Source organism: Salvelinus namaycush, chromosome 38 (assembly GCF_016432855.1).
Source record: "Salvelinus namaycush isolate Seneca chromosome 38, SaNama_1.0, whole genome shotgun sequence".
NCBI lineage: Eukaryota > Metazoa > Chordata > Actinopteri > Salmoniformes > Salmonidae > Salvelinus > Salvelinus namaycush.
Genome location: NC_052344.1, coordinates 11,408,687 through 11,471,000, shown reverse-complemented (window position 1 = coordinate 11,471,000; position 62,314 = coordinate 11,408,687). Strand labels below are relative to the sequence as shown.

Sequence of the window (62,314 nt, the reverse complement as noted above, 5' to 3'; positions counted from 1 at the left end):
AGCAAATAGTTTATTTAATTTTCGGGCCTTATCAAAAATGACTGATATCACGAGTGGAGTAAGGCTGCGTAGGCTGCAGTAGCCTACCGGACATGCTGTTTACCAAATGGTTAATTGTGAAAGCAAGATGGCTTTGAGGCAAATGTCGGCCATATTGGAACTCCCCAGAAGGAGCAGTCCTCATTGGAATGAATGGAATTCTACAGTTATTTCAATTAAATGTTTCAAGGACAAAATTACATGTATTTAAGTATTTTGTTGTTGTAGTGGGGACAGTAACATATGAACTTTCTAAACATTATACTTTAAGGAAACGTTTTGTATATATATACAGTACCAGTCAAAAGTTTGGACACACCTACTCGTTCAAGGGTTTTTTCTTTATTTTGACTATTTTCTACATTGTAGAACAATAATGAAGACATCAAAACTATGAAATAACACATATGGAATCATGTAGTAACCAACAATGTTTTAAACAAATCAAGATATTTTATATTTGAGATTCTTCAAAGTAGCCACCCTTTGCCTTGATGACAGCTTTGCACACTCTTGGAATTCTCTCAACCAGCTTCACACGGAATGCTTATCCAACAGTCTTAAAGGAGTTCCCACATATACTGAGCACTTGTTGGCTGCTTTTCCTTCACTCTGCAGTCCAACTCATCCCAAACCATCTCAATTGGGTTGAGGTCATGTCATTGTGGATGCCAGGTCATCTGATGCAGCACTCCATCACCCACCTTCTTGGTCAAATAGCCCTTACACAGCCTGGAGGTGTGTTGGGTCATTGTCCTGTTGAAAAACAAATGATAGTCCCACTAAGCACAAACCAGATGGGATGGTGTATCGCTGCAGAATGCTGTGATAGCCATGCTGGTTAAGTGTGCCTTGAATTCTAAATAAATCACAGACAGTGTCACCAGCAAAGAACCATCACACCTCCTCCATGCTTCACGGTGGGAACCACACATGCAGAGATCATCTATTCACCTACTCTGAGTCTCACAAAGACACGGTGGTTTGAACCAAAAATCTAACATTTGTAATCATCAGAACAAAGGATATATTTCCACCGGTCTAATGTCCATTGCTCGTGTTTCTTGGCCCAAGCAAGTCTCTTCTTCTTATTGGTGTCCTTTAGTAGTGGTTTCTTTGCAGCAATTAGACCATGAATGTCTAATTCACGCAGTCTCCTCTGAACAGTTGATGTTGAGATGTGTCTGTTACTTGAACTCTGAAGCATTTATTTGGGCAAGAATTTCTGAGGCTGGTAACTCTAATTAACTCTTTCCTCTGCAGCAGAGGTAACTCTGGGGCTTCCTTTTCTGTGGTGGTCCTCATGAGAGCCAGTTTCATCATAGCGCTTGATGGTTTTTGCGACTGCACTTGAAGAAACTTTCAAAGTTCTTGAAATTTTCCGCGTTGACTGAGCTTCATATCTTAAAGTAATGATGGACCGTTGTTTCTCTTTGCTTATTTGAGCTGTTCTTGCCATAATATGGACTTGGTCTTTTACCAAATAGGGCTATATTCTGTATACCACCCCTACCTTGTCACAACACAACTGTTTGGCTCAAACACATTAAGAAGGAAAGAAAGTCCACAAATGAACTTTTAACAAGGCACACCTGTAAATTGAAATGCATTCCAGGTGGCTACCTCATGAAGCTGGTTGGGAGAATGCCATTAGTGTGCAAAGCTGTCATCAAGGTAAAGGGTGGCTACTTTGAAGAATCTCAAATATAAAATATATTTTGATTTGTTTAACACTTTTTTGGTTACTACATGATTCTATGTTGTATTTCATGGTTTTGATGTCTTCACTATTATTCTACAATGTAGAAATAGTTAATAAAAAGAAAAACCCTTGAATGAGTTGGCATGTTCAAACTTTTGACTGGTACTGTATACTAAACATAAATATAAACCCAACATGTAAATGTTGGTCCCATGTTTCATGAGCTGAAATAAAAGATCCCAGAAATGTTACATCTGTCCGCACAAGGGGGGGGGGTACCTAGACTAATTACTAAACAGCATGATTATTACACAGGTGCACCTTGTGCTGGTGACAATAAAAAGCCACATCAAAATGTGAAATTTTTAACATAATGCCACAGATGTCTCAAGTGTTGAGGGAGTGTGCAATTGGCATGCTGACTGCAGGATGTCCACCAGAGCTGTTGCCAGATAATTTAATGTTAATCTCTCTACCATAAGCAAACTCCAACGTTGTTTTAGAGAATTTGGCAGTACGTCCAACCGGCCTCACAACCGCAGACCTTGTGAAACCACGCCAGCCCAGGACCTCCACATCTGACTTCTTCACTTGCGGGATCGTCTAAGACCAGCCACCTGGTCAGCTGATGAAACTGAGGACTATTACTGTCTGTAAAAAAGCCCTTTGTGGGGAAAATCTCATTCTGACTCCCCAGTGGGTGGGCCTGGCTTCCAAATGGGTGGGCCTAAACTCCCCCAGGCCCACCCATGGCTGAGCCCCTGCCCAGTCATGTGAAATCCATAGATTAGGGATTAATTTATTTATTTCAATTGACTGATTTTCTTATATGAACTGTAACTCAGTAAAATAATTTAAATTGTTGCATGTTGCATTTATATTTTAGTTAAGTACAGTTGAAATCGTAAGTTTACATACACTTAGGTTGGAGTCATTAAAACTTGTTTTTCAACCACTCCACAAATTTCTTGTTAACAAACTATGGTTTTGGCAAGTCGGTTAGGACATCTACTTTATGCATGACACAAGTAATTTTTCCAACAATTGTTTACAGACTGATAGATTATTTCACTTATAATTCACTGTATCACAATTCCAGTGGGTCAGAATTTTACATACAATAAGTTGACTGTGCCTTTAAACAGCTTGCAAAATTCCAGAAAATGATGTCATGGCTTTAAAAGCTTCTGGTAGGCTAATTGACATAATTTAAGTAAATTGGAAGTGTACCAGTGGATGTATTTCAAGGCCTACCTTCAAAAGCAGTGCCTCTTTGCTTGACATCATGGGAAAATAAAAATAAATCAGCTAAGACCTCAGAAAAACAACTGTAGACCTCCACAAGTCTGCTTCATCCTTGGGAGCAATTTCCAAACGCCTGAAGGTACCACGTTCATCTGTACAAACAATAGTACTCAAGTATAAACACCATGGGACCACGCAGCCGTCATACCGCTCAAGAAGGAGATGCGTTCTGTCTCCTAGAGATGAACATACTTTGTTGCGGAAAGTGCAAATCAATCCCAGAACAGCAAAAGACCTTGTGAAGATGCTGGAGGAAACGGGTACAAAAGTACTTGTATCCACAGTAAAACGAGTCCTATATTGACATAACCTGAAAGGCCGCTCAGCAAGAAAGAAGCCACTGCCCCAAAACCGCCATAAAAAAGCCAGACTATGGTTTGCAACTGCACATGGGGACAAAGATCATACTTTTTGGAGAAATGTCCTCTGGTCTGATGAAACAAAAATAGAATTGTTTGGCCATAATGACCATTGTTGTGTTTGGAGGAAAAAGGGGGATGCTTGCAAGCCGTAGAACACCATCCCAACCGTGAAGCACGGGGGTGGCAGCATCATGTTGTGGGAGTGCTTTGTGCAGGAGGGACTGGTGCACTTCACAAAATAGATGGCATCATGAGGCAGGAAAATTATGTGGATATATTGAAGCAACATCAAGACATTAGTCAGGAAGTTAAAGCTTGGTCGCAAATGGGTCTTCCAAATGTACAATGACCCCAAGCATACTTGCAAAGTTGTGGCAAAATGGCCTAAGGACAACAAAGTCAAGGTATTGGAGTGGCCATCACAAAGCCCTGACCTCAATCCTATGGAAAATCTGTGGGCAGAATTGAAAAAGCGTGTGCGAGCAAGGAGGCCTACAAACCTGACTCAGTTACACCAGCTCTGTCAGGAGGAATGGGCCAAAATTCACCCAACTTATTGTGGGAAATTTGTGGAAGGCTACCCGAAACGTTTGACCCAAGTTAAACAATTTAAAGGCAATGCTACCAAATACTAATTGAGTGTATGTAAACTTCTGACCCACTGGGAATGTGATGAAAGAAATAAAAGCTGAAATAAATAATTCTCTCTACTGTTATTCTGACATTTTACATTCTTAAAATAAAGTGGTGATCCTAACTGACCTAATACAGGGAATTTTTACTAAGATTAAATGTCAGGAATTGTGAAAAACTGACTTTAAATGTATTTGCCTAATATGTATGTAAACTTCTGACTTCAACTGTATATATTTTTAATGTTTAGCGGACGTAATATAATTTAAAAGGTGTCTGCAATAGAATAAATGAGGCAAAAACATATGTAAATGTAATGTTTACCACATGGCCTTAAATTGAGCCAATTTGTTTTTCTCTGTTGCCCATGCTATTTCAATATTTAAATAACAAATCATTTGATTTTTCCATTGTGTTAATGGTCGTGGATTGATTGATTTCCAAGTTTTTAATATACGTTTTTTCAAGATGAGTGATGAGAAGACAATCATCCAGCCCATTGTGTATCTCACTACACCCGATATGCCATGACTTAAGATATGCAGAGACAGACGGATTAAAAGTAAATCAACATTGTAATACTTCTGACAGCCAACTTTCTAGCTCCGCCGATAACTTTTGGACTTTATAGCGTTCCCAGAAAACTATATGACAAAATGTTTACCATCCATTTTTACTGTATTAAAGTTCCCATTTTTACTGTGTTTTACAGTGTTACAAATGAATTAGAATCCCTCAAAATTCACTGTAATATACAGTAAACTAGTATTTTTCCAATCTTCTAGCTGGCATAATATGGGCATGTTATGCTTTGCAATGTTAATGATAATAAATTATTGACAAAATGTTTACCATCCATTTTTACAGTGTTAAAATTGAATTAGGTTCCCTTAAAAGTTCACTGTAATATACAGTAATCAATTGTTTTTCCATTGTTGTAACTGGCATAATATGGGTGTGTTATGGTATGGAATAGTCATCACACTGGATTAATGATGTACTAGTGGCACACATCTCAAAATATGTTTAGCAGCCATTTTGCCTGTGGAAAACTTGAGTTATATGCAAAACTGCTACAGTAAGCATAGGCCCATCATCTTTTTTTATTCAAAGGATTCTTTCTCGCTGATGAAAGATAAGGGCCATATGTTTCGAAAGCCATATCACAAGCGATCATTATTGACGTTTCTAAACGTTAAAACACAGCGTCAGGATTGTAGTTCACATGAGGCAGTCGTGGGCGAAGATAACTGCTGAAAACTGTAGGGAGAAGGCAAAATAAACCCTGTATCACCAAATATCCATATTTGGTGATACAGGGTTTATTTTATATTGGAATAGGCCTACATCACGATAGGCTACAGCACAGAAAATAAACAATGTAGCCTAGTATGCTACATTTTTACAGCACAGAACTTTCCACCCCAAGGCATTTTAATATTGAAAATATAGACACTTGGTGATACAGGGTTTATTTTATATTGGAATAGGCCTACATCACAAAAGGCTACAGCACAGAACATGAACATTGAATGCCTAGTATGCTACATTTTCACAGCACATAACCCTCTACCAATACAACAAAACAATAGCATAGGGCAGGCTATAACGTTCTCCCACTTCACACCTTCACTTCCACTGAGCTAAATTGGGGAGGGGAGTTAATTTAGTGAAAAGAAGTATGAATGTTGGTAATGAAGGATTTTCTGCTTTTGAAATGTGCCAATATTTTTACAATGTTGCCACATTAAATCTATTTTTCATTTAGTCAAGAAGATAAGATGAGCCAGACCAACCAACCACCCCCACCGAGGTGGATCAGAGGTGGCAACCTCCTCTTTACCAGGTGGATGGACACTACAGTACTACTCTGTGCTCCACAAGACTAAGAGATGATACAGGACCGTTTCTCAATTTCATTGACATTGCTGTGACCAACTGCTACATCATGTAGAAGGAACTCTGCCTATAAACAGTATATTAGTTGGGGTTTTCCCTGTGCATTACACATGAAGGTCAGGAGATGGAACCTAGTCGCACTAATGAGTGTGGGGTCTCTGTGACAGGAAGGGCTTTCACCTGTGGCATAACGTTTGAGGTTACAGACATGACAATTCTGTGTGATTGGGCTTTTTGTTCTGTTGAAAAACAGATGTGGACAGTAGTCCAAAAAAAGTACACTGAACAAAAAAATGTATGCATCATGCAAGAATTTCAAAGATTTGACTTAGTTACAGTTCATACAAAGTAAATCAGTCAAAATATGTATTAGGTCCTAATCTGTGGATGTCACATGACTGGGAAAACAGATAGGCATCTGTTAGTCACAGATACATTCAAATAAAAGGTAGGGGCATGGATCAGAAAACCAGTCAGTATCTTGTGTGACCACCATTTGCCTCATGCAGTGCGACACATCTCTTTCACGTCGAGTTGATTGTGGCCTGTCGAATGTTGTCCCACACCTTTTCAACGGCTGCACGGAGTTGCTGGATATTGGCGGAAACTGGAACACATTGTCGTAGATGTTAATCTAGAGCATCCCGAACATACTCAATGGGTGACATGTCTGGTGAGTATGCAGGCCATGGAAGAACTGGGATATTTTCAGCTTCCAGGAATTGCGTACAGATTCTTGAGGCATGGGGCTGTGCATTATCATGCTGAAACATGAGTCTGTACAAAATCCTAACTATATTTGTAAGTACGGCGTATAGTAGAGGTCAGTGTTTGAAAGCAACTTGGAATCGAAGAAAGCATCGAAACCAAGGTGAAGTCAGTTGGATCCTGTATTTAGTAACACATGATTTGAAAAAGCATGTGAGAAAAAGAAGCTTCAGATGTGATTGATGACGTACTTCTGACAAAGTGATACATACATCGGCACTCTGCTATCGAAAATGACACCGATAGTGTTTTGCAAGTACACTACGTGACCAAAAGTATGTGGACACCTCTATCATTTCAAAATCATGGACATTCATATGGAGTTGGTCCCCCCTTTGCTGCTATGCCAGTCTCCACTCTTCTAGGAAGGCTTTCCATTAGATGTTGGAACATTGTTGCGGGGACTTGCTTCCATTCAGCCACAAAAGCATTAGTGAGATCGGGCACTGACGTTGGGCGATTAGGCCTGGCTCACAGTCGGCGTTCCAATGCATCTCAAAGGTGTTCGATGGGGTTGAGGACAGGGCTCTGTGCAGGCCAGTCAAGTTTTTCCACACTGATCTCAACAAACCATTCTGTATGGACCTTGCTTTGTGCATGAGGGCATGCTGAAACAGGAAAGGGACTTCCCCAAACTGTTGCCACAAAGTTAGAAGCACATGTCACAATGTCATTGTATGCTGTAGCGTTAAGATTTCCTTTCACTGGAACTAAGGGGCCTAGCCCGAACCATGAAACAGCACCAGACTATTAATCGTCCTCCACTTAACTTTACAGTTGGCACTATGCATTGGGGCAGGTAGCGTTCTCCTGGCATCCACCAAACCCAGATTAGTCCATCAGACTGCCAGATGGTGAAGCGTGATTCATCACTCCAGAGAAGGCGTTTCCACTGCTCCAGATTCCAATGGCGGCTAGCTTTACACCACTCCAGCCGACGCTTGGCGTTGCTTATGGTGATCTTAGGCTTGTGTGCGGTTGCTCGGCCATGGAAACCCATTTCATGAAGCTCCCGACGAACAGTTATTGTGCTGACAATGCTTCCAGAGGCAGTTTGGAACTCGGTAGTGAGTGTTGCAACTGAAGACAGACGATTTTTACTCACTACTTGCTTCAGCACTCTGCGGTCCCGTTCTGTGAGCTTGTGTGGCCTACCACTTTGCAGCTGAGCCGCTGTTGCGCTTAGACGTTTCCACTTCACAATAACAGCCCTTACAGTTGACTGGGGCAGCTCTAGCAGGGCAGACATTTGACTAACTGACTTGTTGGAAAGGTGGCATCCTATAACGGTGCCACGTTGAAAGTCACGGAGCTCTTCAGTAAGGCCATTCTATTACTAATGTTTGTTTATGGATGGCTGTGTGCTTGATTTTCTACAGGTGTGGCTGAAATAGCCAAATCCACTAATTTAAAGGGGTGTCCACATACTTTTGTATATATATATATGTAGCATGGATCGTTCTGCATTGTGTAATTTAATGAGGACTGCCACAACTGGAGGTCTGCTTGTTGAATTTTTATTTGTCCTGTGCACGAAGAGACAACGTACAATATGTTAGCCCTTGGTGCAGTCACAGCTCTCAGGCACCTGCGCGAGCACATGGAAACTCACTCAAACACTGTCCCAAGTAACCACAAGTTACAATAGGTACCCTAGCTAGCGAGCTCGTTAAAACTTTTGAACATATAATATGTAAAATATAAATATTTAACAAAACGTATGCAACCATAACAGCACATTGTGTAACATTAACACAGTTTTATATTGAAAAATAGCAGAGCCAAGGGCAACATACCTCGCTAATTGAAGGTCAGGCAAGAGAGAACAATAGAAGGGTAGGTAACACAGATACCCCACATGGACCAAACCAAAATATACAAAACGTTTACAATCAAGTGTATTTACAATATAGATATGAAAAAGTGTTTGCATCCCCCCAAAAATAACATTAGCTATGCAGCTGTAATGAAATAAAAAAACTCTCTCTGAATTATTATTATTATTAAACACCCCTTCTTGACTTGGCCTATTTGAACTGGTCCTTGTGTGCCACTTGGGGCACAATCTAGGGGAACGACATCACACTGCTACATATATGTACATTCATTTCCAATGGAAGCTGTGTATGCATTGCGTTCTGTATACGTCAGATTTGTCGAACGCATGCATCAAACTGTATGTCTTTTTGGCTTGACAGAAGTGGTAGCAGAAGGTGAATGTTGAACTTTTGTTGCACACATGCTGTGTCCCATTTTTCGCTCAGCACTGTAGGTGTGGTCGAGGCGTTAGCTTCGTAACGATTTCGAGGCATGCCTTGGAGCTCCTGTACCAAACGTAACATCACTACTTGTTTGATCGAATATGAGTTTCGCTATGATTAGGTTGTTACGAGTATACTTTTATAAATAGGGCACGTAACATCCCGACAACTTTGCGAAAAAATACTTTATATCGGAGTTGTGCCTGTTGTTCACACGCTTATCTGCCCTCTCATTTGCTACAATGGTGCGACCTGATCTTTCCCCCTCGGTTTTCCTACCTGAAAATAGGCGATACCGTAAAGTGTTGTGTATTCGCGAACCAAATTCAGGAGCCTGAAGCGCGGGTGGCTTGACTGCGTATTGCGAATCTCGGCTCTCCTGACCGCAGTGGACGATATAGGCTACTCAAATCGGTTAATAAGGTTCGAGTTGGCATAGTAATAGCAGGCAGGTTAAACAAATATACAGATTATGATATAATAGATATTAATCGAATGCATCTCTCATTTATTTCCAATGGGGCGTGGCTCCACCTAAAATAAGACTCTTGCCTCCTTATGCAGATTGGCCAGACCTGCCCTGTTCTTGAACCGGGTAGTTCAGCGCTCCGGCGATTCTCAATAGATGACTCTCGGTCTCTTCGTACATTGCACAAGGAGTAGACTGGCTAGTGTACGCTAGTTTGAGCCGTCCTCTATTCCAATATCTTTCGGAGCTGTTGACATTCAACCAACACTGAAGGGAACTTGATAAAAAAGTTAACATTTTGGAGTGATCATAACGAGCGCATTTACCCAACCGTCTAGGTCCTCGCCAAGGACTGTCCACCCGGGATGTTCGACCTAACGAAGGAATGGATTCTGTCGTTCGCCGGCTGCGGGTTCCTGGGGATCTATCACATCGGAGTGGCCAGCTGCCTGTTGGAACAAGCGCCTTACCTCATCAAAGGAGCCGCCAAGATCTACGGGGCTTCAGCTGGTTCCCTCTCCGCCTCGGTGCTCGCCAGCCAGGCATCCATAGGTAGGCTACAGTACCCTACTGTACACTGGCCCTTGATTTCACCGGTCCCTGTCATCAGTGGATTGCCTGGATGGAGACTTTTACGCACAAGGAGTAGTCCTCTCTTTCATGTGTTTAGGGCAACTTCAGATTAGCAGTCAAATTAACTTTCAAGAATAATAACTTGTGGTCTTGAGACATGGGGTGAAATTACTTTAACAATGCTGGAAACGTTGCTCCTATGTAATAGATAGGTTGAATTTAGAATTTTAAAATAGGTTACATTTTTCTCATGTTCTAAACTGCAAATGATGTATAATTTGAGCCAAAATACATGCCTGTGTAGAAATATGGTAGCCTTCCACTCGTTGATCATGTCACACCATTGATAAATGCCATCTGAGTCAGTTGTAGGACTATTGACCTATTGGTCCTCTGGATCAGAGGCGTGCCAATGGTTCTGATGGATCTCGCTGACTAGGGACACACACAATCACGATTAAGTAGTTCTTAGCGGAGTGTCTGTGCGACACCTGGCCTTTTTTCCCCTCTCTCTTAATTTTGAACCCAATAAATAACCTTATAGTCAAGAGACGAAGGAGTAGCCTCCTGCAAGGTTTCTGGGAATCAGTCCATACCTGTCCCAGTTGTATCATGTTTAAATGAGAGCGTTAAAGAGGGTGAGAGATTGAAAGAAAGAGTAATAGAGGGAGACATTTCGCTACAACCGCAATAACATCTGCTAAACACGTGTTTGTGACCAATACATTTTTTATTGGTTTGACTTATAGAGTGAACAGACAATATAGGGGTCATGAACCTTTTACCACGGTGGGCTTCAACAGGGGTCCGCACAGAGCGTTTCCTGGTAGTCTTAAACAAATCTACTTTGAGACAAGAGTATACACATCACACATGGTTATGGGCTTAAATTGAAGAATACACCTGTACCATGTATGATATGGAGTTGAAATGTATTCCATTTTGAGATTACATCCCAATATTACACTTTATATACACTATATCACAGAAGACTGAAATATAACAAAATGCCTGGTTTGTTTATTGAGCTGTACACTGAGGTGACTATTCAAAGATACTCAGCTGGTCGGCCTCCAGTGATTCCCCAACATCTTGTCAACATGTGCCTGGAAAAAGTATGCCTGATATGTTATACCAATCTGACTGTATGTGCTTTTGTCCATACCCAGGCGTCAAAAACCTCTCCAAAATGTAAAATTGTGTAAAATCTTTCTGCAGCAATTTTATGGAGAACACTTGCATTCTTTAAGAACAAATTCTTATTTTTAATGGTGGCTTAGGAACAGTGGGTTAACTGCCTTGTTCAGGGGCAGAACAACAGATTTTTACCTTGATCAGCTCAGGATTTGATCTTCCAACCTTTCGGTTACTAGTCCAACTCTCCAACCACTAGACTACCTACCTACCTGCCGCAGTATTAGGAAGGTGTTCCTGTTTTGTACACATCCAAAATATGTATTTTCCCAGATGTTGAAGTTAGGTTAATTTTCGGTTCTGAATTAAAGTTGAAAAGATGTCTTGAGTAGAGTTCAATAGAGTAAAGTAGGGTACAATACAGTACATTATACTTGTACTGTTGTACTGTACTGAACTACCATTTACTGTACTCTAATGTACTGTACACTGCTGTGCTGTTCAAACTTGTGAAACATAGATGTCTATGATTTGTTCAGATTTGGTCCAGTCAAATGTTTGGGCTGGTCCGGACCAAATCTGAACCAAAACATAGATGTCTATGATTGGTTCAAATTTGGTCTGGTTTGTAGATGTTGAAATCAAGGCGTTCCGGACCTCACATAAAAGGACCAAAACAAGACATCTGCTTCGGCCCATGCTTACTGGGGTGCAGTCTACCATGTCGGCGACAATGGAATGTTGTGAATGCCCATTCATATTGTAGGCCCACCATTTATAAAACAGGCCGTTGCATTGGCTTTATTAATCCTGATTCCTGTGACTAATCAATTTGGCTATTAAGCTCTGAATATCAGCTATCCTGAGCCTATTTGCAATGAGAATCAATGTGTTTACACAGCTGGAAATGGAGAAGTATTTAATTTTTCATTATGATCATAATCAAAAAATGTACGGATACAAACTTGAAAGCATTGATTATCATGACAATTTAAGCCCAAGGGGTAAAACTCCTGGACAGCAGTTGTGAGTAGCCTAATTTTCCGTTTCCATATTGTCCATTTTACTTTGATCTGTCCTGTATTTATGCTATTATGTTTGTTAACATGCCACATTTAAGTGCATTTTTTATTTGATTGGGCCCCATTTAGGTTAGGCTATTTGGTCGGAGAAATGTGCATGATGTAAAAAGTGTCTGGCTCGTGAAATTGTCATACATTTAATCTCCAGCCTGTAGGCTACAGAAAAGGCCATACGCTTTCATACGCTTTCCACCATAGACTATAGACCCTTTTCCAGTACACGACACACTGACGTCACGAAGAGATGCCCATTCAACATAGCCTAGATTTACATTTATATTACTTCTAAACAAAATCACTTTTTTTGCGGTCTCATACGCTTACAATGATGTTTTGATTCTTGCTTTAACAGTCACTAAGATTATATTTTGTTGTGATTTTAGCAAAATAACTATTTTGGATGCAGCAGTCGTTAGCTAAAATGCTAACGCTCATTGACATGGGCTGTAGCAAAAGCTAGCCAAAGATACATTTTACTGGTTGAAGTGTTTTTTTAAAGTATAATGCAGTTGATTTGCGATGATGACACACACATTATATTGTGCAGGACATTCATAAGAGCCTTAGTCAAATTATAATCCAAAAGTAGTGTGAAATGCACTCATAAGCAACATGCAAATATAAGCTTTTTTTTGCTTCAATGTGCAAACACAGAAAGGGGTGTATAGGCCACATGGTTTATGTTATGCCTCGTTTACATCGTGACGTTTTTCATTATACAGACAAGTGTACAGTCGTGACCAAAAGTTGAGAATGACACAAATATACATTTTCACAAAGTTTGCTGCTTCAGTGTCTTTAGATATTTTTGTCAGATGTTATTATGGAACACTGAAGTATAATTACAAGCATTTCATAAGTGTCAAAGGCTTTTATTGACAGTTACATGAAGTATGCAGTTACCCATGAATCACCGGAGGGGCTCTATAGCCCCTACCTACAGTACACCCTCTATAATTCACTCCCTCAGCTTTGGGAAACTTGTGCAAATGGCGAGGGGCGAGGTGAAGGGGGTGATTTGGTATTCAGCCTCTGTTCATTCCATAGAGATAGATAGAGGACTCTAGTGCCCAAAAGCCTGTTTCAGCATGGCCAGCGCCATTGAGGACTTTCACCATTTGAAGTAGTCAACTGGGTGGGATTTCCTATGGGTTAAGGAATGATTACATAATTCCATCCAGGTCACTAGGAGGGATCAGCCAATTAATTATATTTAAGTTAACGTTCCATAATTGCAGGTGGCAGTAAATCGCCAACCTGTTCAAACAACACACTCTAGGTGGCAGTGTGCACCCTTTCAGTTTGTTTGCCAGTTTATAGAAGTAGTAGAAGAAGATATGTTTCACTCCTATTTTTCAGGGTGGTGCTGTAGCATCCCTACTTCCCGCAGCTACGTCCCTCAGTGAATCAAACACAAATGTTATTAATGGCTAGGATGGACATTTCAGTACCATTCCCTCTTTGCACTCCAGTCCTCAATAATCCCACTGCAGTATTGGAAGAACTTGTACTACAAATGTATCAGTGAGGTTGGTAGCGTAATGGCTATGGCCAGATAATATTAGCTACAGCTCAGTATCAGATCGAATGCCTTTCTGAATGGTTTGCATATTTTACAGTTGGTTTAACGCAATTTTAAAGTTATCGTTCTGTGCATGTAGTTGCGTTCAATAGTTTTTTTTTTGGTCATGTTCTTATTATCTGGCTAGCCTACCTAGATCTGCCCTTGCTTTAGGTGCACGATGCAGGGGACGTGTTCGGCATCATTGCAGGTACAACAGGACGATAAAGAAGGAGATCAAGAGAGAATGCTAATCCTGGTGTACAGTAGAGAGGTACAAACGAGTGATTGTGACAAGAGGGCATGGCATGCAAGCCTCAGACCCCACCAGGTGAGGGCGCTGTAGTCATAATAAATAACCACCTGTTGGATCTCAGACAAGTCACCAACACACTTCACCTACCACCTCTCTTCTTCATAGAGATATGCAGTTGAGCATTTCAAGAGCACAGAATGTTTTTATAAGTAGGCCTAGGTGTAAAACTATGGAAAAGATTGTATGAAGTCGGTACAGTTTTTTTTTATACTTAAAAATTCTCTTACACATCCCAGCATTTAAAAAAAATACTTTATTTAACTAGGCAAGTCAGTTAAGAACAAATTCTTATTTTCAATAAAACCCCCAAAGTGGGTTAACTGCCTTGTTCAGGGGCAGAACAGATTTTTACCTTGTCAGTTTGATCTTGCAACCTTTCAGTTACTAGTCCAACGCTCTAACCACTAGGTTACCTGCCACCCCAATTTCACCTCCCAATTTCATCTCTTCTATTCTTCATCTGTCCTGCCTTCTAATCACTTTCTCTTCCATCTCCCTACCGCTAATTCCAGTATCTTCCTGGTTGACTATGCATGGACATAGAGCAGATTTTTATTTATTTAACTAGGCAAGTCAGTTAAAGAACAAATTCTTATTTTCAATGACAGCATAGAAACAGTGGGTTAACTGTCTTGTTCATGGGAAGAACAACATATTTTTTACCTTGTCAGTTCAGGGATTTGATTAGCCAACCTTTTGGTTACAAGTCCAATGCTCTGACCACTAGGCTACCTGCCACCCCAGATCCCCAGACTCCTGCCCAGGATGGCTTTCCTCATGAGTGTTGACTTCCATAGAGAGGCCCCTGACACAGACGTTGTGGAGCTGGTGAACGAATGTGGAAGTACAACCAGACCTACCAGCTTGCCAAGGGTGTACGAGTACATTTACTCACTCACACATACAAATGATTGTTGTCTTATAAACAATGACAAGCCAGCGGGGTCTGACAACTTGGATGGAAATTTATTGAGGATAATAGCAGACAATACTGCCACTCTTATTTGCCATATCTTGAATTTAAGCCTACTAGAGAGTGTGCCCTCAGGCCTGGAAGGAAGCAAAAGTCATTCTGCTACCTAAGAATAGTAAAGCCTCCTTTACACCCCCTACGATATTGTGGATAAAGAGTTACCTGTCTAACAAAACACAGAGGGTTTTCTCTCCAGCATAATTCAGGTAGAATAAGGAATTCCCTAGGGCAGCTGTCTAAGCCCCTTACTTTTTTTCAATCTTTACTAACGACATGCATTAGTAAAAGGATGACTCAACAATATACACTTCAGCGACTGAAATGACTGCAACATTTAACAAAGAACTGCAGTTAGTTTCCGAATGGGTGGAAAGGACAAATAATTCATTAAACCCTAAACCATAACTAAATATTGTAATTAATCATGTGTAAATTGAGCAAGTTGAGGTGACTAAACTGCTTGGAGTAACCCTGGATTGTAAACTGTCATGGTCAAAACAAATTGATACAACAGTAGCTAAGATGGGGAGAAGTCTGTCCATAATAAAGCTCTGCTCTGCCTTCTTAACAGCACTATCAACAAGTCAGGTCCTACAGGGCCTAGTTTTGTCGCACTTGGACTACTGTTCAGTCGTGTGGTCAGGTGCCACAAAGAGGGACGAAGGAAAATTACAATTAGCTCAGAACAGGGCAGCACGGCTGGCCCTTAAATGTACACGGAGGGCTAACATTGATGATATGCATGTCAATCTCTCATGGCTCAAAGTGGAGGAGAAATTGACTTCATCACCACTTGTTTTTGTAAGAAGTGTTGACATGCTGAATGCACAGAGCTGTCTGTTTAAACTACTAGCACACAGCTCGGACACCATTGCATACCCCACAAGACATGCCAACAGAGGTCTCTTGACAATCCCCAAGTCCAGAACAGACTATAGGAGGCGCACAGTACTACATAGAGCCATGACTACATGCAACTCTATTCCACAACAGGTAACTGATGCTCGCTGTAGAATCAGTTTTAAAAAACAGATAAAAATACATCTATGGAACAGCAGGGACTGTGAAGCGATACACACACGTACGCACACCACAGGAGGTTGGTGACACCTTAATTTGGGAGGGGCTCGTGGTAATGGCTGGAGTGGAATCAGTGGAATGATATCAAATACAGTGAATTCGGAATGTATTCAGACCCCTTGACTTTTTCCACATTTTGTTGTTACAGCTTTATTCTGAAATTATTATTTTTTAAATTAAATTGTCATTATGGGGTATTGTGTGTAGATTGATGAGGAAAAAAAATATTAAATAAATTTTAGAATAAGGCTGTAATGTAACAAAATGTGGAAAAAGTCAAGGGGTCTGAATACTTTCCGAATGCACTGTACATCAAACACATGGTTTCCATGTATTTGATGCCATTCCATTTGCTCCATTCCAGCCAATATAATGAGCCGTCCTCCCCTCAGTAGCCTCCACTGACGCACACACACTAGTACACGCACACTGTAATATTGTTGTATGGTGGTATTATACATTTTGTATTATAGATATATAGTGGTGTAAGAATGTTATGTTATATTACTGTTTTATCTTTTGTTTTATGTGTAATGTAAGTGCCTTAATGTGTTAATGGACCCAGGAAGAGTAGCTGCTGCCTTGGCAGGAACTAATGGGGATCCCTAATAAATACAATACTAATACACACTTTTTTTCTCTCAGCCGAGGAAGAAGTGCCGTCTGGTACATCATGGGTGAGTTTGGGTCCCAGGTGCAGCACTCTCACCAGTCTACTTGTTGCATGGCCCCCCTTCTTCTACACTTGATGAATACCGAGAACAGAACATTAAAAACATCAACTCAAGATTTTAGCCGGGAAAAGTTGTACACATGCAGCATACAAACTTCAACACACATTTGTCTCAAACACCACTTGATCTACAGTAGAGAGAGGGAAGTTTCCTCAGCCTGTAGAATCCATGCAATACTAATCATAATATATCTCAATGACGGAATGAAAATAATTGTGCTATCTACATCAGATAAAGATGTTCTAATGACTGGTCATTAACCAGAGAATCTATTGGACAAGATGTTCTATTGACTGGTCATTAACCAGAGAATCTATTGGACAAGATGTTCTATTGACTGGTCATTAACCAGAGAATCTATTGGACAAGATGTTCTAATGACTGGTCATTAACCAGAGAATCTATTGGACAAGATGTTCTATTGACTGGTCATTAACCAGAGAATCTATTGGACAAGATGTTCTATTGACTGGTCATTAACCAGAGAATCTATTGGACAAGATGTTCTATTGACTGGTCATTAACCAGAGAATCTATTGGACAAGATGTTCTAATGACTGGTCATTAACCAGAGAATCTATTGGACAAGATGTTCTAATGACTGGTCATTAACCAGAGAATCTATTGGACAAGATGTTCTAATGACTGGTCATTAACCAGAGAATCTATTGGACAAGATGTTCTAATGACTGGTCATTAACCAGAGAATCTATTGGACAAGATGTTCTATTGACTGGTCATTAACCAGAGAATCTATTGGACAAGATGTTCTAATGACTGGTCATTAACCAGAGAATCTATTGGACAAGATGTTCTATTGACTGGTCATTAACCAGAGAATCTATTGGACAAGATGTTCTAATGACTGGTCATTAACCAGAGAATCTATTGGACAAGATGTTCTATTGACTGGTCATTAACCAGAGAATCTATTGGACAAGATGTTCTATTGACTGGTCATTAACCAGAGAATCTATTGGACAAGATGTTCTAATGACTGGTCATTAACCAGAGAATCTATTGGACAAGATGTTCTAATGACTGGTCATTAACCAGAGAATCTATTGGACAAGATGTTCTAATGACTGGTTATTAACCAGAGAATCTATTGGACAAGATGTTCTAATGACTGGTCATTAACCAGAGAATCTATTGGACAAGATGTTCTAATGACTGGTCATTAACCAGAGGCTCTCTTGGACAAGATGTTCTCATGACTGAAGTCTTTAACCAGACAATGACCTTCCTTCTATTCAATTAGGAACAGAGGGGGAAGCTGTTTCACCATTGCCACTCATGTTACAAATGAACGGGTGTAGAAATACAGATGGTGAAACATATACATCCACCGGGCTATAGGGGTTAATACTTATCAGCAGACACCGTCACATACACACAGTCGCTCGGTCACATTCACACACGCACCCACACACTCCTAGGCACATGCACACAAACAGACGTGCGTACACAGACAGAGAGACAACAGACACACACGCAAACTCAAACCTCAGCTAGCCCCTTGCATCAACATCATGTGGCCTGTCCTCTTAGAAAAAATGAGAAAAATGAGTGTCTATATTTTAGTGACCAGAGGCAATCAACACATGGAACTCAATACATAATAACTCAATGGGAGTTAAGTCAGATAAAAAAGCTAGTTATCACCCAATTGGATGTGCATGGAGGAGACACTGGCCTGGTTGTGAATGACTGGTAATTCTTGTTAGTTTTGGTCTTCTGCAAAGCACACACACACGCCTCCCCTCAACTGCTGCAGAAAGTGGAGCCGCCTGTAACATTAGCTTGTAAAAGTTTCAGTCATGACAAAACTCTCAATCTCACCGTTTGTTTGACTGTCAGAGGGAGCAAGGCGAGCTGCACATACCAAAGATGGTCTACCTATTAACTCAGGTTTGATGATCACTAGTTTCCCCTTTCATCTCTGGCGCTGCTTTCCTGTGCTCGTCTACAAGTGCTGCGCTATATATGGGCTGCTTAATTAGCCATATATACTGATAGAGTGTAAATAATTGTTTTACTGTGATTAAGTGTAAGTGGAGTTAGATTGAGTGGAGACTGGTGGGAGGAGCTATAGGAGGATGGGCTCATTGTAATGGCTGGAATGAAATTAATGGAATGGAGTCAAACATATGGTTTCCATTTGTTAGATACCATTCCATTTATTCCATTCCAGCCATTACAATGAGCCCATCCTCCTATAGCTCATCCCACCAGCCTCCTCTGGTTAGGCTTTAAGACTTCGGGATGTTTTGATGTATAAAGTCGAAGTATGAGAAGAGAAAAAGGGTTGCTGCATTTAGTGAGCATGTTTCGGAAAGTGTACTTACTCCATGTGACTGGAGAACCGAGATATGCAATCTGGCACAACAGCAAGATGTCTATAAACATTTTTAATAACATTTTTAATTTAAAAGAAATTGGTGTATTTTTTTATTACATTTTTTATTTAAGGGGTGGATCAGCTTTAATATTGGGGATAGATTGTTGCTTCCATCAATGTAATTGTCTGCATCATTTCTAATCCCCCATATATTTTTGGGGTAAATGTATATACATACATACATACATACATACATACATACATACATACATACATACATACATACATACATACATACATACAGTACATAAACATACATACCCATATATGTATATATACATAAACATACATACATACATACATACATACATACATACATACATACATACATACATACATACATACATGTATACTGTACGTACATATATATACACACTTTTTTAAAGAATATACCTTTATTATTCCCCGCAAACTCTACCACACCTCCCCCAATTGGAGTAAACTAATAAAAAGTCACACTTAGGCTTCTACTTTCAGTTTATACATATTATACACATTTTACAGACACAATCTATTTACAATAGTTCTATTTTGTTTGTTCTTAGTCCTTCCTCTATTTCTGATGTCCATCCAGTTTGATTTCTATTTGTAACTGTGCTATTTCACAACATTTCTGAACCTATATACATTTTACAGACCCTGTATGTTTTACATAGGTTATCTTGTTGTATTACATGTTGACTAAACAAAGTTGTTTACAGAGCAAGATTACTGTAGGTTTCAGATTACACATGACATTCTAATCTCTCGTGTTTGCCTGCAGTGCTGCCTGCATATCTAATATTTGTGATTATTTTACTTGATATAAGTCCAAGCATTGGGTACTCTTTAAATATGTTCCTGTGAGAGTATCTACTTAATCACAGGATAAAACACAATAATTGTTTAATGCACATTACCAAAATATTTTATGAACGTTAGAATACAATATTTTTTGCCATTGCTTATGGGGACTTAAGGAGACATATCATACATTTTGACATCTGGATTAAGGTGTTGAGGTTCAATGAAAAGGGGTGCGTTTTATCAGACTTGAAACAGGGCAAAGACATGACCTTCAACATGAACATTGCTAAAAACCAACATAAGCCCTCATACAATACCAGTCAAAAGTTTGGACACATTTACTCATTCAAGGGTTTTTCTTGATTTTTACTATTTTCTACATTGTAGAACAATAGCGAAGACATCAAAACTATGAAATAACACATATGGAATCATGTAGTAACCAAAAATGTAATCAAGTTGGGCTCCTGAGTGGCACAGTGGTCTAAGACACTGCATCTTGGTGCAAGAGGTGTCACTGCACTACCTGGTTTGAAACTAGGCTGCATCACATCCGGCTGTGATTGGGCAGTGCACAATTGGCCCAGTGTTGTCCAGGTTTGGCTGGGGTAGGCTGTCATTGTAAATAAGAATTTGTTCTAAACTGACTTGCCTAGTTAAATAAATATATAGATTTGAGATTCTTCAAAGTAGCCACCCTTTGCCTTGATGACAGCTTTGCACACTCTTGGCATTCTCTCAACACGCTTCATGAGGTACTCATCTCGAATGCATATCAATTAACAAATGTGCCGTGTTAAAAGTTCATTTGTGGAATTTCTTTCCCTCTTAATGCATTTGAGCCAATCAGTTGTGTTGTGACAAGGTAGGGGTGGTATACAGAAGACAGCCCTATTTGGTAAAAGACCAAGTTCTTATTATGGCAAGAACAGCTCAAATAAACAAAGAGAAACGACAGTCCATCATTACTTTAAGACATGAAGGTCAGTTTCTTCGGGTGCAGTTGCAAAAAGCTTCAAGTGCTATGCTGAAACTGGCTCTCATGAGGACCGCCACAGGAAGGGAAGACCCAGAGTTACCTCTGCTGCAGAGGACAAGTTCATTAGAGTTACCAGCATAAGAAATTGCAGCCTAAATAAATCAAATCAAATTTTATTTGTCACATTCGCCGAATGCAACAGTAACATGCTTACTTACAAGCCCTTAACCAACAATGCAGTTTTAAGAACAAATGATTAAAGAGCAGCAGTAAATAACAATAGTGGGGCTATATACAGGGGGTACCGGTACAGAGTCAATACGCGGGGCCACCGGTGTCGAGGTAATTGAGGTAATATGTACATGTAGGTAGAGTTGTTAAAGTGACTATGCATAGATATAACATAAAGTAGCAGCAGCGTTCCGGGGGGACGACGACGACGACTGTAGTCAATGAATAGCATTCTCACATAGGTGTTCCTTTTGTCCAGGTGTGAAAGTGCAGTGTGGAGTGCACTAGAACCTGCATCATCTGTGGATCTGTTGGTGCGGTATGCAAATTGGAGTGGGTCTAGGGTTTCTTGGATAATGGTGTTGATGTGAGCCATGACCAGCATTTCAAAGCACTTCATGACTACAGACGTGAGTGCTACGGGTCGGTAATCATTTAGGCAGGTTAGCTTAGTGTTTTTGGGCACAAGGACTATAGTGGTCTGCTTGAAACATGTTGGTATTACGGGACTCAGACAGGGGGAGGTTGAAAATGTCAGTGAAGCACTTGCCAGTTGGTCTGCGCATGCTCATAGTACACGTCCTGGTAATCCGTCTGGCCCAGCGGCCTTGTGAATGCTGATCTGTTTAAAGGTCTTACTCACATTGGCTGCGGAGAGCGTGATCACACAGTCATCTGGAACAGCTGATGCGCTCATGCTTGTTTCAGTGTTACTTGCCTCGAAGCGAGCATAGACGTTATTTAGCTTGTCTGGTAGGCTCTTGTCACTGGGCAGCTCTCAGCTGTGCTTCCCTTTGTAGTCTGTAATAGTTTGCAGGCCCTGCCACATCCGACGAGCATCGGAGCCGGTGTAGTACGATTCAATCTTAGTCCTGTATTGATGCTTTGCCTGTTTGATGGTTCGTCGGAGGGCATAGCAGGAATTCTTATAGATTCCTTGAAAGCTGCCGATCCTTGAAAGCAGCAGCTCTACCCTTTAGCTCAGTACGAATGTTGCCTGTAATCCATGGCTTCTGGTTGGGGTATGTACGTACAGTCACTGCGGGGACGATGTCCTCGATGCACTTATTGATAAAGCCAGTGACAGATGTGGTGTACTCCTCAATGCCATCGGAAGAATCCCGGAACATGTTCCAGTCTGTGCTAGCAAAACAGTCCTGTAGTTTATCATCTGCTTCATCTGAACACTTTTTTTTAGACCGAGTCACTAGTGCATCCTGCTTTAATTTTTGCTTGTAAGCAGGAATCAGGAGGATAGAATGGTCAGACTTGCCAAGTGGAGGGTGAGGGAGAGCTTCGTACGCGTCTGTGTGTGGAGTAAAGGTGGTCTACAATTTTTTTCCTTCTGGTTGCACATTTACCATGCTGATAGAAATGAGGTAAAACTGATTTAAGCTTCCCTGCATTAAAGTCCCCGGCCACCAGGAGCACCGCCTCTGGATGAGCGTTTTCCTGTTTGCTTATGGCCGTATACAGCTCATTGAGTGCAGTTTTAGTGCCAGTACTAACCTTACAATATAGTCTAATAAGATCATTTTAAAAAAACGCTATATAAAACCCAAGCATTATTATTATTATTATTATTAGAGAGATGAGTTGTGTGTAGGGTGATATAGCCAAAATGTCATATCACAATATTTTTCTAATTTAATGTTTCTAACCGTAGCCTAGCGGTTAAGAGTGTTGGGCCAGTAACTGAACGGTCACTGGTTTGAATCCCTGAGACGACTAGGTGGAAAATCTGGCTGTAGCCTTGAGCAAGGCATTTAACCCTAATCACTATGGATAAGAGCGTCTGTTAAATGACTAAAATGTAAATGAGTAGTTGTTGTGATTTATTTAGAATTCAAGGCACACTTAACCAGAATGGCTACCACAGCATTCTGCATTGATACGTCATCCCATCTGGTTCGCGCTTAGTGGGACTATAATTTGTTTTTCAACACGACAATGACCCAACACTCCTCCATGCTGAGTAAGGGCTATTTGACCAAGAATGAGAGTGATGAGTGCTGCATCAGATGACCTGGCCTCCACAATCACCCAACCTCAATCCAATTGAGATGGTTTGGGATGAGTTGGACTGCAGAGTGAAGGAAAATCAGCCATCAAGTGCTTAGCATATGTGGGAACTCCTTCAAGACTGTTGGAAAAGTGTTCCTCATGAAGCTGGTTGAGAGAATGCCAAGAGTGTGCAAACCTGTCATCAAGGCAAATGGTGGCTACTTTGAAGAATCTCAAATATTAAATATATTTTGATTTATTTAACACTTTTTTGGTTACTACATGGTTCCATATATGTTATTTCATAGTGTTGATGTCTTCACTGTTATTATATAATGTAGAAAATGGTAAAATAAAGAAAAAACATTGAATGAGTAGGTAGGTTCAAACTTTTGACTGGTACTGTATATCAACCTAATTATGCAATGTTCTGAATAGCCAGCTGGCCTATGTCTAATATAATTAACTAATGTTTTTTACTGGTAATACATTACACATATTGTATGATACAACAAAGATCTTGCTGTCTTTGCTCCCTTGGGAAAATGGGATGATTGTTGTTTATTCTAGTCTGCTATTAAGGTTTTTTATTTTCTTTGAAAAAAGTAGCATAGCAAGCTACAAAGTACTTATTACTACATGCAATACCAGGTAAAAACCAGATGAAGCAATGCTGTAAAAAAAAACATTTCTTATTTTTGTTATTAGTTGGCTGAATCAGCTCTACAGCATTGGAGTGACAATAGAGGCAAGAAAAAAATTCAGGAACAGGAAGTAGTAATACTCAGTACTGTAGGCCTACCTGTGTGATGTCTAGTCCAGACTGAGGATACTACAGAACAGTAGTAATACTCGGTACTGTGGGCCTACCTGTGTGATGTCTAGTCCAGACTGAGGATACTACAGAACAGTAGTAATACTCGGTACTGTGGGCCTACCTGTATGATGTCTAGTCCAGACTGAGGGTACTACAGAACAGTAGTAATACTCAGTACTGCAGGCCTACCTGTGTGATGTCTAGTCCAGACTGAGGATACTACAGAACAGTAGTAATACTCGGTACTGTAGGTCTACCTGTATGATGTCTAGCCCAGGCTGAGGGTACTACAGAACAGTAGTAATACTCAGTACTGTAGGCCTACCTGTATGATGTCTAGGCCAGACTGAGGGTACTACAGAACAGTAGTAATACTCAGTACTGTAGGCCTACCTGTATGATGTCTAGGCCAGACTGAGGGTACTACAGAACAGTAGTAATACTCAGTACTGTAGGCCTACCTGTATGATGTCTAGCCCAGGCTGAGGGTACTACAGAACAGTAGTAATACTCAGTACTGTAGGCCTACCTGTATGATGTCTAGGCCAGACTGAGGGTACTACAGAACAGCAGTAATACTCAGTACTGTAGGCCTACCTGTATGATGTCTAGCCCAGGCTGAGGGTACTACAGAACAGTAGTAATACTCAGTACTGTAGGCCTACCTGTATGATGTCTATGCCAGACTGAGGGTACTACAGAACAGCAGTAATACTCAGTACAGTAGGCCTACCTGTATGATGTCTAGCCCAGGCTGAGGGTACTCCAGAACAGTAGTAATACTCAGTACTGTAGGCCTACCTGTATGATGTCTAGCCCAGGCTGAGGGTACTACAGAACAGGAAGCTGCTCATCGATGTTCATCAGACCAATCTCATCTGGGTCCGCCCCCTGACTCACCAGATACACCACCTCCTGAAGGAGACTGGTACCTGGGAGGGGGGGGGGAGAGGGTAGAGATGATGAGAGGAGGGAGGGGGAGAGGAGGTAAAGAGAATCAAGAGGAAAGGGTAATGGGTAGTTGTAATCAAGAGGAAAAGATAAATGGTTAGATGTTAGTTAAAATGGAATATGACACCAATGAGGGAAATATTCACAGCCTAAACCAAACCATGCTATGTTACCAAACTGTATATCTCTTTCCAAATCTTGTCTTTCTCAATGTGCAACGTGTCAGCTTTTAGCATCTCCTACTGTCTGTGACAGAGACTTGCCCTACAGTAGCCTAGGACAAGAGATTTCAATTTGTAAGTCGCTCTGGATAAGAGCGTCTGCTAAATGACTTAAATGTAAATGTAAATGTAAATTTCACAGCTATGCCAACCTCACAACCCAAATGATCTAGTTGGCTTCCATGACCACTCTCTTACAAGGAAACAAACACTGTTTCTGGGAAGTAGAGATCAGATACTAGACAGCCTGGTTACCCATCATTGTGCATATAAGCTCCAGAGGAAATGACACATCACATTAAATCCCATAGAACCAGCAAGCCCCACAGAATCAATGCATCCAACACATTACAATTAACAATCATGTCTCTCAGTAGTTCTGATGTCTTTCTGGAAACCAAGTCTCAGAACAGAGCCCAGTGGCACTGACCACACTCAAATAAAATAGGAATTTCAAGATAGTCCAACAGTTGGCTACACTAGAATTGGCTTCATGTGATCGAGGCTTATGAAGTAATGACAGGCAACATCATGTCCCGCAAAATGAATGCCTGTCTACCATAACCATGTCTAATACTGGCTTTAGGGACATCATGTTTTGAGCTTGCACTGGGGACAAGATGTACAAAGCTTACAATATAGAGTCTAATAAGATCATATTTGGTTCCATGATGAATGCTATATAAAACCCAAGCATTATTATTATTATTATTATTATTAAAGAGGTAAGTTGTGTGCAGGGTGATATAGCCAAAATGTCATATCACAATATTTTTCTAATTTAATGTTTCTAGCCATAGCCTAGCGGTTAAGAGCGTTGGGCCAGTAACTGAAAGGTCACTGGTTTGAATCCCTGAGACGACTAGGTGGAAAATCTGTCTGTAGCAAGGCAAGGCATTTAACCCTAATCACTATGGATAAGAGTGTCTGTTAAATGACTAAAATGTAAATGAGTAGTTGTTGAGGGGTTGGGTTAAATGCGGGGTGCACCCTTACAGGACTCCAACTGTCAAAATGTTCACTCCCTTTCCCTCTATACCTGTTCCCACTCCCTAATCACCTCTCCTCTTGTCCCTCCTGTTTCCCCATATCAGCAGCACATCAATCCTACGTGTGTAACAGTATAACTTTAAACCGTCCCCTCGCCCTGACACGGGCGCGAACCAGGGACCCTCTGCACACATCAACAACTGACACCCACGAAGCGTCGTTACCCATCGCTCCACAAAAGCCACGGCCCTTGCAGAGCAAGGGGAAACCCTACTTCAGGTCTCAGAGCAAGTGACGTAACCGATTGAAATGCTATTAGCGCGTACCCGCTAACTAGCTAGCCATTTCACATCCGTTACACTCACCCCCCTTTCAACCTCCTCCTTTTCCGCAGCAACCAGTGATCCGGGTCAACAGCATCAATGTAACAGTATAACTTTAAACCGTCCCCTCGCCCCGACACGGGCGCGAACCAGGGACCCTCTGCACACATCAACAACTGACACCCACGAAGCGTCGTTACCCATCGCTCCACAAAAGCCGCGGCCCTTGCAGAGCAAGGGGAAACCCTACTTCAGGTCTCAGAGCAAGTGACGTAACCGATTGAAATGCTATTAGCGCGTACCCGCTAACTAGCTAGCCATTTCACATCCGTTACACTCACCCCCCTTTCAACCTCCTCCTTTTCCGCAGCAACCAGTGATCCGGGTCAACAGCATCAATGTAACAGTATAACTTTAAACCGTCCCCTCGCCCCGACACGGGCGCGAACCAGGGACCCTCTGCACACATCAACAACTGACACCCACGAAGCGTCGTTACCCATCGCTCCACAAAAGCCGCGGCCCTTGCAGAGCAAGGGGAAACCCTACTTCAGGTCTCAGAGCAAGTGACGTAACCGATTGAAATGCTATTAGCGCGTACCCGCTAACTAGCTAGCCATTTCACATCCGTTACACGTGCATGATATGATGATGTAAGTGCCTTTATGTTATTATATAGTCTTGTAGATGTAAGTGTTAATCATGTAATATATCTATGCCCCTCAGTTTATGCTAATGATTATGCTAATGCTCTGTTCTAGTTATGTTTAGTCCTGGCAGCCTTCTAAGTTTATCGATGCTATATGTCCATTTCCTTTAGTCACCTTGCACTACTTTATCATTTCATGCACATTTATGTTAATGTGTTCCTAATGTTTCCCTTTTTGTATCTCCCTTCCAGACCACCACTTCCTTCTTACCCCCACACGGCTCTATTTCCATGTTACGACTTGTTTACGGAAGAGAGAGGCCTGTTCTAATTAGCCATGTAGCGTCTTCCAATAACCGTGTGAAACGGATGGACGGCAGAAAATTGTTGAAACTGAGAAGTACTGTTGGCTGCAACTGTGTTAAAGGGAAATAAATGAAACAACGTCTACTTCATATCTATCATCTCCAGCACCACCCCCAACAATCTCAATTGCGATAAGGGTCTAAAATCATAAAGCCTTCTACTTTCATATCACATCAAAAATAATCGTACAAATGCAAAAAATACATATTTCCTGTACAGTGTTTAAAAGAGACATTTAAAAAAAAAATCAGCTGCATTATCTCCTGCATCACCCCAACATCAACATGAAAATTGCACGTTTCTATGTTTTGTAGTAAAAAAGATAGAGGAAGATAACCAATTAGTAGGCAATACCTACTCATAATTGGTTAAAATCACACAATGCACACTAATGTCATTGGAAACACTTATCTTTGTCCAAACTGTTGATTTTATGTGCATTTTACATTTACTGTACTTTACGCCGCATTTCTTGATGATGAAATGTTATACTCTGTATACATTCAGTGGCATGATAAGAATATTCCTGGAAAATGTGGTGTAGACGCAACGTAAGACGAAAACATGACAAGGGTTTGAGTGAGAAGACTAACTGGTGTATCCAAGTAACCACACAGCTCTCCAAAGTGTGCACATTTAAGTCATTTCAAAGCGCTTTCATGACTCAAACAGTCTTAAACTCTGAGGTGCTTTTTTGAGCTCCTAGCTGTGTCATCGAGGAACTAGAGAAAGCACACTTGTAGTTGTTTTGTTTGGAACACAACCCTGCATCCCCACCAGCACACAATTACTGTTGATGTTTACACAATCCAAAAACGGTCCATTATAAATCGCAATCTGGGTCAGGTGGGCATGATTTGAAAACTGTTCTATTGCCAACATGACTAGCTAAGGTATAAAATACAATATTACAGTGTTATTCTTTCCCAATGCAATTCAGGGAAACAATCATTCTGGTGCGCATGGATAGGAGTCATGAGTGCATTATGAGTCGTGTGCCGCGGCAAATTTTCTTCACCGTAGACAAACACAGGCTCATTGTGTTCAGAATAACACAGAGTATAATGCCATGTCATCTTGTAACTGTACATCAAACATAGAGACATTGATATTGATCTCATCCCGTCAGTAGATGATGCCTGGTTATTCTTTAAAAGTGCCTTCCTCACCATCTTAAATAAGCATGCCCCATTCAAAAAATGTTGAACTAGGAATAGATATAGTCCTTGGTTCACTCCAGACCTGTCTGCCCTTGACCAGCACAAAAATATCCTGTGGCGTTCTGCATTAGCATCGAATAGCCCCCGTGATATGCAACTTTTCAGGGAAGTTAGGAACAAATATACACAGGCAGTTAAGAAAGCTAAGGCTAGCTTTTTCAAACAGAAATTTGCATCCTGTAGTACTAACTCAAAAAAGTTCTGGGACACTGTAAAGTCCATGGAGAATAAGAGCACCTCCTCCCAGCTGCCCACTGCTCTGAGGCTAGGAAACACTGTTACCACCGATAAATCCACTATAATTGAGAATTTCAAAAAGCAATTCGCTACGGCTGGCCATGCTTTCCACCTGGCTACCCCTACCCCGGTCAACTGCCCGGCACCCTCCACAGCAACCCGCCAAAGCCCCCACCATTTCTCCTTCACCCAAATCCAGATAGCTGATGTTCTGAAAGAGCTGCAAAATCTGGACCCCTACAAATCAGCCGGGCTAGACAATCTGGACCCTCTCTTTCTAAAATTATCTGCCTAAATTGTTGCAACCCCTATTACTAGCCTGTTCAACCTCTCTTTCGTATCGTCTGAGATTACCAAAGATTGGAAAGCTGCTGCGGTCATCACCCTCTTCAAAGGGGGAGACACTCTAGACGCAAACTGCTACAGACCTATATCCATCCTGCCCTGCCTTTCTAAGGTCTTCGAAAGCCAAGTTAACAAACAGATTACCGACCATTTCGAATCCCACCGTACCTTCTCCGCTATGCAATCCGGTTTCAGAGCTGGTCATGGGTGCACCTCAGCCACGCTCAAGGTCCTAAACGACATCATAACCGCCATCGATAAGAGACATTACTGTGCAGCCGTATTCATCAACCTGGCCAAGGCTTTCGACTCTGTCAATCACCACATTCTTATTGGCAGACTCGACAGCCTTAGTTTCTCAAATGATTGCCTCGCCTTGTTTACCAACTACTTCTCTGATAGAGTTCAGTGTGTCAAATCGGAGAGCCTGTTGTCCGGACCTCTGGCAGTCTCTATGGGAGTGCAACAGAGTTCAATTCTCGGGCCAACTCTCTTCTCTGTATACATCAATGATGTCGCTCTTGCTGCTGGTGATTCTCTGATCCACCTCTACGCAGACGACACCATTCTGTATACTTCTGGCCCCTCTTTGGACACTGTGTTAACTAACCTCCAGACGAGCTTCAATGCCATACAACTCTCCTTCCGTGGCCTCCAACTGCTCTTAAATGTAAGTAAAACGAAATGCATGCTATTCAATCGATCACTGCCTGCACATGCCCGCCCGGCCAGCATCACTACTCTGGACAGCTCTGACTTAGAATACGTGGACAACTACAAATACCTAGGTTATCTCAGCTCACTGGTCACCATAGCAGCACCCACCCGTAGCACGCGCTCCAGCAGGTACACCTCACTGGTCACCCCCAAAGCCAATTCCCCCTTTGGTCGCCTTTCCTTCCAGTTCTCTGCTGCCAATGACTGGGACGAACTGCAAAAATCACTGAAGCCTCATTTCTCCCTCACTAGCTTTAAGCACCAGCTGTCAGAGTAGCTCACAGATCACTGCACCTGTACATAGCCCATCTGTAAACAGCCCATATATCTACCTCATCCCCATACTGTATTTATTTATTTATCTTGCTCCTCGGCACCCCAGTATCTCTACTTTCACATTCATCTTCTGCACATCTACCATTCCAGTGTTTAATTGCTATATTGTAATTACTTTGCCACCATGGCCTAATTATTGCCTTAACTCCCTTATCTTACCTCATTTGCACTCACTGTTTATAGACTTTTTTCTTTCTTTTTTCTACTGTATTATTGACTGTATGTTTTGTTTGTTCCATGTGTAACTCTGTGTTGTCGTATGTGTCGAATTGCTATGCTTTATCTTGGCCAGGTCGCAGTTGCAAATGAGAACTTGTTCTCAACTAGCCTACCTGGTTAATTAAAGGTGAAATATAAATAAATAAATAAATAGAGATCATAAACGTTGGCCTAGTTGACTTGTTTTATGATATAGAATTGTGAAGTGCACATTTCGACTTCTTTGGCTTGCTTGTATGACAATTAAAGCAGCACTTATTATAATCCTCAACGTCTCATCTTTCAAAATACAGTCGTGACCAAAAGTTTTGAGAATGACACAAATATTAATTTCCACAAAGTTTGCTGCTTCAGTGTCTTTAGATATTTTTGTCAGATGTTACTATGGAATACTGAAGTATAATTACAAGCATTTCATAAGTGTCAAAGGCTTTTATTGACAAGAACATGAAGTTGATGCAAAGAGTCAATATTTGCAGTGTTGACCCTTCTTTTTCAAGACCTCTGCAATCCACCCTGGCATGCAGTTAATTAACTTCTGGGCCACGTCCTGACTGATGGCAGCCCATTCTTGCATAATCAATGCTTCAGTCCTGTGTCTTCTTCACAACAATTTAACCGCTCTCCTTGAAGTCCTTGATGATCTGATAAATGGTTGATTTAGGTGCAATCTTACTGGCAGCATTATTCTTGCCTGTGAAACCCTTTTTGTGCAAAGCACAAACGGCACATGTTTCCTTCCAGGTAACGATGGTTGACAGAGGAAGAACAGTGATTCCAAGCACCACCCTCCTTTTGAAGCTTCCAGTCTGTTATTCGAACTCAATCAGCATGACAGAGTGATCTCCAGCCTTGTCCACGTCAACACTCACACCTGTGTTAACGAGAGAATCACTGACATGTCAGCTGGTCCTTTTTTGTGGCAGGGCTGAAATGCAGTGGAAATGTTTTTTGGGGATTCAGTTCATTTGCATGGCAAAGAGGGACTTTGCAATTAATTGCAATTAATCTGATCACTCTTCATAACATTCTGGAGTATATGCAAATTGCCATCATACAAACAAAGGAAGCAGACTTTGTGAAAATTTATATTTGTGTCATTCTCAACACTTTTGGCCACGACTGTACAATGAGTCCTTAATTTACAGCATTTCCCTCACTTAGACAACAAAATATTTGCAAAAGTTGCCCATTTAGCAGGAGGGACGGGTGCAACTTCTTGTCGCATGAGGTGCTCAAGTTCAGAATGGCTGTCAGTCAAAACCCATACAGCGCTTTGAAGGACAGAGCCTGAGGTCTGACATCATGTATAGCATGTTACTGTTCAGCCACAATGCTCCAATTTAGGCGTTTTTCAGTGCCCAAATCAGCCATTTTCAACCCGTATATGAGTGTAAAGGGCTACATGTAACAACAAAACATTATTTATAAAAAGCAATCTATTAATATGGTTTTTGAACACTATAATTTGTTTACAAGCATGATTGCTGTACTTTTAGTTAATGGTTTACGCAGCTTGTTGGCCTTTAGCCAATCTGTGTTTCAAACGAGTTCAAAGCACCTGAATAAATCCAACTGGTATTGTAACGGCTGTCGTCGGAAGAAGGTGAAGACCAAAACGCAGCGTGGTAAGTGTTCGTCATATTTAATAGAAACTGAACACTAAAAAGCAAAAACAACAAAGTGACAACAGAAACAGCTCCGTCAGGTGCAACACACACTAAACAGAAATTAATCACCCACAACACAAAATGGGAAAACAGGATACCTAAGTATGGCTCCCAATCAGAGACAACGATAGACAGCTGCCTCTGATTGGGAACCACACCAGGCCAAACACATAGAAAACCAACAACATAGAAAAAAGAACATAGACTGCCCACCCTAGTCACACCCTGGCCTAACCAAAATAGAGAATAAAAAACCTCTCTATAGCCAGGGCGTGACAGTACCCCCCCCCCCCCCCCCCCCCCCCCCCCCCCCCCCCAAAGGTGCGGACTCCGGCCGCAAAACCTGACTCTAAAGGGAAGGGTCCGGGTGGGCCTTCCTTACGGTGGCGCCTCTGGAGCGGGGCCCCTCGCAGCGGGCCCCGGACTGAAGACCCTCATAGAGGGCACCACTGGACTGAGGGGCGCCTCTGGACTGAGGGGCGCCTCTGGACTGAGGGGCGCCTCTGGACTGAGGGGCGCCTCTGGACTGAGGGGCGCCTCTGGACTGAGGGGCGCCTCTGGACTGAGGGGCGCCTCTGGCAGCTCCGGACTGAGGGGCGCCTCTGGCAGCTCCGGACTGAGGGGCGCCTCTGGCAGCTCCGGACTGAGGGGCGCCTCTGGCAGCTCCGGACTGAGGGGCGCCTCTGGCAGCTCCGGACTGAGGGGCGCCTCTGGCAGCTCCGGACTGAGGGGCGCCTCTGGCAGCTCCGGACTGAGGGGAGCCTCTGGCAGCTCCGGACTGAGGGGCGGCTCTGGCAGCTCCGGACTGACGGGTGGCTCTGGCAGCTCCGGACTGACGGGCGGCTCTGGCAGCTCCGGACAGGAGAGAGAACCTGGAGGGAGGAGACGGAGAGACAGCCTGGTGCGTGGGGCTGCCACAGGACCCACCAGGCTGGGGAGACCTACAGGAGGCCTGGTGTGTGGAGGAGGCACCGGATGGACCGGGCTGTGAGAGAGCACTGGAGCTCTGGTGCGCAGCCTTGGCACCACTCCTCCAGGCTGGATGACCACTTTAGCCCGGACCCTCCAGAGTGCAGGCACAGGTTGAACCGCTGCTGCTCGATACCACGCTGCTTGGTCCTTGGTTGGTGGGTGATTCTGTAACAGCTGTCGTCGGAAGAAGGTGAAGACCAAAACGCAGCGTGGTAAGTGTTCGTCATATTTAATAGAAACTGAACACTAAAAAGCAAAAACAACAAAGTGACAACCGAAACAGTTCCGTCAGGTGCAACACACTAAACAGAAATTAATCACCCACAACACAAAATGGGAAAACAGGGTACCTAAATATGGCTCCCAATCAGAGACAACGATAGACAGCTGCCTCTGATTGGGAACCACACCAGGCCAAGCACATAGAAAACCAACAACATAGAAAAAAGAACATAGACTGCCCACCCTAGTCACACCCTGGCCTAACCAAAATAGAGAATAAAAAACCTCTCTATAGCCAGGGCGTGACAGGTATTTACGACTTCACAACGGGTAAATTCCAACCTCCCACTTGGTTACGAACACAGTATTACGAGACCCAACTCCTAAACCTTTACCAATCTCAATTCCAAGCCCTCCCCCCCATGTGCCTGTTAGTTGGTGATTGTGTGTGATGAGAAGAACCTTCTTCCCACACCAACTGAAATGGGTCAGGTCATACAAAAACTACACAGTGGACCTTTAAGGCACACTTACAGAGAAAAGAGTCAGGCTTGGCAGTTCAACTCTGCCATTGTGTCCGCATTTTTGTAGGGTTCATATAACAAACCTCACTGAACAGTTACAATGCATTTTTTAAGTTTGGGCAAAGATCACTGGGAAATATGCAAATACTGTGCAATGACAGGCTAGTTCTTTTTGGCCACCAAACATGTTTCCCATATTTCACTGGCCATTCTGAAGCGTTCTATTAGTTGTCTTCAGGAAAAGATCAAAATAACATCAACCTGAGCTGCTGCCACGGGACATTGTCTTTCTAAAGCAACTATAGACCTACACCAGTGGCGGTCGGTGCTGTTTAAGATTAGGGAGGACAGTCATTCATATTCAATTCAACAAGCTCAATGTAACATCGATAGGTTTAGGCTACTACTCTAATTTCCCCTATACCCTTCATGAGGTTCCTACAACCTAGCCTACGAATGAAAGTTTGTAACGTAGGTGCTCAAGCTGACAGACAGTGACACATTGAATACCGCCTTGCATCTAGCTGATCTACAGTGTAATCATTAGGCCAAACAGTTGCAAGCAAGAGTTTCTATTGGACAAATTCAAGTAGGTTTATCCCCGTTTCGTTCCATTTGTTCCATTTAGGAAACTTTTTTCAACAGAATCGGCCGAGTGAATACACCACTGATCACCCGCACACACAATTCACTTTCATAGCAGCCACATACGAACAGCATCATCACTTTGCTCGTTGTATAATTCCTTCTCGCATCTACGCGCTCTCCTCCTCTCACCTCTTCCATTTGCTCATATAGTTCAGTGCACAACACAACAGCTGTCTGTGACCAAGCGAAAAAACCTTTCCAAGCCAAACCTTCATACAGTACCATAACCGCTAACCATTACACACAGCCTACATCATTGTCACCATATTAGCTAATGTCATAGTTAACATAGCTACTAGAACTAATGTGTTTGTTAACCCGCTAAAATCACGCAGTACAGCAAGCAGTTTAGCAGTTACACCGGCGGGACCCGACAGCCTTATTCTAAAAATGGATTAAAAAAAATAAAAATCCTCATGAATCTCCACACAATACCCCATAATGACAAAGCAATGTACTGTATCTCTCTCTCGCTCTGCTGCTTCTGTTCAAAACTGGTCAACTATTGTCTTTCTCTCTCTTTGAGTCAACTACTCACCAGATTTTATGCACTGCACTGCTAGCTAGCTTTAGATTAAGCTTTCAATACTAGATTATTAAACGGTTGTTTTTGTATTGTTTATTGTTTTTGTCGGCGTCATCCTAATAAAAAGGAATATGTACGCTCACCACTCTGCGCTTTGGTCCACTTCATTCGACGGCTGTGACACACCCAGAGGATGGAAAATATCTGTTCTCCGGCTACACCATGGTGCTACCCCAGAGAGTGCTGTTGAGGCTACTGACCATTGCAAAACAGTGTGTTTTAATCAGTTTATGTGGTGACTTCAATATTTGTAGTATAGTTTTATCTAAAAAGGAAAACTTTTTAATTGATCACTATTTTCATTTTTATGAAAATCACTGAGTAGGATGGTCCTCCCCTCCCTCCTCTGAGGAGCCTCCGCTGATACACCTAAGACCCTACATTCTCAAGCCTTCAGCTTGCTGCATCTCAGGGTAGTGAGGGTACTGCACTAACATATTGCATAGCATCAACACTTGCCAATATTGTTAACCTGACTTGGGATACGTGACAATCCATATGTCGCTACTTCTGAGGGAGAAGTTGGCGATCTCCTCCATCTTTCCTCTGCAGAAGGGTGGAAGTCGTACTCCATCAAACTCAAAGTATTTGCTCTCAAACTCTATCGGGGTGCTTGGCGTGTCTGCCTCGCTCTCGGCCATCCTCAAAACGGACACCCAACGAAAATATCTTCATAATCAATTCAACGGTTATAATTAGATTTGTTTTGAGAGAAATAATGTGTTTCCTCTTGAGTATGGCTTGGCTAGGACGTGATAGTGCGCGAGCGAAGTACTCCTTGACCTTCAGGCTTCAGCCAATCACGTCGTCGCAACGATGTAATTTGATGCGATCATGGAATGCGCGCGCCTCCTGCTCAGCTTCAGCACCAGTTCGCTGTGGCGCGGTATGCGCGTGCTCACTAGTCTCTGTAGCCGGAAGAGGAATGCCTTCAAGCATACATGAAGCATTCAAGATGATGCAGGTATGCCTGTTGTTCTTGGAAGATCAAATCAACAGATTAGGTTTTTCAATATACTTGAATGGCATCAGGAGCCTATAAAATGCTCCATGTTTGATCCGGGTGCTAGCCTATAGGCTCAAATCTATTAATAATAGAGTTCGACTTGTCACAGTAATAGCAGGTAGGTGAAACAAATATAGATTTGAATGTAATATATTAGAATAGAATAGACATGAATGGATTGCATCCCTCTCATGTGTTACCGATGCAGAATGTGGGGGCGTGCCTCCACCTAAAATAAGACACAGCCTCCTTATGCGGATTGGCCAGACCTGCCCTGTTCTAGTATCGGTAAGATCATGGCAAGTCAGCGCTCCGGCGATTCTCAATACATAACTGTCGCTTTGTACGTTACTCAAGAGAAGTAGACTGAGTAGTGTGTACTAGTTTGAGCCGTCCTCTTTCGGAAACTGTTGTTGACATTCAGTAATGAAGGGAACTTGTCAAAGACGCCAAGGGTAACATTTTGGAGTCATTATTACAAGCGCATTACCCAAACTTCTAGGTCCTCGCCAAGGACTGTCCACCCGGGATGTTCGACCTAACGAAGGAATGGAATCTGTCGTTTGCCGGCTGCGGGTTCCTGGGGATCTATCACATCGGAGTGGCCAGCTGCCTGTTGGAACAAGCGCCTTACCTCATCAAAGGTGCCACCAAGATCTACGGGGCTTCCGCCGGTGCCCTAACCGCCACGGTGCTCGCCAGCCAGGCATCCATAGGTAGGCTACAGTACCCTGCACTGGCCCCTTGAGTTCACCGCACCCTGTAATCAGTGGAGTGCCTGGATGGGGACTTTTACGCAAAAGTAGCAACTTTAGATTAGCAACTAAATTACCTTTAAAGAATAATCACTTGTGGCCTTGATACATGGGGAAAATTAGTTCAACAATGCTTAAAGCTTTGCTCTTATGTAAATGATAGGTGGTAATACTGGGGCTCCTTTGTAGCTCAGTGTAGAGCATGGTGCTTTTGACGCCAGGGTAGTGGGTTCAATTCCCGGGTCCACACAGAAACAAAATGTATTCACACATGACTGTAAGTCTCTTTGGATAAAAGTGTCTGCTAAATGGCATGTATTATTTTCATGTAATAAACTACTAATTATTAATAATGACATAATTACATGGTCAGAGCCAAAATGGCTGCCTGTGTATAAATATGGTAGCCTTCCACTCATTGATCATGTCACACCATTGATAAATGCCATCTGGGTCAGTTATAGGACTATTGACCTATTGTTCCTCTGGATCAGAGGCCTCCCAATGTTACTGATTGATCTCGCTGACAAAGGGGAAACACAATCATGATTAAGAGCAAACATGCCCCAGCTTGACATAGAACGTGACATAGAAAACTCTTAGCTAAGTCTGTGTGATACCATGCCTCTTTCACTGTCTTTTAAACCCAATAACCTTATAGTGAAGAGATGAAGGACTGGGGAACTTAGTAAGTGTCCCAGTTGTGTCCTATCTAAATGAGAGAGAGAGAGAGTTAAAGAGGGTGAGAGATTGAAAGAGTAATAGAGGGATAAAAATCGAGTGAACAGTCAATAAAGGTGTCATTAAGAGTCAAAAGAAAGTACTGGATTGTTGTGAAAATTGGCAGAAGGAAGATATAGGTTACTGTTCATGACCTCAGAGTTTCACTGTCACTCAATGACTCCAATGTGTTCCACTGATAGTATGAGTAACATCCTTATTTCAGCCAGATAAGACTACCTCAGTATTTTTCTAATCACTTGATTTTCTTTAGTGGAATTCTGTCTGTGTGTATAACAGTCTTCAGATCCATTCCATCCATTCCATCCAAGTGGAGATAAGATGAACACACATAACTAGTAGAAAGAGGAGGAAGGGAAGCGCTACTAAGGTACACAATAGTACATTTTGGTAGATAGAAGGTGCTCTTTGGGAAAAGGGGTGAATTGGTCAACAAAAAGAAAGGAGGACCAAGGCACTCTTCATACAATTAATTAAAATGCTCAGTACAGGTGCAGGGCAGTAAATAAATTAAACCAGTGGATTCAGTTTTTTTTGTGAGCTACAGATCACTGTTTAGTTCCCTTGAGAATCAATCTTCCTTTGAATAAAAAACATCCAATTCCTCCCAATGGAAGGCCTTGACATACTGTCTCTCCGTCTCTCCCCTCCTCTAGCTAAGTGCTGTGAGGATGTGATCGAGACAGCCAAGGAGGCCCGGAAGCGTAACCTGGGTCCCCTCCACCCCTCCTTCAACCTGGTCAAGGTCATCAGGTCGGGCCTGGAGCGTGACCTGCCCACCGATGCACACACACTCGCCTCCGGGAGGCTGTGTGTGTCACTCACTCGCGTGTCTGATGGACAAAACGTCATTGTGTCCGAGTTCAAGTCCAAGGAGGAGCTCATCCAGGTGAGTGTCCCCACTCAACCCACCTGGGCTGCTATTCACAAAACATATCCGAGTAGGAGTACTGATCTAGGATCCGTTGGATAAGGAGGTGGCACCTGATCCTAGATCAGTACTCCTACTATAAAACGCATTGTGAATATGTGCCCTGAACACCCATGACCACTTGAGTTTTTCTATATCCCATACATATCCCATACATATTTGTCCTTTCAGCTACTGGCCTTGCCATTGACTGTTTACATTAGTTGTATGTAGTGTAAACTGAGTTGGACTGTGTAACATCTCTCTCTCTCTGATGTGTCTACAGGCACTGGTGTGTAGCTGTTTCATCCCCATATACTGTGGTCTGATCCCCCCATCCTTCCAAGGAGTGGTAAGTGCCCAAGGCCCTAATGCCTCAACTGCTTTCTTACGTTTCCTTGAACACTGTTTCCTTGTTTTCTAAGAAAAAGCAGCAGATGTTAGACTGGGTTTATTATGGTCTCGTCTCTAATGCCTTTATTGCTCAGGTCATAGTCATAAGGAGGCTATAGGTTCAAGCGTAGCACAATGTTTTGTTTTTCTGTTTGCGTGTATGTCACTTATTCTCTAGTATATTTCACTGCTATCTGCTCTTGTTATCATTGAGGGCATATAGCTGCTATATGGGCATGTCCCTGGCTCAGTGCCAAATTATACATCCATAGAACACAGGCGGAACACACTAGATTGTTCAATAAATATAGGTTATAGTTAGTGTGTCCTATTGCCGGGTGTGTCAGGTTCACAGATAGCTATTTAGATATCCTGTTGAAACTCCTCCACCCCCTGTTTAAACTCCTCCACCCACCCACCCACCCTCTCTCTCTCTCTCTCTCTCTCTCCTTACATAGACCGAGATTGGAGTCATTAAAAGTCGTTTTTCAACCACTCCACAAATTTAGTGTTAACAAAACTGCAGTTTTGCAAGTCGGTTAGGACATCTAGTCGGTTAGGTCCTACAGCCGTGGCCAAAAGTTTTGAGAATGACACAAATATTAATTTTCACAAAGTTTGCTGCTTCAGTGTCTTTAGATATTTTTGTCAGATGTTACTATGGAATACTGAAGTATAATTACAAGCATTTCATAAGTGTCAAAGGCTTTTATTGACAAGTACATGAAATTGATGCAAAGAGTCAATATTTGCAGTGTTGACCCTTCTTTTTCAAGACCTCTGCAATCCGCCCTGGCATGCTGTCAATTAACTTCTGGGCCACATCCTGACTGATGGCAGCCCATTCTTGCATAATCAATGCTTGGAGTTTGTCAGAATTTGTGGGGTTTTGTTTGTCCACCCGCCTCTTGAGGATTGACCACAAGTTCTCAATGTGATTAAGGTCTGGGGAGTTTCCTGGCCATGGACCCAAAATATCGATGTTTTGTTCCCCGAGCCACTTAGTTATCACCTTTGCCTTATGGCAAGGTGCTCCATCATGCTGGAAAAGGCATTGTTCGTCACTAAACTGTTCCTGGATGGTTGGGAGAAGTTGCTCTCGGAGGATGTGTTGGTACCATTCTTTATTCATGGCTGTGTTCTTAGGCAAAATTATGAGTGAGCCCACTCCCTTGGCTGAGAAGCAACCCCACACATGAATGGTCTCAGGATGCTTTACTGTTGGCATGACACAGGACTGATGGTAGCGCTCACCTTGTCTTCTCCGGACAAGCTTTTTTCCGGATGCCCCAAACAATCGGAAAGGGGATTCATCAGAGAAAATTACTTTACCCGAGTCCTCAGCAGTCCAATTCCTGTACCTTTTGCAGAATATCAGTCTATCTCTGATGTTTTCCTGGAGAGAAGTGGCTTCTTTGCTGCCCTTCTTGACACCAGGCCATCCTCCAAAAGTCTTCGCCTCACTGTGCATGCAGATGCACTCACACCTGCCTGCTGCCATTCCTGAGCAAGCTCTGTACTGTTGGGGGCCCTGACCCCGCAGCTGAATCAACTTTAGGACACGGTCCTGGCGCTTGCTGGACTTTCTTGGGCGCCCTGAAGCCTTCTTCACAACAATTGAACCATTCTCCTTGAAGTTCTTGATGATCCGATAAATGGTTGATTTAGGTGCAATATTACTGGCAGCAATATCCTTGCCTGTGAAGCCCTTTTTGTGCAAAGCAATGATGACGGCACGTGTTTCTTTGCAGGTAACCATGGTTGACAGAGGAAGAACAATGATTCCAAGAACCACCCACCGTTTGAAGCTTCCAGTCTGTTATTCAAACTCAATCAGCATGGCAGAGTGATCTCCAGCCTTGTCCCTGTCAACACTCCCGCCTGTGTTAACGAGAGAATCACTGACATGATGTCAGCTGGTCCTTTTTTGTGGCAGGGCTGAAATGCAGTGGAAATGTTTTTTGGGGATTCAGTTAATTTGCATGGCAAAGAGGGACTTTGCAATTAATTGCAATTCATCTGATCACTCTTCATAACATTCTGGAGTATATGCAAATTGCCATCATACAAATTGAGGCAGCAGACTTTGTGAAAATTAATATTTGTGTCATTCTCAAAACTTTTGGCCACAACTGTACTTTGTGCATGACACAAGTAATTTTTCCAACAATTGTTTACAGACAGATTATTTCACTTTTAATTCACTGTATCACAATTCCAGTGGGTCAGAAGTTCACATACACTAAGTTGACTGTGCCAGAAAAAACAGAAAATTATGTCATGGCTTTAGAAGCTTCTGGTAGGCTTATTGACATAATTTGAGTCAATTGGAGGTGTACCTGTGGATATATTTCAAGGCCTACCTTCAAACTCAGTGCTTCTTTCCTTGACATCATGGGAAAATCAAAAGAAATCAGCCAAGACCTCAGAAAAAATATTGTAGACCTCCACAAGTCTGGTTCATCCTTGGGAGCAATTTCAAAACGCCTGAAGGTACCACGTTCATCTGTACAAACTGTCACGACTTCCGCCGAAGTTGGTGCCTCTCCTTGTTCGGGCAGCGTTCGGCGGTCGTCGTCACCGGCTTTCTAGCTGCCACCGATCCATGTTTCTTTTTTCCATTTGTTATGTCTTGAATGTACACACCTGGTTCCCATTAAGTTATTATTATTTCCCTATTTAACCCTCTGGTTCCCATGATGTTTTGTGCGTGATTATTCCTGGTATGTGTTAGTCGTTTGTGTTAGGGTTTGTTATCCCTGCGTGGATTATTTTGGCAGATTTATTTTTCAGAGTAAAGTACGTTATTTTTACTCAGTTCTGTGTCCTGCGCTTGACTCCGTCCTCACGTCCGCACAACTGACATATGACACGAACATAGTACGCAAGTAGAAACACCATGGGACCACGCAGCCGTCATACCACTCAGGAAGGAGCGTTCTGCCCCATCTCTGGATTTATATTTATGTCCCATCTCTCTATATAGATGTATGCTCCATTTATCATGTTTTAAGGTAAGACCCAGATGCAGACTGTGTCGAAGTAACAATGTTTATTACAAGAACAGGGGCAAAGGTACAGGATGGCAGGCAGGGTCAGGTCAGGCAGAGCTCGGTAATCCAGAGTTGTGGGGCAAAGGTACAGGACGGCAGGCAGGCTTAGGGTCAGGGCAGGCAGAAGTCGGTAAACCAGAGTAGTGGGACAAAGGTACAGGACGGCAGGCAAGCTCAGGACAGGCAGAAGGGGCAAAGCCGGGAAAAAACTAGAAAAGGAAGACACGACTAAGACAAGACAGGAGCGAGGGGAAAAACGCTGGTAGGTTCTACGAACAAAACAAACTGGCAACAGACAAACAGAGAACACAGGTGTAAGTACACAGGGGATAATGGGATAGATGGGCGACACCTGGGGGGGTGTAGACAAGCACAAAGACAGGTGAAACAGATCAGGGTGTGACACCATGTCTCTATATAGATGTATGCACCATCTATATATATATAGATGTATGCACTAGGTCTATTATGACAAATATATAGAACAGTCATAAATGACTTATAAACAGCATATCTGAGGGCATGTAGTTGAACTTTCTGCTTTTGACGGAGCATGTACTTTTTCAGAATAATGTGCATACTGTTTATTTAAGTTTCTTGTGAAAGTGATGAAGTTTCATTTAAACTAGATTTCATCACTGGACTCGTAACGGTTGGCTTTGACACTCTGAACAAGGAAATATAGTGCATTCTTTGCCCTCAGCCCTGAACTCTCTTTGCTAAACTCACTGCCAAGTTGAGTCTTGATCATGCTTAGGAACTGGCACTGCTATCCTTTTTTCCCCTCAGATGTTCTCAGCGTTTTACACTGGAAAACTAGGAATTCATTTTGAAATGTTAGAGGGTAGCATCTGAACTTGAAATGGAGCTGCATCGGATAATTACATGAGACTGGTGTAAAAATTGATTAATTCTCCAAATAGTAATGTCAGATTGTTTGGTCATGAGTTGGCAGTGTGGAGAAGCTGGCTAAGGGGAAATCTGACATGCCTAATATGCCCTCAAGAGGGGAATGTTTCCTTGAAAATGTTGTTTCGTGTCATATTAGATTTCAGTGATAACCGAGTTGGGTCATAAATTACATATTTTTTAGCAGAAGATAGGCAGAGGAAGTCAACAACAAATATTTATAATATATAAATAGAGATTTAGAACAGTCATCTCTGTCAGCCCTGAGACGTCCGGACTACAGTATGCCTGGGGTCTTGTTCTGTGGAAAGGCTGTGGTCTTGGAAATAGTCAAACCGATACGGCTTGTTTATAGTTGTGCATGGGTCCAAAAACACCCAATTATTCTCACTTTCTCTCTCTCTCCTCCCTGTCTCCCCCTCTTCTCTCTGGAGCGTTACGTGGATGGGGGAATCAGTGACAACCTTCCTCAGTCAGAGCTGAAGAACACCATCAGCATCTCTCCGTTCTCCGGCGAGAGCGACATCTGTCCACGGGACACCTCCTTCAACTTCCACGAGCTGCGCTTCACCAACACCTCCATCCAGATTAACCTGGACAATATGTACCGCCTCAGCAATGCCCTGTTCCCCCCAGAACCCAAGGTAGGTCGACCGCTATGACTGCTTACCAATGCGTTATGCATGGCCCTGGGAATGTGTTATGAAGTCCTTATGTAGGCCCTGTTCCCAAAGGTAGGATAGAGGATCAGGATGCCCCTTAGTCCCATTCATCAGATGGGTTGTTTATGACTACTTGTAAATAGAAGCTTTATGTATGGGTTATGTGTTATAAAATCCTTATTTAGGTACCCTTGAAATAGTCTAAACATTCTATAAATTTCTGTAGGAGAGCGTAGTAGTCTGGTATGAGAGACTGGGCCCCTGAACTTCCACTATCCTATTCCCTGATTATATAACCCCAACTCCCCCATTTCACCCCTTACCCTGTCTCCTCTTTGGACTCCTACCCTTACCCCCCATACTTCCTATCTGAACTTTGCCCTCCCCTGTTCCTCCCTAACTCCACAGTGATCAATACTGGCAGGACATTATTGGCTTCTGTCCTTGTTGAATTACATTTCCTGTATTGCACATTCTTCTTCAGTGTCTGGATAATAACATGGGAGTCAACTTTTAGCGTCAGGTGAACTTTGCCCTCTTTGAGGTTGGTCTGTGTCTCTTGGTTCAGTTTTCGCTCTGTTATTATTGTTGCTGCAATCCAAGATCTGCCACCGTCTTTTCCCTTCATGTGTACCTGGAATGTTGTAACTGGAATTTTGGGATTAAACCCAATCCCACCGACAGAGTCATGTGCAGAGGCCCTACTTAGAAAAGGAAGTGTGTGTTTCACTTGACTCTGCCACCTTTGACATAGTGTTTACACATGGCATGCACGGACACACACATAGAAGACTCCACCCTACCTTTTCCCTCACGTGTAATAGTGTTTAACCTACCCTGACTAAATTCACACATATGTAGTGCCACTGTGAAGCTAGCTGTCCAGATACCTCTCTCCCTGTTGCTTTGTTCTTGTAGGAACACAGAATAAGGAGTAGCCAGAGAACAGAAAGAACTCTGCCACGTTGACCTTTAACCCCTAGTCAAACACTTCCTGGATTGTTGTCCATTCAAAAATACAGGAGCCTGTTGCACAGGAGAGTTCTGGCTGATATTAGTCATTCCCCTCTGTTTTATGTGGTTATAAACAGCTGTACTTGTTTAATACGGTTGTTAACTGTCAGCGATAACATGATTGCTAATCAGTCAATGGTAGTGATAGTTATAACTAATTACATAATGTGAGATCATGCTCTGTATCGTGTGTGGGTGGGTATATCTGAGTCCCAATGATCCTGTGATTTGATTATGAGTATGTCTTATATTTATTCAATTGACCTCTTGCATATGATCCCCTACCTCAATCGGTATGATCTATGTGTTTTCTTTGACAGGTCATGGCAGAGATATGCCAGAGTGGCTACAAGGACGCCCTTCGCTTTCTTGAGGAGAACCGTGAGTATTACTTGCCTTTGACAGTAATAGTGGGCTGTGCTAAGATCATAAGCTACTGTGATATACAGTACATGCAGTGAGCATCAATGATGTACAGTGTTCAACATGAAGTATGGAGTAAACCAGCACTTATTTATGGGGTAATATTTTGATGCTGTGTTACAAAGATGATGAATGTATTGTTTATGATGTCAGATCTGCTGAAGCTGGAGTGTCCGACTGCCGGCCCCAACCTATCAGAAGCCATACACACCTGCTGCTGCAAGCCCACCGCCACGGAAACCACTAAGGACTGGATGCTCCGCCGGCTCCGCCTCCTGAGGAAGCGGCACTGGTGGCTGGACGAGCAGATTGTTGACAACCTGCCTACCCAAATCAAAAAAGGTAGATAGGAGCTTTTCTGCTCAAAGCTGTTAGAAACTGTTGTTATCTAGTTATAACACTGACATTAACATTGTGTTGTCGCTGCACTCTTGTCAGTGACGTGTGGTTGTTGTGTGTATCTGAAAGTCATCTGAGGCTGTGCCCGTGTCAGCGAAGTGTGACATATTGGGTCTCTATGACTGTAGTGTTCTGTGAGGCGTGCCAGCAGAAGCCGGGTCTGTATGCTCAGGTGTCCGAGATGCTGCCGGTCAGAGTGGCCTCCTACATGCTCCTGCCCTGCACACTACCTGTGGTATCAGCCTACTCAGTGGGCAAGAGGTAAGTCTACATCCTATACCACTACTAGTGCTACCTACCACAAACCAACAAGTCCTCAATGAACTCAAAGCAGTCACAGTAGCTCAAACAGCAGCCAATGACAACATTAATGCAAACAAGTCAGCTTCTAAAAAGCCCTGAACTAGCCTTTAGCATAATTATCCTTTAGCATAACTATCCTTTAGCATAACTATCCTTTAGCATAACTATCCTTTAGCATAACTAGCCTTTAGCATACAGCAGCCAATACCTTCAAACTAGCCCTGACAGCAACCACTGACAACAAAGTAGTCTTTAAAGTAGTCACTAGCCCACCACAGCAACCAAATAACACTGTGAATGCAAACAGACTAGGAATACAAACAGGTTTCCTACTAAATACAATCAATTTGAATGTGCTGCACAGGGACTCCACCTAGTTGGCAAGTCAATCGACCACAGGAATTGTTGAGAACTGGCCCCCCCACTTGGTGGTACATCACAGTACATTGACCCTTCTTGTCCCTCTCCTGTACTCCAGGTTTGTGGAGTGGATCCCAGAGGTGCCTGCAGATATGCGTTGGCTAGCTGGGGTGGCTGGGGATGTGGCTGGGAGCGTGTACAGACAGACCTGGAGAGGAGCAACAGCAGACATAACCAGGTGAGAGACATGGAGTTACTACTACTGGGTTATATTATGGATGGATGCCTGTCATACAGTATGAATAAAGTCTAATGGCCTTGTGTGTTTTTCTTTTTGCAGTGATGGTTCCCTGAGGAATTGCATGAGCCTGCCCCTACCCCTGGACAGTGACGGACACAGGGAGAGAGACTGTCATCTCTCCGGGTTCGCTCTCTCTGCTCTTGACCTCCAAAGCCAATACTGGAACATCCCCACCGCCCCCTCTTCCCACCGCCGCACCAGCCCCCTCATGCCCAGCCCCTCCCCACGACAGATCTGCTTCTTTGTTGGCTCGCAGGACGAGACTGACTGACAGTCCCATCCACCAATGAGAGGACACTGTGACTTTGTTTTAAAAGATGATAGGACAGTCCAGCTCAAGATCCCTCCCACAGGGCCTGTCTATAGGCTATAGGAACTGTGAAGGGTGGTTTGGGATGGACAAATGATGGTCATGTGATTGAATAGCTTTGTGATCCAGAACTGTTGCTAAAGACACACTAATCATGTATTTTGATCACTCCACCAATCATATTTTATACTACAGTACACATTGTAAAACAATTTACCAGCTCACCACCAAAGACGTCTGCAAGTGAATTATTTTTTGAAATTATACATTTTATAACTAACTATGTCTAGATTTTCCGGATAACTTGTTGTCACTACAACTATACCTACCTACCTACCTACCAGAGGAGGCTGGTGGAAGGAGCTATAGGAGGACCGGCTCATTGTAATGGCTGGAATAGAATAAATGGAACGGTATCAACCACATCAAACAGGGGTGGCAGGTAGCTTAGTGGTTAGAGCTTTGGGCCAGACACCGAAATGTTGCTGGATTGAATCCCCGAGCTGACAAGGTCAAAATCTGTCGTTATGCCCCTGAAAAAGGCAGTTAACCCACTGTTCCCCAGTAGGCTGTCATTGTAAATAAGATTTTTTTTTAAACATATGGAAACCACGTTTGACTCTGTTCCATTTCTTCCATTCCAGCCATAACAATGAGCCTGTCCTCCTATAGCTCCTCCCACCAGCCTCCTCTGCCACCTACCTACAGTACACAGGAGGTTGGTAGCACCTTAATTGGGGAGATGGGCTCATGGTAATGGCAGAAGTGGAATGGTATCAAAAACATGGTTTCCATGTGTTTTCTGTTCCAGACATTATTATGAGGTGTTCTCCCCTCAGCAGCCTCCTTTGCTACAGTACCTACCTACGTGTGTTCATTTAAATGTAGCATTCATTCCTAACGGACTGTTGACTTCCTTGACTATGAGCTGTGTGTTTTCCTGACTACTATTAGACAGAACCCTTGAACTGAACTATGAACTACTGTGATGAGCTGTGATGTCAAGACATTTGAATCACAATATTCTTGAAAGTTCCTTTCAGAACTTCTCTCAATGTTGACTATTGCTTTTGCACAATAACTTTAGTTGCATAGGATTCACAATTTTTATATGGCATCTTCAAATGGGTCATTTACATGAAAACTGTTTTAAAATGTATGTAGAAAATTGAGTTACAAAACCATGTTGCATCTGCAAAATCAACTATCATTCAGAGGACTAAGATGTCTAGTTTTTGGGAAAGTGTCTTATCCATTTGACATTTTCGCCAGAATTTTGTAATTTTTTTACCCCAAATTCTCTTTACTGAAATGCTTTCGGATTAAATTCTTAGGTCATTTTTTATATTTTTTTATATTTAGGAAAACCTAATTTCATATGAATAAAACACAAAATATGTTGCTGTAATTTGTCCATAAATCATAAAAATTGTATACTAGTTGAGGTTTACATTAAACTATAATATTTATAATTAAATGCTTCAGAGTTCAAGTAACCGACACATCTCAACATCAACTGTTCAGAGGAGACTGCATGAATCAGGCCTTCATGGTTGAATTGCTGCAAAGAAATCACTACTAAAGGATACCAATAATAAGAAGAGACTTGCTTGGGCCAAGAAACACGAGCAATGGACATTAGATCGGTGGAAATCTATCCTTTGGTCTGATGAGTCCAAATTAGACATTTTTGGTTCCAATCCCGTGTCTTTGTGAGACGCAGAGTAGGTGAACTGATGATCTCTGCATGTGTGGTTCCCACCGTGAAGCATGGAGGAGGTGGTGTGATGGTGTGGGGGTGCTTTGCTGGTGCCACTCTGTGATTTATTTAGAATTCAAGGCACATTTAACCAGTATTGCTACCACAGCATTCTGCAGCGATACGCCATCCCATCTGGTTCGCACTTAGTGGGACTATCATTTGTTTTTCAACAGGACAATGACCCAAAACACACCTCCAGGCTGTGTAAGGGATATTTGACCAAGAAGGAGAGTGGAGGAGTGCTGCATCAGATGACTTGGCTTCCACAATCACCCGACCTCAACCCAATTGAGATGGTTTGGTATGAGTTGGACCGCAAAGTGAAGGAAAAGCAGCCAACAAGTGCTCAGCATATGTAGGAACTCCTTCAAGACTGTTGGAAAGGCATTCCAGGTGACAACCTCATGAAGCTGGTTGAGAGAATGCCAAGAGTGTGCAATGCTGTCATCAAGGCAAAGGGTGGCTACATTGAAGAATCAAATATAAAATATTTGATTTGTTTAACACTTTTTTGGTTACTACATGATTCCATATGTGTTATTTCATAGTTTTGATATCTTCACTAATATTCTACAATGTAGAAAATAGTAAAAATAAAGAAAAACCCTTGAATGAGTAGGTGTGTCCACACTTTTGACTGGTACTGTATGTGTTACACTGAAAACCTCTGCCTACTTGTTCCTTTTATCCTTTACTGTTGTTATTGCACAGATGGCCCTTATCTTAATAACATAAATCACAAAAAAATGTATGATGTGACATTCTGTGTTTAAATATACTGTAACTGTTTAAATCCTATTGTGGTGCCTCATCATTATGGAAACTATATACGTGTTTTCAATATTGCCACAGTATGTACTGTATATTGTTGTACTTTCTTTGTGGAAGTGAAAACTGAAAACATTGGGTCAATTGCAACCAACATTGAGCACCGGCTCAACATGAGGTGATCTCTCATTAAACCATTTATGGGCCGGTTTCACAGACAAGGCTTAAGCCTACTTAGTCCCAGACTAAAATGCCTGTTTGAGCTGTCTTAACTCAAAGCGACTTGCACAGATGTATCGTAAAATAGTCGTAGATTTAGCCTGTTCTGGATTAAACTAAGCCAATTGCAAGATGGAGGATTAGAGCTACTCTAAGGACTAAATTGAAGTTTAAATTAATCCTTCAAAGAGGCAGGTTTAACTTCTGCTTAGTACCTTTGGTGAGGGAACATGTACTATTTGGAACATCTAAATGAAGACCAACATGCACTACAGAGTAATAATGCATGCAAGTAACCAGATGAGTACTTTTGGTGTCATGTTTTGTCTTTCATCATGTCTTGTCCCTGTGCTTCCCTCTGCTGTTCTTATTAGGTTCTTTCCCTCTTTCTCTCTCTCTATCGTTCCGTTCCTGCTCCCAGCTGTTTCTCATTCTCCTAACGACCTCATTTACTCTTTCACACCTGTCCCCTATTTTGCCCTCTGATTAGAGTCCCTATTTCTCCCTCTGTTTTCCGCTTCTGTCCTTGTCGGATTCTTGTTTGACGTTTGCTGTTCCTGTGTCCTTGTTCCGCCCTGTCGTGTTCTTTGCCTTCTTCAGATGCTGCGTGTGAGCAGGTGTCAATGTCAGCTACGGCCAGTGCCTTCCTGAAGCGACCTGCAGTCTGTGGTCGCGTCTCCAGTCGTTCCTCTCTGTTGACGAGAGGATAGTATCCAGGAGAATCATTATTTGTTTTATTCTGGAATAAAGACTCTGTTACTATTACGTCGCTTTTGGGTCCTCATTCTGCAGCACAACAGAAGAATCCGACCAAGAATGGACCCAGCGACTACGGATTCTCGCAACACTGCCGTCGAGATCCAGGGAGCAATGCTCGGCAGACACGAGCAGGAATTGTCTGCTGCTCGTCATGCCGTTGAGACCCTGTCCGCTCAGGTCTCCGATCTCTCAGGACAGTTTCAGAGTCTTCGTCTCGTGCCACCAGCTACTTCCTGGTCTTCCGAGTCTCCGGAACCTAGGGTTAATAACCCACCATGTTACTCTGGGCAGCCCACTGAGTGTCGCTCCTTTCTCACCCAGTGTGATATTGTGTTCTCTCTCCAGCCCAACACATACTCAAGAGAGAGAGCTCGGATCGCTTACGTCATATCACTCCTTACTGGTCGGGCTCGGGAGTGGGGCACAGCTATCTGGGAGGCAAGGGCTGAGTGTTCTAACGTTTATCAGAACTTTAAAGAGGAGATGATACGGGTTTTTGATCGTTCAGTTTTTGGGAAAGAGGCTTCCAGGGCCCTGGCTTCCCTATGTCAAGGTGATCGATCCATAACGGATTACTCTATAGAGTTTCGCACTCTTGCTGCATCCAGTGACTGGAACGAGCCGGCGTTGCTCGCTCGTTTTCTGGAGGGACTCCACGCTGAGGTTAAGGATGAGATTCTCTCCCGGGAGGTTCCCTCCAGCGTGGACTCTTTGATTGCACTCGCCATCCGCATAGAACGACGGGTAGATCTTCGTCACCGAGCTCGTGGAAGAGAGCTCGCGTTAACGGTGTTTCCCCTCTCCGCATCTCAACCATCTCCTCCCACCGACTCAGAGACTGAGCCCATGCAGCTGGGAGGTATTCGCATCTCGACTAAGGAGAGGGAACGGAGAATCACCAACCGCCTTTGCCTCTATTGCGGTTCTGCGGGACATTTTGTCATGTCATGTCCAGTAAAAGCCAGAGCTCATCAGTAAGCGGAGGGCTACTGGTGAGCGCTACTACTCCTGTCTCTCCATCAAGATCCTGTACTACCTTGTCGGTCCATCTACGCTGGACCGGTTCAGCTGCTTCCTGCAGTGCCTTGATAGACTCTGGGGCTGAGGGTTGTTTTATGGACGAAGCATGGGCTCGGAAACATGACATTCCTCTCAGACAGTTAGGGAAGCCCACGCCCATGTTCGCCTTAGATGGTAGTCTTCTCCCCAGTATCAGATGTGAGACACTACCTTTAACCCTCACAGTATCTGGTAACCACAGTGAGACCATTTCCTTTTTGATTTTTCGTTCACCTTTTACACCTGTTGTTTTGGGTCATCCCTGGCTAGTATGTCATAATCCTTCTATTGATTGGTCTAGTAATTCTATCCTATCCTGGAACGTTTCTTGTCATGTGAAGTGTTTAATGTCTGCTATCCCTCCTGTGTCTTCTGTCCCCTCTACTCAGGAGGAACCTGGTGATTTGACAGGAGTGCCGGAGGAATATCATGATCTGCGCACGGTCTTCAGTCGGTCCAGAGCCAGCTCCCTTCCTCCTCACCGGTCGTATGATTGTTGTATTGATCTCCTTCCGGGGACCACTCCCCCTCGGGGTAGACTATACTCTCTGTCGGCTCCCGAACGTAAGGCTCTCGAGGATTATCTGTCTGTTTCTCTCAACGCCGGTACCGTGGTGCCTTCTTCCTCTCCCGCCGGAGCGGGATTTTTCTTTGTTAAGAAGAAGGACGGTACTCTGCGCCCCTGCGTGGATTATCGAGGGCTGAATGACATAACGGTTAAGAATCGTTATCCGCTTCCCCTTATGTCGTCAGCCTTCGAGATTTTGCAGGGAGCCAGGTTCTTTACTAAGTTGGACCTTCGTAACGCTTACCATCTCGTACGCATCAGAGAGGGGGACGAGTGGAAAACGGCGTTTAACACTCCGTTAGGGCATTTTGAATACCGGGTTCTGCCGTTCGGTCTCGCTAATGCTCCAGCTGTCTTTCAGGCATTAGTTAATGATGTACTGAGAGACATGCTGAACATTTTTGTTTTCGTTTACCTTGACGATATCCTGATTTTTTTCACCGTCACTCGAGATTCATGTTCAGCACGTTCGACGTGTACTCCAGCGCCTTTTAGAGAATTGTCTCTACGTGAAGGCTGAGAAGTGCGCCTTTCATGTCTCCTCTGTCACATTTCTCGGTTCTGTTATTTCCGCTGAAGGCATTCAGATGGATCCCGCTAAGGTCCAGGCTGTCAGCGATTGGCCCGTTCCTAAGTCACGTGTCGAGTTGCAGCGCTTTCTCGGTTTCGCTAATTTCTATCGGCGTTTCATTCGTAATTTCGGTCAAGTGGCTGCCCCTCTCACAGCTCTGACTTCTGTCAAGACTTGCTTTAAGTGGTCCGGTTCCGCCCAGGGAGCTTTTGATCTCCTCAAGAAGCGTTTTACATCCGCCCCTATCCTTGTTACTCCTGACGTCACTAAACAATTCATTGTCGAGGTTGACGCTTCAGAGGTGGGCGTGGGAGCCATTCTGTCTCAGCGCTCCCAGTCTGATGATAAGGTCCATCCTTGCGCTTACTTTTCTCATCGCCTGTCGCCATCGGAACGCAACTATGATGTGGGTAACCGCGAACTGCTCGCCATCCGCTTAGCCATAGGCGAATGGCGACAGTGGTTGGAGGGGGCGACCGTTCCTTTTGTCGTTTGGACTGACCATAAGAACCTTGAGTACATCCGTTCTGCCAAACGACTTAATGCACGTCAGGCTCGTTGGGCGTTGTTTTTCGCTCGTTTCGAGTTCGTGATTTCCTATCGTCCGGGAAATAAGAACACCAAGCCTGATGCCTTATCCCGTCTCTTTAGTTCTTCTGTGGCTTCTACCGACCCCGAGGGGATTCTCCCTGAGGGGCGTGTTGTCGGGTTGACTGTCTGGGGAATTGAGAGACAGGTAAAGCAAGCACTCACTCACACTGCGTCGCCGCGCGCTTGTCCTAGTAACCTTCTGTTCGTTCCTGTCTCTACTCGTCTGGCTGTTCTTCAGTGGGCTCACTCTGCCAAGTTAGCTGGCCACCCCGGCGTTCGGGGTACGCTTGCTTCTATTCGCCAGCGGTTTTGGTGGCCTACTCAGGAGCGGGACACGCGCCGTTTCGTGGCTGCTTGCTCGGACTGCGCGCAGACTAAGTCAGGTAACTCTCCTCCTGCCGGTCGTCTCAGACCGCTTCCCATTCCTTCTCGACCATGGTCTCACATCGCCTTAGACTTTATTACCGGTCTGCCTTCGTCTGCGGGGAAGACTGTGATTCTTACGGTTATCGATAGGTTCTCTAAGGCGGCACATTTCATTCCCCTCGCTAAGCTTCCTTCCGCTAAGGAGACGGCACAAATCATCATTGAGAATGTGTTCAGAATTCATGGCCTCCCGTTAGACGCCGTTTCAGACAGAGGTCCGCAATTCACGTCACAGTTTTGGAGGGAGTTCTGTCGTTTGATTGGTGCTTCCGTCAGTCTCTCTTCCGGGTTTCATCCCCAGTCTAACGGTCAAGCAGAAAGGGCCAATCAGTCGATTGGTCGCATATTACGCAGCCTTTCGTTTCGAAACCCTGCGTCTTGGGCAGAACAGCTCCCCTGGGCTGAGTACGCTCACAACTCGCTTCCTTCGTCTGCTACCGGGCTATCTCCGTTTCAGAGTAGTCTTGGGTACCAGCCTCCTCTGTTCTCGTCCCAGCTCGCCGAGTCCAGCGTTCCCTCCGCTCAGGCTTTTGTCCAACGTTGTGAGCGCACCTGGAGGAGGGTCAGGTCTGCACTTTGCCGTTACAGGGCGCAGACTGTGAGAGCCGCCAATAAAACGTAGGATTAAGAGTCCTAGGTATTGTCGCGGTCAGAGAGTGTGGCTTTCCACTCGTAACCTTCCCCTTACGACAGCTTCTCGCAAGTTGACTCCGCGGTTCATTGGTCCGTTCCGTGTCTCTCAGGTCGTCAATCCTGTCGCTGTGCGACTGCTTCTTCCGCGACATCTTCGTCGCGTCCACCCTGTCTTCCATGTCTCTTGTGTCAAGCCTTTTCTTCGCGCCCCCATTCGTCTTCCCTCCCCCCCCCCCGTCCTTGTCGAGGGCGCTCCTATTTACAGGGTACGGAAGATCATGGACATGCGTTCTCGGGGACGTGGTCACCAGTACTTAGTGGATTGGGAGGGTTACGGTCCTGAGGAGAGGAGTTGGGTTCCATCTCGGGACGTGCTGGACCGTTCGTTGATTAATGATTTCCTTCGTTGCCGCCAGGGTTCCTCCTCGAGTGCGCCAGGAGGCGCTCGGTGAGTGGGGGGGTACTGTCATGTTTTGTCTTTCATCATGTCTTGTCCCTGTGCTTCCCTCTGCTGGTCTTATTAGGTTCTTTCCCTCTTTCTCTCTCTCTATCGTTCCGTTCCTGCTCCCAGCTGTTTCTCATTCTCCTAACGACCTCATTTACTCTTTCACACCTGTCCCCTATTTGCCCTCTGATTAGAGTCCCTATTTCTCCCTCTGTTTTCCGCTTCTGTCCTTGTCGGATTCTTGTTTGACGTTTGCTGTTCCTGTGTCCTTGTTCCGCCCTGTCGTGTTCTTTGCCTTCTTCAGATGCTGCGTGTGAGCAGGTGTCAATGTCAGCTACGGCCAGTGCCTTCCTGAAGCGACCTGCAGTCTGTGGTCGCGTCTCCAGTCGTTCCTCTCTGTTGACGAGAGGATAGTATCCAGGAGAATCATTATTTGTTTTATTCTGGAATAAAGACTCTGTTACTATTACGTCGCTTTTGGGTCCTCATTCTGCAGCACAACATTTGGATAGGAGTAATCCATTAAATTACTTTGATGAGATAGCTTTTCGAGACCGCCTTCGTATGTACAAATAAAATGCATTGGAGATAATATCTTTGCTTGAGCCTAGACTTTCCTCTCTGTCTCAAAGAGGAAGGCCTTTACCCAATTCTCTCCAAGTTCTGATCACTTTAAGGTTTTTGGCATCTGGAATCTTTCATCGTGAAACTGGTGATTTGTGTGGTTCCAGAGAAGCAATTGTGTGTAGAGTAGTTCAAAGTCTGCAGGGCCATTTGTGAGCTGAGGAGTCTTTACATCAAGTTTCCTGATACTACTGACCAAGCCAACTATAAAGTGCTATTCTATGAATATGGGCACTTCCCAGGAGTGATTGGCTGTATAGATTGATGTCATGTTCCCATCAAGTGTCCATCAACTCTTGATGCTGACTGAGGAGTACAGGAAACCATAAGAACTGGTTTTCCATCAATGTTCAGGGTGTATGCACTCTTAATTTTGAGTTTTCAAACATTGTTGCCCGTTGGAAAGGTGCAACTCACGATTCAAGGATTTTTCTCAACTCTTCATTGTATGCTCAGTTTCAGAGAGGACAACACAGTGGACTACTACCTGGTGACAGTGGATATGGTCAGAGTAACTTTTTATTCACGCCATACATAAATCCCACAACAGGTGAGCAGCAAAGATACAACAGAGCTCATATCCGCACGAGCGTATGTTTGGAGTATGGAAAAACCGATTCCAATGTTTACGCAATACACTTTGTTTCAAGTGTTGGGGTAGGTTCCTTGTTCCTTGTCAAATATTTGCTTATTGGTGAAATCAGCAATCAGAAAATATCTTTAAGTAAATCAATCAAAAACCTTTATTAATGCAATTGCAGACAGAAGTTGACAACAGGAACATAGCACGCATGTTTCCGAGTAAGTTCTGCAAAATAGGAAAGGTTCCAAGTTGCTTTAATATGCTTGCAGTCAACCCCTAGTGATGTAACTGCCTACGTCAACACCTTCTACTCATGAGACCAAGCCCATGCATATACAATTATACAAACTTGCAGGAGAGACAATAGTTCCAGTGTTTTCTAAGGGCTCAGCAGTAATTTTCCCCTCCCCAAGTTGCTTTATAGTGGTATGTCTGACAGGTCTCTTATCTCTTTCACTCCCCTGCAGGGTTCTGTGTCTATGAATCTCTTTTAGAAGCGAAAGAAACGCACACCTGTTTAGACGAGGTGCTGGCTAGCGGAGTAGAACACTTAAAAAAAATAAAGGAGAGCCGCACACTCTAGGAGCTCAGATGCAAAAATATTTATGTCCAACGTTTCGACAGACAAGCTGTCTTCATCAGGGTATAATGACAAGCACTGCGAGATGACTCATTTAAATAGTGTCAAAAGACACACACCGGTGTCTGTAATCATGGCCACGTGTGGCCTGATATCATTGGTTAATTCTCATATATTAAAATAGCATACAAAAAACATAAATGGATAGCGTACGATCACAGATACAATTTGTCTACATAAGCCTACAAACATTTACAATAGCAAAATCACAATCACAAGAATGGCTTCAGATCAAAGTCTACGTTGAGACCGAAGGGAGCAAGGGTCTTTAAATGAAAGATCCAGGCAGCCTCTCGTTTTAACAATAAATTGTTGAGGTCAGCCCCTCTCCTAATTACAGTTATTGATATGGACTACAATGTGTAACATGTTCCATGCCAATATAACGTAGAGACGAAATCGAGTGGTTTTCTTCCAAAAAGTGGGCAGCAACTGAGTAAGTCGAGTTTTTGCACCTAAATGTGCTACGATGCTCTGAGATTTGTACATTTAATTCACGCTTTGTTTTACCCACATCATTTTTACCACAAGGACAAGTTATAAGATAAATAACTGCCTTAGTGGAGCACGTGATAACACCTTTGATTGGGATCTGTTTCCCTGTTTGGGGGTGTTTGAAGGATCTACATTTATAAGTGCCATTGCATTGAGCACAGCCGTTACATTTGTAGTTTCCATCCAGTAGACGTTGTGCAGGGATATATATAACACTCCCGCCTGTGTTAACGAGAGAATCACTGACATGATGTCAGCTGGTCCTTTTTTTGTGGCAGGGCTGAAATGCAGTGGAAATGTTTTTTGGGGATTCAGTTAATTTGCATGGCAAAGAGGGACTTTGCAATTAATTGCAATTCATCTGATCACTCTTCATAACATTCTGGAGTATATGCAAATTGCCATCATACAAATTGAGGCAGCAGACTTTGTGAAAATTAATATTTGTGTCATTCTCAAAACTTTTGGCCACAACTGTACTTTGTGCATGACACAAGTAATTTTTCCAACAATTGTTTACAGACAGATTATTTCACTTTTAATTCACTGTATCACAATTCCAGTGGGTCAGAAGTTCACATACACTAAGTTGACTGTGCCAGAAAAAACAGAAAATTATGTCATGGCTTTAGAAGCTTCTGGTAGGCTTATTGACATAATTTGAGTCAATTGGAGGTGTACCTGTGGATATATTTCAAGGCCTACCTTCAAACTCAGTGCTTCTTTCCTTGACATCATGGGAAAATCAAAAGAAATCAGCCAAGACCTCAGAAAAAATATTGTAGACCTCCACAAGTCTGGTTCATCCTTGGGAGCAATTTCAAAACGCCTGAAGGTACCACGTTCATCTGTACAAACTGTCACGACTTCCGCCGAAGTTGGTGCCTCTCCTTGTTCGGGCAGCGTTCGGCGGTCGTCGTCACCGGCTTTCTAGCTGCCACCGATCCATGTTTCTTTTTTCCATTTGTTATGTCTTGAATGTACACACCTGGTTCCCATTAAGTTATTATTATTTCCCTATTTAACCCTCTGGTTCCCATGATGTTTTGTGCGTGATTATTCCTGGTATGTGTTAGTCGTTTGTGTTAGGGTTTGTTATCCCTGCGTGGATTATTTTGGCAGATTTATTTTTCAGAGTAAAGTACGTTATTTTTACTCAGTTCTGTGTCCTGCGCTTGACTCCGTCCTCACGTCCGCACAACTGACATATGACACGAACATAGTACGCAAGTAGAAACACCATGGGACCACGCAGCCGTCATACCACTCAGGAAGGAGCGTTCTGCCCCATCTCTGGATTTATATTTATGTCCCATCTCTCTATATAGATGTATGCTCCATTTATCATGTTTTAAGGTAAGACCCAGATGCAGACTGTGTCGAAGTAACAATGTTTATTACAAGAACAGGGGCAAAGGTACAGGATGGCAGGCAGGGTCAGGTCAGGCAGAGCTCGGTAATCCAGAGTTGTGGGGCAAAGGTACAGGACGGCAGGCAGGCTTAGGGTCAGGGCAGGCAGAAGTCGGTAAACCAGAGTAGTGGGACAAAGGTACAGGACGGCAGGCAAGCTCAGGACAGGCAGAAGGGGCAAAGCCGGGAAAAAACTAGAAAAGGAAGACACGACTAAGACAAGACAGGAGCGAGGGGAAAAACGCTGGTAGGTTCTACGAACAAAACAAACTGGCAACAGACAAACAGAGAACACAGGTGTAAGTACACAGGGGATAATGGGATAGATGGGCGACACCTGGGGGGGTGTAGACAAGCACAAAGACAGGTGAAACAGATCAGGGTGTGACACCATGTCTCTATATAGATGTATGCACCATCTATATATATATAGATGTATGCACTAGGTCTATTATGACAAATATATAGAACAGTCATAAATGACTTATAAACAGCATATCTGAGGGCATGAAGTTGAACTTTCTGCTTTTGACGGAGCATGTACTTTTTCAGAATAATGTGCATACTGTTTATTTAAGTTTCTTGTGAAAGTGATGAAGTTTCATTTAAACTAGATTTCATCACTGGACTCGTAACGGTTGGCTTTGACACTCTGAACAAGGAAATATAGTGCATTCTTTGCCCTCAGCCCTGAACTCTCTTTGCTAAACTCACTGCCAAGTTGAGTCTTGATCATGCTTAGGAACTGGCACTGCTATCCTTTTTTCCCCTCAGATGTTCTCAGCGTTTTACACTGGAAAACTAGGAATTCATTTTGAAATGTTAGAGGGTAGCATCTGAACTTGAAATGGAGCTGCATCGGATAATTACATGAGACTGGTGTAAAAATTGATTAATTCTCCAAATAGTAATGTCAGATTGTTTGGTCATGAGTTGGCAGTGTGGAGAAGCTGGCTAAGGGGAAATCTGACATGCCTAATATGCCCTCAAGAGGGGAATGTTTCCTTGAAAATGTTGTTTCGTGTCATATTAGATTTCAGTGATAACCGAGTTGGGTCATAAATTACATATTTTTTAGCAGAAGATAGGCAGAGGAAGTCAACAACAAATATTTATAATATATAAATAGAGATTTAGAACAGTCATCTCTGTCAGCCCTGAGACGTCCGGACTACAGTATGCCTGGGGTCTTGTTCTGTGGAAAGGCTGTGGTCTTGGAAATAGTCAAACCGATACGGCTTGTTTATAGTTGTGCATGGGTCCAAAAACACCCAATTATTCTCACTTTCTCTCTCTCTCCTCCCTGTCTCCCCCTCTTCTCTCTGGAGCGTTACGTGGATGGGGGAATCAGTGACAACCTTCCTCAGTCAGAGCTGAAGAACACCATCAGCATCTCTCCGTTCTCCGGCGAGAGCGACATCTGTCCACGGGACACCTCCTTCAACTTCCACGAGCTGCGCTTCACCAACACCTCCATCCAGATTAACCTGGACAATATGTACCGCCTCAGCAATGCCCTGTTCCCCCCAGAACCCAAGGTAGGTCGACCGCTATGACTGCTTACCAATGCGTTATGCATGGCCCTGGGAATGTGTTATGAAGTCCTTATGTAGGCCCTGTTCCCAAAGGTAGGATAGAGGATCAGGATGCCCCTTAGTCCCATTCATCAGATGGGTTGTTTATGACTACTTGTAAATAGAAGCTTTATGTATGGGTTATGTGTTATAAAATCCTTATTTAGGTACCCTTGAAATAGTCTAAACATTCTATAAATTTCTGTAGGAGAGCATAGTAGTCTGGTATGAGAGACTGGGCCCCTGAACTTCCACTATCCTATTCCCTGATTATATAACCCCAACTCCCCCATTTCACCCCTTACCCTGTCTCCTCTTTGGACTCCTACCCTTACCCCCCATACTTCCTATCTGAACTTTGCCCTCCCCTGTTCCTCCCTAACTCCACAGTGATCAATACTGGCAGGACATTATTGGCTTCTGTCCTTGTTGAATTACATTTCCTGTATTGCACATTCTTCTTCAGTGTCTGGATAATAACATGGGAGTCAACTTTTAGCGTCAGGTGAACTTTGCCCTCTTTGAGGTTGGTCTGTGTCTCTTGGTTCAGTTTTTGCTCTGTTATTATTGTTGCTGCAATCCAAGATCTGCCACCGTCTTTTCCCTTCATGTGTACCTGGAATGTTGTAACTGGAATTTTGGGATTAAACCCAATCCCACCGACAGAGTCATGTGCAGAGGCCCTACTTAGAAAAGGAAGTGTGTGTTTCACTTGACTCTGCCACCTTTGACATAGTGTTTACACATGGCATGCACGGACACACACATAGAAGACTCCACCCTACCTTTTCCCTCACGTGTAATAGTGTTTAACCTACCCTGACTAAATTCACACATATGTAGTGCCACTGTGAAGCTAGCTGTCCAGATACCTCTCTCCCTGTTGCTTTGTTCTTGTAGGAACACAGAATAAGGAGTAGCCAGAGAACAGAAAGAACTCTGCCACGTTGACCTTTAACCCCTAGTCAAACACTTCCTGGATTGTTGTCCATTCAAAAATACAGGAGCCTGTTGCACAGGAGAGTTCTGGCTGATATTAGTCATTCCCCTCTGTTTTATGTGGTTATAAACAGCTGTACTTGTTTAATACGGTTGTTAACTGTCAGCGATAACATGATTGCTAATCAGTCAATGGTAGTGATAGTTATAACTAATTACATAATGTGAGATCATGCTCTGTATCGTGTGTGGGTGGGTATATCTGAGTCCCAATGATCCTGTGATTTGATTATGAGTATGTCTTATATTTATTCAATTGACCTCTTGCATATGATCCCCTACCTCAATCGGTATGATCTATGTGTTTTCTTTGACAGGTCATGGCAGAGATATGCCAGAGTGGCTACAAGGACGCCCTTCGCTTTCTTGAGGAGAACCGTGAGTATTACTTGCCTTTGACAGTAATAGTGGGCTGTGCTAAGATCATAAGCTACTGTGATATACAGTACATGCAGTGAGCATCAATGATGTACAGTGTTCAACATGAAGTATGGAGTAAACCAGCACTTATTTATGGGGTAATATTTTGATGCTGTGTTACAAAGATGATGAATGTATTGTTTATGATGTCAGATCTGCTGAAGCTGGAGTGTCCGACTGCCGGCCCCAACCTATCAGAAGCCATACACACCTGCTGCTGCAAGCCCACCGCCACGGAAACCACTAAGGACTGGATGCTCCGCCGGCTCCGCCTCCTGAGGAAGCGGCACTGGTGGCTGGACGAGCAGATTGTTGACAACCTGCCTACCCAAATCAAAAAGGTAGATAGGAGCTTTTCTGCTCAAAGCTGTTAGAAACTGTTGTTATCTAGTTATAACACTGACATTAACATTGTGTTTGTCGCTGCACTCTTGTCAGTGACGTGTGGTTGTTGTGTGTATCTGAAAGTCATCTGAGGCTGTGCCCGTGTCAGCGAAGTGTGACATATTGGGTCTCTATGACTGTAGTGTTCTGTGAGGCGTGCCAGCAGAAGCCGGGTCTGTATGCTCAGGTGTCCGAGATGCTGCCGGTCAGAGTGGCCTCCTACATGCTCCTGCCCTGCACACTACCTGTGGTATCAGCCTACTCAGTGGGCAAGAGGTAAGTCTACATCCTATACCACTACTAGTGCTACCTACCACAAACCAACAAGTCCTCAATGAACTCAAAGCAGTCACAGTAGCTCAAACAGCAGCCAATGACAACATTAATGCAAACAAGTCAGCTTCTAAAAAGCCCTGAACTAGCCTTTAGCATAATTATCCTTTAGCATAACTATCCTTTAGCATAACTATCCTTTAGCATAACTATCCTTTAGCATAACTAGCCTTTAGCATACAGCAGCCAATACCTTCAAACTAGCCT

The 62,314-nt window shown here is 43.2% G+C and overlaps 4 protein-coding genes across 7 annotated transcripts in view; all 4 read left to right on the top strand.

The window, feature by feature from the left end:
* The first annotated feature begins 9,144 nt into the window (after positions 1–9,144).
* On the top strand, positions 9,145–27,693 carry LOC120032053 (patatin-like phospholipase domain-containing protein 2). 3 transcript variants are annotated; one of them, XR_005473783.1, is made up of 2 exons: positions 9,145–9,990; positions 16,803–19,039. XR_005473783.1 is itself a non-coding variant. In XM_038977988.1 (2 exons), the coding sequence occupies exons 1-2, from the start codon at positions 9,804–9,806 to the stop codon at positions 27,576–27,578; spliced, it is 270 nt and encodes an 89-aa protein (XP_038833916.1). In that variant the 5' UTR covers positions 9,343–9,803; the 3' UTR covers positions 27,579–27,693. The 3 variants fall into 3 exon arrangements, 1 of the variants encoding a protein (XP_038833916.1); XM_038977988.1 differs by lacking the exon at positions 16,803–19,039 and adding an exon at positions 27,496–27,693 and having other exon boundaries at positions 9,343–9,990; XR_005473784.1 differs by lacking the exon at positions 9,145–9,990 and adding an exon at positions 15,962–16,070.
* A 4,075-nt stretch (positions 27,694–31,768) lies between these two features.
* On the top strand, positions 31,769–47,267 carry LOC120032052 (patatin-like phospholipase domain-containing protein 2). Of its 2 annotated transcripts, none has more exons than XM_038977986.1 (10): positions 31,769–32,311; positions 36,814–37,027; positions 38,464–38,696; positions 39,004–39,069; positions 43,507–43,716; positions 45,069–45,129; positions 45,325–45,513; positions 45,699–45,831; positions 46,352–46,471; positions 46,574–47,267. In XM_038977986.1, exons 2-10 carry the CDS (start codon positions 36,841–36,843, stop codon positions 46,803–46,805), a joined length of 1,431 nt encoding a protein of 476 aa, XP_038833914.1. In that variant the 5' UTR covers positions 31,769–32,311; positions 36,814–36,840; the 3' UTR covers positions 46,806–47,267. The 2 variants fall into 2 exon arrangements, with proteins under 2 accessions (XP_038833914.1, XP_038833915.1); XM_038977987.1 differs by lacking the exon at positions 31,769–32,311 and adding an exon at positions 33,417–33,537.
* A 10,672-nt stretch (positions 47,268–57,939) lies between these two features.
* Positions 57,940–61,764, top strand: LOC120031827 (patatin-like phospholipase domain-containing protein 2). The gene is made up of 3 exons (XM_038977648.1): positions 57,940–59,935; positions 61,288–61,348; positions 61,544–61,764. The coding sequence occupies exons 1-3, from the start codon at positions 59,576–59,578 to the stop codon at positions 61,762–61,764; spliced, it is 642 nt and encodes a 213-aa protein (XP_038833576.1). The 5' UTR covers positions 57,940–59,575.
* A 98-nt stretch (positions 61,765–61,862) lies between these two features.
* LOC120031826 (patatin-like phospholipase domain-containing protein 2) overlaps positions 61,863–62,314 on the top strand; it is a 1,161-nt gene continuing 709 nt past the window's right edge. The window contains exon 1 of the mRNA XM_038977646.1: positions 61,863–62,050. Coding sequence (XP_038833574.1) covers positions 61,908–62,050 — 143 coding nt within the window. The 5' untranslated portion in view covers positions 61,863–61,907. The remainder of the gene's footprint in view (positions 62,051–62,314) is intronic.

What these genes read in the sequence shown, in the direction of transcription:
- LOC120032053 (XM_038977988.1), top strand. Translation starts at nt 9,804, where the DNA reads ATGTTCGACCTAACGAAGGAATGGATTCTGTCGTTCGCCGGCTGCGGG. An exon ending in CGCCAGCCAGGCATCCATAG is followed by an intron (nt 9,991 to 27,495) that starts GTAGGCTACAGT and finishes TCTCCCTTCCAG; the next exon opens with ACCACCACTTCCTTCTTACC.
- LOC120032052 (XM_038977986.1), top strand. Translation starts at nt 36,841, where the DNA reads ATGTTCGACCTAACGAAGGAATGGAATCTGTCGTTTGCCGGCTGCGGG. An exon ending in CCCCATCCTTCCAAGGAGTG is followed by an intron (nt 39,070 to 43,506) that starts GTAAGTGCCCAA and finishes TTCTCTCTGGAG; the next exon opens with CGTTACGTGGATGGGGGAAT. An exon ending in GCCTACCCAAATCAAAAAAG is followed by an intron (nt 45,514 to 45,698) that starts GTAGATAGGAGC and finishes CTATGACTGTAG; the next exon opens with TGTTCTGTGAGGCGTGCCAG.
- LOC120031827 (XM_038977648.1), top strand. Translation starts at nt 59,576, where the DNA reads ATGCCTGGGGTCTTGTTCTGTGGAAAGGCTGTGGTCTTGGAAATAGTC. An exon ending in TGTTCCCCCCAGAACCCAAG is followed by an intron (nt 59,936 to 61,287) that starts GTAGGTCGACCG and finishes TTTCTTTGACAG; the next exon opens with GTCATGGCAGAGATATGCCA. An exon ending in TCGCTTTCTTGAGGAGAACC is followed by an intron (nt 61,349 to 61,543) that starts GTGAGTATTACT and finishes TTATGATGTCAG; the next exon opens with ATCTGCTGAAGCTGGAGTGT.